The sequence below is a fragment of the Clytia hemisphaerica genome, unplaced genomic scaffold, assembly GCF_902728285.1.
Source record: "Clytia hemisphaerica strain Z4C2 unplaced genomic scaffold, Clytia hemisphaerica genome assembly, whole genome shotgun sequence".
NCBI classification, from domain to species: Eukaryota; Metazoa; Cnidaria; class Hydrozoa; order Leptothecata; family Clytiidae; genus Clytia; species Clytia hemisphaerica.
In genome coordinates, this window is record NW_027104115.1 from 163,128 (window position 1) to 235,216 (window position 72,089).

Consider the following 72,089-nt stretch of genomic DNA (forward strand, 5'->3'; position numbering starts at 1 on the left):
AACTTTAATCTCAGTGTTTTGATTTTCGCTTTTGAATCTTGTTGTTTACTTGAGAAATCATGTCTTTCTCATACATTAAGAAAAATTGTCTCGTGAAACACTTATTTTTGAGGTTTCTTTAGGAAATTTGAATTGCTTTGTTTGCGGTAGTTTTCGAAAGAGTATTCAATTAATTCTCTGTCAGGTAGTAAAAACAAAATTAGCTTTTAATGGCAAGAGATAGGGTGCGAAATTATATTTATTTTGGTGCTCACATACATCAATTGAGTATTTTGTGAAGTTAAGATTTTTTTGTACCGTTAATGTCGGTTTGAGAATGTGCACTTCAAGGATGATACGTTTCTGTGTGATTTTTTTGTTGACCTTGAAAATACAAACTTAATTGTTCCTGATTAACATTACACACAAATGAAACCCATATTATAGGGATTAAAGTAATTAACGATGAAAATTGTTTTGTCACTTGGAAAACAATTATCTTTTCGTTTCAAATTTTATTGCAACACTCTTTGAAAGAAAATTTATTGCTGAGCAGTGACATCCAGAACAGTTGTATTTCATTTCTGTTTTTATTTCACATTTTCAAAAAAAGCAAAAGCTAACTGAAAAGATAGTATCTTGGAAATAAGAATGTCTGGTCGGGTTTTGGAATCTTTAGTTTTGGTTACGATTTTTGATGAATTCTTGCTTGGGTTTTTTTGAAGTCAATTTAGGGTTTGTAATGGTGTAAACAAGCCAGCATCATTATTTGTCAAATTATTCGAGATTTGTAAGGATCATTGTGCGTTTGACTTGTTGCGTTAACGTTTCATGTGTGTAATGAATTTTCAAATTCATTATTATCTACTATGTTTTTTGTAAGAATACCCAAAGTTTTTTAGGCCTTCGGATGTTCTTAACTTTTAGATTTTCAACCCTGAAAATGTTCTCAACATGGTCTTATTTTCACCAATGTGGGAGTGTTTTTGTACATGTTCCCAAGATATATTTTGGATCTCGCAAGGCCTCAAATTGTTCTTACTACTCTTTATGGTTTTTGAAAGTCTAAAACTTTTTCGAAATGGTTTTTTTTATCTTATACCTTTTCTTATAGATCTTTAATCTTATTTTTCAGTTTCATTCATCCGTGATGAGCGAATCAACTATTGGTTTTGGATGTCACGGATCTATACCATTCTTTCTGATCATGTCTAGCCAGAGATTACTATTAAAATCGTCGAAATAACCAGCATACAGGACCGAGCCTTAACACTTTGGCATTGACTGCACGACTTTAGCCTCGCCATGGTTTGCGCTATAGAGAAAATGTCATATAGAGCTTTGAAGATCGCTGCAGATTATGATTATGATGTAAGTTTGTATACCCCCTGGATTTATTCATTTTTGGGACCTATTAATGATATTCTGATGGACGTTTGGTTAAATATAGTGTACTGTTACTAAGTTAATATATAGATGTTTATCATGCTAATCGAGACGGCAGTTCTTCTGCTTTATGCTTTTTACGTAGATTCTGTTATATTAAATCGTTGTTGTAAACTTCGTCAGCTATATCATTGTTTTAAGTTTTAAAGGTTGCTCAGCTTGATCGTCTATGATTATTATTTAAAAATCAGTTTTTTTCTCTCGCTTTTTTCAGGAAATCTGCTCAAACAAGGGCGAAATTCAAAGATCCTGGAAGCACTTTATTCGTATTTTTTTAGACTTCAAAGCAAAACGTACAACCTTGGAATCTCTTCTATGGTCTTTTGGAAAACATGGTACGGATTATAGCTCTGTATAGCAGAGAGAATGTAGAGCTCAGTTAACCATGGTTGATTTTGATGCAGATGATCGTCACTGAAGATTGATGCAGGATACGACAATGACGTCACAACACTTGTGCTTTTTTTTACTTAAAAGGAAACAAATAAAACTATCCGTCACAAATTTTGAATCCCCTCAGATCCGCCACTGCACTTACTTCTATAGGTTTTTTAGACCACTTTCAAGGAATATTTCATTTGAAAACCTCTTTATAGAAAGTGCACGTTCAAGAAAAGTTTTTCCTTAATAAAAGTACATAACTTGGAGCTTCCCTGTCTTAAAGCCCCATTCAGTTTTCAATCTTTATGAATGAATTTCTCAAAGGAGTTGAAATTTAGGGTATTTTCTAAAACGGACAAAGTTTTAGCCGATTGGGTCTGTGAGACAGGGGTGTATTGCCGTGATCATAGTAAGCCGTGGTTAAGATTTTAAAGCAGTTTGTATGCATAAAAAGTGGCTGCTGGGTGTCTGTTTCATTAACCTTTTAAGTGCCAATGTCGTATAATCAGACATAAGCTATGTAAGAGGGCGAAGCCCTCCTGTAATGACCAGTTTGAGTTACAAATCGTCATTTTTGGTCTAACTCATAGGAATTGGATTGGGCTTCATGGTCAAGCAAAAAAAAAATCAAAAGTGAGTCTTTTCAGCAAGATTTTATGCTAAAAAGTCAAAAAATGCAAAAAATTGACAAAATCCATATTTTAAAGATTTTGACCGTTTTTTGACCATTTTTGGTCAACGATTGAGCCAAGAACCTCCAAATTTGGCCCTGATTTACTTGATTCTGTCCTCCAGCGAACTGAAATTTGAAATTTTACTACTAGGCATCTTTCTATCATTCAGGCAGATCCGCGCAGCCTAAAAGAAAGAGGAGACTCTAAGCTATCCAACGGGCTATAAACGAGCTTCTAACTCCTTCTATATCCGGTATATAAGCCCAAGGGCATAAGCCTTTAAAGTTTGAAATAGTGAGAATAGAAGAAGTTTTCGTATTAAAATGCCAAATAAAAAACTAAATGTTTTGGGCAAAAATGGGTGCTGGGTATGTGCAGACGGTAAGGTTTGGTTTTTTCACCTTTCAAAGTTTCTCAAAGGGTCGGAACGATTTTTAGGGTTTTTTTTTTCGACAGAGAAAATTAAAAAAAGTTTCTTTTTTCAAGGAAGAAAACTTTCAAAACAGTCTCTCTAAGGGTCAACTTTTTAGCTAAAATAAGTATCTCTAATGGTTTGTTTTCGGAGGTCCCGTCCGCACATACCCCTCATCCGCTAACCCTAGTACTCCCTCCTCCCCGGGGCTTTTTTTAGACCGGTACTACGGTATTATAGGGAAAAAATAGATCGATTTTCGGCATATCAAGAGCATCTCCGTATCGGCAAAAGACCGGTATGTCGGTATTACAGTATTTTTGGTAAACTATTGGCATCTAAGATCATCCGAAATCAATAAATCATGTTTTCGTCATAAATATTTCCAAAAAATATAAACTATAAAGGAAAGAAATTCTATAAAATCTACAAATGAATGTTTTGGGGACGACTATTTGAACAAAAGGGGAAATCGATCGGTATCGGTATCGGTATTTGAGCGGAACAGTAAACATTATATCAGTAATTGGGGTAAACAATGATATATCGATTTTATACTTTTACCCTACACCCCCCCCCCCACATTCAATAAGTGACATAAGTTAATAGTAAAATATGGACTAAAATTCGTTTAGTTGAGATCCACCTTCCAAGTAAGGAGATCAGGTTAAGGCTCTAATTTATCCTGATATTTCCGTCCATGTTCATTTGTTTATTTCCAACATTTAGGGAAAAATAAAAACTTGCCGTCATCTTTCTTTTCGGCATCAGTATTTAAATCACCAATGTAAAAAGGTATAGTCTTCTGCAAGATTTTGATAATAGACTGTAAAAGAAAGAAATTTTCTTCAATCTTCTTGTACTTTCCTAAGGAGATCTCCATGTACAGAAGCTTTTTGACTTAGGTAGTTTAAATGGTTCTAAAGATGATGTTGGTACACCGTAGGTTGACTAAACTTTCTCATAGCACCTCCTGTTACATACGTCATAATTATTTTGACTCAAATTTGTGCGACTCTCAATCGCACAGTTCATTTCGAAACGATTTGAAAACCGTGAAAGTTCTTTTGATATTATTTTTAACCTGCATAATATTTTTAACCTATGTAAGATAATTGACTAAGGGACTTCTCGCTTGTCGGCCAACAACCCTGATAACTGTTAAAGCCATTGACCTTTTACATAGTTAAAATGTATGTTAATTCAGCAGATTGAAATAAATAGAATCTTTTGTAATGAATAGAGAAAAATGTGGAGCAAGATTTTTTTCTTTCTTTTATTTACAAACTTGAAAGGACTCTTTTATTAAAATTTTGCTGACATCAGTTTCAGACGAGTCGGGTGTATATAACACCGTATAATCCCTTTAATAATAGAAACGAAAGCATTCCACGCCCATTGCACCGTTAGCCGCGATTGGTTTGAACTCCAGCTTCAGATTGTCGAACGCGTTCTCCGTACATACGTTTCTTCTTGTTTTCATTCGTCTTAAAGCAGTTCTTTGGAGTTGATGTGTCGCTGAGCAAAAAGGTTAAAAACCCTTACGTCAAAGAATGCTCGTTGACCATAACATTCGTCCAAAAGTTGAGTGCACTGACATCAAGTCTTGCTTCCCTTCTTTTTTTTAGCTTGATTCGGGAGATCTTCATTGAAGATTGGGAGCAAAATAGATTCTTTTCACACGTTAATGCAAACTTCGTCTAGCAGCCTCGCTGGGATGTCGCGAACCTCGTTGTGACGTAAAGTTACGGAGCTATCCTACTTACACGAAAGGGTATGGGTAACATCGAATTTCGCTCCACGCGAACAATGTGTCGGGATTCTATCTAGGGGCAAATCGTATCGAATCCGTATAGCGTCTCAGAACTCTTGTTTCGATAGTTCTTAATAACCTTGATCGGAAGCACCGTCAGCCAGTTTGAAACCCCCTTATTGGTTGAGAGTTTCTGCGTAGAATTTCTACGTCGAAATATATTTGTAAGGCTTTTTAGTTTCAAAAAAACCTAGAGGCAAAATATAACTCAACATAGAAAAACGGAATAAAAATCCCAGTTTTTGGTGAGATGATCGTTATATTAATATTATGCATACGTGTAAAGGCCGGTCTCCACTTGCGCGCGCTTCGATCGCGCTTTTTCGAGCAAAGCTTCCACGCTATTGGTCAAAAGAAAAATGAAGCAACTCCATTGGCGCGAACTGACGTAACGGTTGAAAAAAGTTGAAATGTGTTCAACTTTTTTTTCAAGCGCGCGCTACATTTTTATGACGTAATCTTTTTTCCAAGCAAAAAGGATTGAAGCCCAAAAGTGCGATCGTAGCGCGCGCAAGTGGAAACCGGCCTTAAGGGTCCAAGAATTGCGGGTGTCTTACGGGTATCTGTCGCCCAGCTTTGACCCTCGGATCCTTAGCGGGGCTAGAATAAGGAGGAAAAGTAGTAAAATGTTGTGTTAAAAAGGCCTTTTTTTTCATTGAGACTGATCTAACCAAAATTCGCACTGCTAATCCCGGCATCCATTTTGCCTAAATACCCCCCCCCCCCGGGGCGCCAATAGTACCGCGAATTCCCGGCATCCATTTTGCCTGATGATACTCCCGTCCATGTACAGAAAAAAATTTGCCCGGGCGCCATCATACTTACCCTAGCGAGCACCTCACTAAAGCCGAGATTTTTCATCTCGTTTCTTTTAAGGCCGGTCGGGCAAGTGGAGACCGGCCATTAGAGATATATTTTACGTGGATAGCCCAGTAATCTAGGACTTTTAGACAGTCTTTCGATTGTTTTCACAGGGTCCACGGCCAGCCGGCTCGGCTATCTATGAAAATGAACGAAATATTGGGACCCCTGGTTTTAGACGCCAAAGACGCCGACGCTGACACCTTTGACCACATGGCCATCGCTCCTCATTTGCAAAGTGGAATAGACGTTAATTGGGTATAAAAAACGCGGGTGACGTCTGTATATGCTAATTAATACTTACCAAAAGGGCAAAAACAATCCAAAAATTCCCCCAATCGTCAAAATCGCGGCAAAATGGAAGTTGTCCCTGACCTAACACACCGGCCCCGCCGATATGGTCCCGCTAGAGCTTCATGCTAAAACGGTATTTTACTGACTGTAAATTTTCAGTTTGAGTAATTAAATATTGAGTATTTCATTTATCTAAAGAAAATAATTAATTGGAAATATTTATTTTAATATAAAAATTGCAATTTAGTTTTACTAAAAATGATAAAGAGAAAGTATTTAAAAATTTTGTAAAAGTTACAGGTCAGTGTTTTAAATTCTGATTTGTTTACATGGTTTTCTTCGACTTTGCACGGTAGGTGATAACTACTATCCGTATATCTAACACTCCTTCTACTCCTTTTCCTTTCCTATCTTTCTTCTGTATCTTTGCTTCTACTGACTGTTTGAGACTTAGTTTCTCATTTCTGACTAAGTTTTGATACCTGTCAATCATTTTTCGACCAATCAAATCATCGCACTGGGTCGGATTCGAACCACCACTAAAGAAAGACCTTCGGATTCGGAAGCCAACACGCTATTCGTTGAGCCACACTCGCACAGCAGAAGACAAAATTTGGAAATACTTATAGAATGACAAAAAAGACGGGGGTAATGTTATTATAATATGGGTAAAAGTACCCCTTTTTTAGCCTGACTGAAATTCGAGCCGTTACTAGCAACCCTGCGGGGCCCAAGGCGCCGAGTATGCACCCGGCACAGTGACAAGCCGTTACTAGCAACCCTGACCCTACCTAACTGTTAATGACCCAATACCCCCTGAAAACGGAATTACGGATAGGAAAAAAAATCGTGTTAGATCTACGGATAGTATATATCACTTTCCATGGCCGGTGTAACGTGCCTTCCCACGTGGTGTGGTGGTGTCAGTTGTCTGTTTATGTTACAAGCCGTATATATATAAAAGTTGCGAAGCGATCCAGAGCCTCCTCGATTCGCAAGTTGCAAGCAAGAAATTTAAGACATAGAAACACTGTATATTCAATGGCTTTTGTGAAGTTTTACTTAATACATTCGCTGGAGTCTTTCCCAATATCCTTTCATTCGCAAAAAATTTATAGTCCCTCTCTATAACAATGACATCTGTAGATTCTCTCATTGATGAAAAATGAAGACAAAAATATAAGAAAAGTAAGATGAAAACACTACAGTAACACATTCAGGGCATTTTGAATTTAAAAAAATAAAAAACAAACTGTACCCTTATAATCATAAAGGTTGGTGAGTCCAGTCAAAACACAGATTTGATCTGTAGCGTCACGCTTCACCTTCACAAAAAATTTCATAATTAAAAAAAAAGTCATTTTGCATTATCATAATACTGTATACTAATAATGTTAAAAAAGGAAAAAACTTTCAAAACAGGACAAAGCAATTTCATATTCATAATTTCCAACAGATTGCAAGGAGGGAAAACCCCCTCGCTTATTAAATTTTGAGATTTCTTCCAACCCCCCTGCACCCTGCTTATTCCAAACCCCCCGACTAACCGAGAGTATTACTCAAATAAATGACCTGACTGGTCATTAAAACACAAAGTTAAATCAAAACAAAAATGATAGAGTAGAGCTGTGAGCGGAGCTGCGTAGTTGTATTTTAATGACCAGCCAGGTCATTAATTTGAGGGCTATGCATGTTAGCCTCCACTGATGCAAGTTACCCAATCTCACGGTACCAAGTTCAAAACAGAATTTATTTCCACATTTGTAAGGTATGCGAACAAAAAGGAGAAAAGAGACTATTTTAATCTAACGTTTCCAGTCCATCTAAAAAGAACGACACTCAAATATCTATTAAAAAGCACCAAAAAAAGAACAACAAACCCTAACTAATCAAAGAACAACATCCACAACCCCGACCGAAAGTGACTGTACGACGATTCATTCATCATTTTTTGTAACAGGAATTAACTACATATGGTTTAAAAGAACGCAAAATTATGCATGCGAGTAAGTCTCTATTTGGGTGAGCTGGAAAGATTAGATGAACTAACTCATAAGCAACAAAGTTTTTATAGTTGACGACAAAAGGCATGTCAAAGAAGGTTCAAAAGTTCACGGCAAAAGTTAAACAAAACTTTTCCACATTCAAAAAATGCACAAAGAACATTTCAAAGTAAGTTCTGCAGAAGCTGGGTTCTGGGTTCACCTTGATTCAGCCGGTTTACCAGATGAGTTCATCTCGGTTCCATCCCCCGGTTCACCTTTTTCTAATTTACTTGCCAGTTAAGTCAATGTTGTAGAAGAAGAAGAACTCAGTGAAATCCAATTATCAATCAGTCCATTTTGCTCCAAGGTTGAGTTAAAACTAACCTAAGTCAGTGAAAGTTATAAAATTGTCCTGTTTTCGCAATCAAGAAATTGAATCTCTCAACCATCAAAATGGAACCAGATTTAGATTCCCTAGTAATGCATTTTCAAAATGAGTTTCAATATTGAGGTTGGGAACTAGTTTTCTTGGAGTGTTTGATGCCTGATCATAGCAAAATATTTTTAATTGAGACAATCAAATATTCAGATATGTTGACAATTGTTTTACTTTTCGTAGCTATTGTGCGAGATGGACAATTTGCAGAATCATACAAGTCTTGAAGCAACTGTCCATGTGGGTCATTAACTAATCTTGAAACTTCATTTTTTATTGAATGATGGTTAAAACGATTAGGAAACTCAATATGACAGATAGTTTCATATGTAGTTTTCTCTGAAGCATTATAACATGTTTGACATAATATACACTCTAATGGTAAAAACAGATTCTTTTATCTGGTGCAGAACTTTAAGATTTAAATCATAAATTTGGTACTGCAAATATATTAGACATTTTTGAGCATCAAATTGTTGAAAGTGACTGTGATCATAATCCGGCCCAAGACAAAAAGAAGGAATCAAATGGTATGTTTCAATCGGTGCATTTGACATAGCGATAAACAATTCCCTAATCATTAACTTTCCTGAGTTACCACAGTCAATGTCAAAATTATAAACAAAGTCACGAAAACTTTTGACAGAATATAATGCTTGAATAAACAGAATTAAAAAAGCAGACATATTGACCCAAATTTTTTAGCCCAGCTAGTGGAAAAAGTCTTGATTGTCCTGATATTTTGACGAACACGATGAGAGAAATATAGAAATAGTGGATATTTAGGACTGTTCTGTTTTAGTCGGACGTCAAATTTTTTATTTAAAAAGTGTCGGTGTTGATATTTCTTAACCAGATAGTTACAGACAGACAGACAGGATGCTGGGGAATTTAACTCTTGTGTCAAGCATCAAGAAAAATTTCTCTCAAGTGAAAAGAAAACTATGACTGTAAAAGGTGGAGTGCAATTTCCTTCCCACTGCTAAAAAAGAGAGTGAGGAAAAAGTCAACAAATATATACTTCCTTGTTGGTGCACAAAGTTGTGTTTTATTGAATCCAAAATGTTATGGTGGATGAAACTGATTATATGATTTTTCCAAATGATAATCGCCACAGCAGAGCAATAAATTCACTAAACTGGTAGGTAGTTGGAAGAGTTTTCCAAAAGCTTCCAGGTCGATAAAATTCTTTCAGTAAATATTCTTCGAATAAAAAATTCACATTTGTTCATTCACAAAATGGTTTCGATAAATAAAAATAAAAAGATCGAAACCATAACAACGAAAATATCAACCAATCAGTTGTCTGATAGTACGAAAATATCAACCAATCAGCTGTCTCATAGGTGAAGGAAGAGATACAAAATATACGGAAACGACGACATGTCTCTTTTGGAAAAAAGCCCTAACTCGGACATTTTCGGTGCCGTAAAGATCAACTTTATTAACGAAACCATCTACCAAACCGAGATTGATACCTATATTTGGACGCGAACACAACCTTGAACGAAATACTTATCTACATTTAACAGATGGGAACTAAATTTTCATTTTCCTTCTGCGCTTCCCTGGTATATAGAGTTTAAAGGTACGCACACACTATAGCAAAACTGCTTCGCTCATGTATATTCGCTTCGCAAAAATTTTTGAATTTGATGGTAGGTAAGGATGTATATATATATAATTAATTTTGAGTACTTTAACCTCCCCTCTACCAGATGGGAGGGTCACTTCTTTGGCATGGGTGGGCTGCTGTCAGAAATGTTGTCTGGAATCCAATCGAACTTTGTCGAACTTAATCATTGATAGATAGATAGATAGATAGATAGATAGATAGATAGATAGATAGATATATTTACCATGATAAAATGCTATGGTGTAAAATGTACAGGTCTAGGATAGCTGTTATAAATATGTACATGTTGTCTTTTTAGTGATAAAATACTGATACTAGCTCAAGTTTAATTATACTATGCAGTGGAGGCTGGAACTTCGATTTTTGAGGATTACGATTTTATCAGCTTTTTAGCGATTTTTGCCTCGCTAACCCAAATCTCGCAACCTCTTTACCTTAAAGGAAGATTGAAATTAGAGTTTTTTAGCGTTCCGAAAAAAACGCAAAGCAAAAATTTTTTCATCTTCACAGGATCGATTCTCAACAACAAAATATATCTTTTGGTCTTTGGGTTTGTTTCTGACGTTTTTCCTTCAAAGAATATCGATCACTTTCCTTTTCCCCTCGAGCGCGCGAGAAAAAAATGATTAGCTCGCATTCTCGCGCGGGCGAATAAAGATGAGGCGGCAATCTTGCACTGAGGGGGTGCTACTTAGTTTCCGCCCCATTTTGCGCCCACAATACAATAGAATGGTCCAAATACGAGGTTATCCAATGATAAACGATGTCGTTCTGTAAGTGTTTATTTAAGTATTTTTGAGCCCAAATTTAAATATCTGGTTAAATAAAAAACAAATGATAGCAGTTCTGTTTTTCCTCAAACCCCCGGGAAAATTTTTTTTGCCGACTTAGCTATTTTACAAATTTCGGAAAAGAACTCCCATAGGAATTCCGATACATAACCCGATTGGTTCATTTCGGAACGGCTTCAAGAAAGTCATAATGGCAGATGATTTTAAAAGTTTCTGAGGAAATGTGTGGAATTTATGGATGTTGATGGCTTGTTGATTCTTTAAAGAAAAAAAAATTAAATTAAAAAAAAACAAACAAAAAACAAAAAAAAAAAGAAAAAAGGAATAAAGGAAGCTATATATGTTTTATTGTTCTGCAAATTTATTAAGAGATATGATGAAGGTGGGATTTTAAAGTAGGTTTGGAAATCATTTTTAGATCATTGATTTCAAGTTTAGAATGAAGATCATTCCAATCCTTGGTAACTAATGTTGCTATACTAAAGGATCCATATCTTACTGTGGTTGTAGTTAGCGGTTCAAGTCTAAGTGATGATTGACTTTGGTTCTTGCTTCGGTGTGAGTCTAAGGAAATCAGAACAAAAGTAGTTAGGAGGTATGGTACTTTTGATAAAGTCAAATGCTAGGAGACAGTTTTTAACCTTAAGAAGTTTTCTCAGGGGGAGGACTGCAAATTTAATAGAAAGAGGACGAGCCGATTCCCTTGGTGGCTTGAAACGCATAATCCGCAAAGCTTTGTTCCGAAGGACTTCGATTTTATCGAAACTGGCTTGAGTGATATTATATATCCAATTGTTTGAAGACAATAACTTACATGAGAGTCAAAAAGTGCATAGTAGATAGAAAAAAGGGTCCCGAAATCAACACAAAGTGTCTTAGTTTGGATAGAAATCCCACTGTTCAGGAAAGTTTTGTAGCTAGATCATGTACTTGAGGGTCATCAAGTATTATTCCAAGATACTTAGCCTTATTTGTTGGGTGAATTTTCTGTTCACTGAGTATAAAATTAAGATTTCTAGTAATTGCATTCCTGGATGATCTGAACAAGATCAATTCAGTTTTAGAAGTATTAAGGCTAATTTTATTTGCTCTCAACCAATGGACTAGAAGAGCAGGAATAAGGTTCACCTTTCTGTTGAGTTCTTTTATTGAATTATCACAGCAAATAAGACTTGTGTCATCTGCAAAGTGAATGGTTGTAGAGTTTTCTAGTGATGAGTGCAGATCATTTATATAGATGATGAACAAGAGAGGGCCTAAAACTGAGCCCTCAGGGACACCATGCCTTATTGGTTTGAATTTGGAATGAGAATTTCTTATCTCGACGCATTGATATCTGTTAACAAGGTATGATTTGAGCACAGCAAGAGTAGGATTTCTAATACCGTTGTGTTCTAGTTTATGGAGAAGAATTTCATGTCAAAGGCTTTTTTAAGATCGATAAAATCTCCAGCAGCAAACTGTCCAGTGTCTAAGGCTTTTCTCACAAGTTCTGTTAGAGCAATCACAGTATGGTTCGTGCTGTGACCTTTCCTGAAACCAAATTGTTTGTCAGTAAGGGTATAATTATGATCAAAGAAGCGAACTAGTCTGTGATGTATAAGCTTTTCAAAATTTTTGTTAATGTTAGACAGTAAAGAGATTATTCTGTAGTTTCCTACTTCAAGTTTAGAGTCTTTCTTTTTCAAACATATGGATAGATGCCATCACTAACACAGCTGTTGAAAATGTGAGCTAGGACAGTGCTTGCTGTTGGAGCGATTAGTTGGGAAAGAGGTTGGAATACTATCAGGACCTGAAGCTTTACTGATGTCAAGTTCATTAATAAGTTTTTAAGAACGCAGTAGGCGTAATTTTAATGAAGTTAATGAAGTTAAGAGCCTGGTCGTTAAGAAAGTCAGTAAAGTTTTTGTTTGTTCTAGGAATTTGCTGTTTTGTTTTTTCTGCTATTGAGCCATAGAAGTCATTAAATACTTCAGCCATGTCTTTATCATTCCTAATTTGAAGTCTGTTATGGAAAATTAGTTTAGGGGAAAGGTCAGTGTTTGATTTAATACCAATTATTTCATTCACTGCCTTCCATTTTTGTTTCAAGTCATGTCTATTCTCAGAAAAGAAGGTTTTATAGTAGGAGTTTTTGCCTAATCTTAAGAGTTTGGAAAGCAGATTTCTGTGTTTTTTGAAGTTGTCATGTTTTTGTTTTTTTTCAGATGAGAATCTTTGGCCTCAATAAATTTCTTATATAAGTTATTTTTGGTGGAAATAGATTTGAGAAGTCCTTTAGTGATCCAAGGATTTTTTGATATTTGGGTCCTTTTGTAGTTTTTATTGGAGCGTGAGTATCTATTGTTGAATTAATTTTTGAGATGAAAGTGCTCAGTTTTTCAGAGGGAGATTTTTCTTGTAGGGTAACAGACCAGTCTATAGAAAGAAAGTCCATGAGAAGTACAAAGTTTCTAAGGTCTTGTTTACTTGATTTAACTTGAGATGGTTTTGAAGGTTTTAAATCTAGGTTGAGTCTGAGGAAGATGATCAGAGATGCTGCATATGAGATTACAGGCCTGAGGTTTTGCAGTGATAAAATTTGTGAATATGTTATCAATCAGGGTTTTTGAGGTTGGAGTTATTCTAGTAGGCCAGGCGATAGTTGGAATAAAAAAATGTGTTGAGTTGGAGCTAAGAGCAGCAGCAGCCTGTTTAGATTCAGTCATTAAAAGGTCATGCACCCCCACGGTTTGAAGTAGTGCAACAGTCAAAGTGTTCATAATTATTTAAGATGGAGGAGCCCTTAGCCCTTAGCTTTAATTTTGTTTCAGTAATACGTCCATAAAGTTAAAATTAGTAGAACAGTTTTCAAGCATGAATGTAAGTTCTCCAAAGTGAAGTTTTAGAGAGGCAATGTTAAGATGGAGTACAGAAATACTAGGTTTAATTTTGTTGTGTCTATCATTTACTTCACTTATAGCTAAGTAAGGGCAATCTAGATTTAATGTATCATCCTGTTCAAGAGCCTCCTCTATATCTCTATATTTAATTGCACATTAATGTCATTATCAGGGTCCATAAAAAAATAACAGTTCTTACCTTGAAGAGTAAATTTTAAGTTTTCATGTGTAATGTTACCAAAGAGTACCGTTTGGTTGAAGCATTTTTGACAAAACCACTGGTTCTCGTCAAACTGTAGTTGTTCATAGTCTCCTGGAGATGTGTTGTTGCATTTTATATGTATCCAGAGATTGCATATATCACACCAGACTGCTTTATGAGTTTTGGCAACAGGGTTAGAGCAGATACCACAGGGGTTCTTGATATTACGTTTTTGCTTAGATATTTTGGGCTTCCTAGGCCTTTAAAAGAGAGGGTTTAAGAATAAAAAGAGAGTAGAGAGAGTGAGAAAAAGAAAAGTATGTGTAATAAAAAACTAGAAAGCTACAAGTCGTCTGGACGAGAATGCAGGTACAAGCTAGTAAGCTACTAGAACAAGGGTAAAACCAAGTCACAGAGAGGAGGACAATTCTGGGAGCCATTCTCAAAAGAACACCACCCACTGGATGAAGATTTGTTGTCAAAATCAAACTTTGTTGTCCGATTAATGTTGGACTAAGTTTGGTTGTCAAACTTTAATTGAATACTCATTTTGATAACTCCACTCCAAGTTTATCAATCATACTTCTTCGTTCCTTATAGAGTGCACAGACACACTTCAATTTAAAAGCCTACTCGGTGTGAAAGAGAAATCATGTATTTTTTAATACACCGTTCATTACCTCAAATCAAATGACTTTGGAGGTTCGGTGAAATGGTGTCCGAATTGCCATCCCATGTTTTGTCAGATACGCGATTTTCGCGAATTTTGGCCCTTTTTCGCGAAAGTAAATGTCTTTAAAAATTCTAGGAAGGGCCATTCGCGAAAGTTTATGCTCGCGAAAAATTCTTGACAAAATAGAAAATCTGTAAAACTTCAAACTTGAATAAAATGTAACTTTTATGGCACTTTTTAGCCTGCTAAAAGACTAATAAGTCAAAGGACAAATGTTTCAAGCCAACCCAAGAAGTATTTGTGTCTCTAAGCTATTTTTTCATGTGGAAATTCTCAATTTTACGTCTTGATTCGCGAAAGTTTATGCTCGCGAAAAATATTTTTCCGTTAAATTCGCGAAAGTAAATGTCGTGAATTTCGCGATTTTTCGTCCTCGCGAAAGTTTCTGCTCGCGAAAGTTTCTGCTCGCGAAAGTTTCTGCTCGCGAAAGTTTGTACGCCTAAAGTAGTCCCAAGTTAGAGCAGTTGACGGTACCAAACTGTCAACTAAACTGAAAGATTTGATACACTGAACCAATTGAACCAAATAATAATAATGCTTCTTATACAAAACATAATTTTTCATTACAAAATTGTTAACATTTTAAAGACGAACAACAGATTCAGAATATATATAGAGGTTATTATTTTTACAACTCGCACTTTTTTGATCACATTAATTGACATCTTGACATTATAATCATCTTGTTAGACGTTTTGTTTCGAGATTTCTTGCAATAGTTTATTGTTCAACTTAGAGAGGGAATGTTTGTAAACATATAATTTTTTTCATAGCAGTTATTTGGGGGTGGGGTCGGATTTAGGCAGGGCTGTCAGATTTAGGACCACTCACGGTAGTTTCCAAGTCTCAAAAATTGAATGCGGGACTAGGTGTGATGTGGGCGAGTGAAGCGAGCACAATATTGAGTTGGGGGATTCTAGGGGGCAGAGCCTCACTGAGTGAAATAAAGCATAGTAAACAGTTTTTAAGTAAGGTTAACAGAGTAAAAAAAATGTCTGAGTTTAGCTAGGATCCCATCAGATAATTTTGATGACAGTTTTTGTACCGTCAACTGCTCTAACTTGGGACTATCTGACAAAACATTGGAAGGCCATTCCACCACTAGTTCACCGAACCTCCAAAAACATTTGATTTGAGTTCATGAACGGCGTATTGAAAAATTTCTAAACAATTTCTCATTCGCACCGAGTAGGCTTTTAAATCAAAAAATGAAAAAAATCCGTAGTGGAGGAACACACACGAGTGTCTGGAACGAAGAAGAACAAAATTAGTGGCAAAACGATGGAGCATTTGATTTCACTCGTGCGGCAAGTTACACACTCGTTATTTGTTGATCCCATCAGGCGATAGGCAGTTAGGCGCAGACGTTCTCTAAATCTTCAATCAGCGTCCGGTCATTTTGAATGAAAACAAAAAGTTAAAAAGGGCGCGCTATCAGTGAAAGTTATCGTGACCTGTATGATAGAAAGTTTGATTGATAAACTTGGTGGAAGTATCAAAACAAATTTGTTGTCAAAGAGATTTAACAGTAAGTGGAAATACAGGCCAGATAGATATCAACCAGTCCCATGTTTTGACCAATCGTCCCAAGTTAGAGCAGTTGACAGTAGCGTTTAGAGAGATCTTATTTGCTCAAAGCCCATGTTGATAGCTTCGCTAAGTCCTTAAACCTTTGGTTTGATACTCCTCTAACCCTGCGGTGGATGAGTTTTCATAAGTGAATATTGTGGTCTACAGTATCAAACACTTTTTGGAGATTAATGAATACTCCACACGAATAAAGATCTTTATTGATTTGCTCAATTTTTTTCTGTCAGATTGATATAAGTGCTTGTTTACTATGGATCCGAATTGGTTTTTGAAGATGAGGTTTTCTTTTTTCAAAATAGTTAACAATCCTGAATTTGATCAATTTAATTCAAAGATTGTGTCTATATTTGAGAGAAGCAATATTGGTCATTAGTTATGTGCATCTTGAGGGGAGCCTTTATTTTTGTAAATTAGCATATCTTTCCTAGCTTTAAAAGGGAAAGGAATTTTCCAGTTTGTATTCAAATGTTGAAGAAGTTATAAGATTTCAGAAATCCCATTTAGTTTAGAACAGTTTTTTAAGATTTTTGTTGCTACACTAAAAGGGCCATCAGCTTTTGATTTCAGTGAGTTAATGATTTTTACTATCTCGTGGTACTGTATTGGTTGAAAAAATAATGAGTCTATGAGAGAGTACCTCATCATATCAGCAAAGTTTTCATCATTATTGTTGGTTGATGTAGAATGGCGAATTTTGCCTGTGATTGGTGCAATGTTGTTAGTTAAGTTCCTCGCTGGTTAGTTTTTAGGTCTGCCGTGTTAGTTCCATTGATATTTGGAGAAATAGAACTAGTGTTGTAGTTTTCACTATCTTATTGATGCCTTTCTGCCTTTCCAAAATATTCTTACAATTTTTGATATTGGAATCAAAGTACTTTTTAAAGTGTAAATTTTGAAGCTTGGATATCAAAGTTTTAGAAGACTAAAAATTGTGACAAAATAATGGTCTGAAATTCCCACTAGATTACCAATGCTACCGAGTGACCCACGAAAAAGTATAAGAGTTTGGAGGGTAACTGTGTCCGAAAAAAATTGAATTTTAACTAACTTTAACTAATTTTAACTTTTTTCATGGTAAAGAGGAAAGGCAAACTTAAATTTTGATGTATGATTTTTTAACTTTGGAAATTTAGTTAAAATTCAATTTTTTTCGGAGACAGTTACCCTCCAAACTCTTATACTTTTTCGTGGGTCACCCGGTAGGCTTGAATTTTGTTGGTGAGAAGAGGATTATTATTATAAGGGTACTGAATCTATCTGTTTCTCTGGTTGGGAGTGAAAAATACTAGGTAAAAGAGATTGCAGAGCTTTGAGTTGTCAGTTAAATGAGAAGTAAAAGTTTGATATGGGCGTTGCCAAGAAGAACAGCACGAATTAAGTAACAGTAAGAATTGACAAAGATAGGTCTTCTGTAATGATATCAGTATTGATTGTCAGATGTCTGTAGATTGTTCCAACAATAACATAGTCTATACCTCCGATATTAGCTTTGGTTTTTGTAAATAAGGGCACTGCGTAGCCTGCAATCACAAGGTTATGGAATGGGGCATATAGCATCTTTTCGTTAAGTTCTTGGGAAACAACTTTATGGGAAAATGAAAAATAAATTAGGTAGCCCTTGATCCCACAAAATTTGGAAAAAGTTAGTGGGCATGTGAAAATTCAGAGGCTATGAAGGCACATAAAAGAGTGAATAATGTTTTTTTGATCAATTCTTTCATCCTACTTGTGTGACAAAAAGATTTGTTATGATATTATTACTTATACTATAACAAAGTTCAGGCCTTTCTTGCTTCCCCTACCAAACTAGGTTCAGAAAGACTTTAATTTGAATTTAGAAAAGCATAACATTATAGTAGAAGACGTGTCATTTATTACATCAACAAGGTAATCCAAGAATGGCTAGATCTATAAATCAATTATCATCCATGATGACCACATTGACAGTGATCCTTTTTTATTTTGATCCTTTACAGTTTGAACTCACTGCATACTTTGCAATCTTTCCAATTATGCAGGGAAAAATTTGGATTGCATGCTGTTGAGAGCTTAAGTATTCTACCTCTCTTTTATCACCGTCTTCATGTTTTTACTTGACATGCAAAAAAGCTCTCCTTAACCGAGAGCTTAATCATATAAAAGCAGCTGGTACAATCGAAAGACCATGATCTGAGCCTAGATTACTTAGTAAAAAACTGAATTTACTGTTTTATGCTCCAAAGCAACTCTTTCGGTTTTCAAAATGACCCTAAGGCAGGGGGTGCTATTTGTAGCTTTAATAAGTAAGTGCAATTTTCCTGCATGGCATAACTTATATTTTTTGCACTTTTTTGACACAAATAAGTTTCTTTTTCCAGGGAAATGCTTGATCAATTTGAATATAACATTCACAATTTTCTCACAGACGGAGGTATGAAGATTTGAGTGATGAAGAAACAGGTACAGGTCTTTGTATAATGTGTTTTTTTAAATAATTTTGAGTTACCAGTAAATTTTGACTCAGCTCTTCTCTTAATAATTTAAAATTTACTTACAGTACAATGATTTCTATCGCATCTAGCCTGGATATCCAGACATTTTTGGACAGTCTAGTTGGAGTATTTTTATCTATGGTTCCTCTGCATTCAAATCTGTGGATAAGTGATTGTTCGATGGTTGCAAGATATAACCTTAGGATGTTGAGGTTCTTTGACAAACAGTTTTTAACAAGATGATAGATATTAATCACTTTAAGACTGAAAATGGCTTTAGAGAATTAATTGAAACTAGCATCATCTTAAGTATTATCCAGACCTAGTGGAACGACCGTAAAATAGGAGGGGCTAAAAGCTAAAATTAGTCAAATTTTGCTAGGAAATCGAGAAAAAGTATATTTTGATAAAGCAACCAACTTTCCCCAAGCCTGTCCTCTGTAGCCAATTTACAACTTATAATAGTGGTCACCTGTTCAAGTTGCACATCTTATAACACAGCATAAAACTATAACCATTCAGTGATATGATATGATAAAACAATAGGGAGTAACATGTACCTCATTTGTAATTTTTCGTCTCCTAGGAAAAATATCGAAGTTGGTCAGTCAAAATTCACGAAGACGTCCAAAGTTTTAAAATCGATCGCAAGCAAAGAAAACAGTATGAAATTTCAAAAATGGAAGCATGGTCACTAAAGAAAAAGTAAAGCCATGACTTCACATCTCATCAAGGTCTCAGATAGTTTCATATAAACTAAATGAAGATCATGATGTCCAAAATCTGATTGATAAAATGATTTTCTTGAAGTTTATCAGCTACTTTGTTCTCTATTTTAATCAGTTTGAATAAATAAACAACATACCTCCCACCACACAATTTTCATCTCCCCACCAAGTTTCCATTATTATTACTAAGCAAATTTTTAGATTCATTCAAGTGTTTCAAGGTATTAGTATTCATTTGCATTAACTTTAGATTCCAGCCTCCGTAAACCAGTACTCACATCAATATCATCGAAACGAGAAGGAGTTTACTTTCTATCGAACCATTACAGCGTAGATATAAAGGATGCTTAATTATTGACTGGATGGCATAGCCCTTGGTAATGAAAATCATCATCATCATCATCATCCTTCGATCTAGGTCCGAAAGAAACTACCCAGGTACGAAAATTGAAATCACGGGCAAATGTTTTTATCTTTGCTAACGTGTATCCTTACTATGTCTCTTTTAAAGGTTAAAAGCTTTTTTCTATTTTTCAGAAGATTACTAAACAGGTCTGGTGTTTTGTATCAGTGTACAGAATTATTGAACCATCAGTGGTAGTTTGTAGTTACCCTAAAGAATATTTTGTTTCTGGTCCAGCTTGAAAATTGTCTTCACCCGGCTGCATTCTTTATTTTTTGAACTTTCCAAATTTTTCCAACTTTCCCATTTTAACATTTTCTACACACACACTTAAGTGATCTAAGTGATCTTTCCACATTTTTTATTCCGTACTCCTTCAATCCCAATTTCACGGATTTTTCTTTTCAAATTTTAATCGAAATCTCATTTTTTTAATAATCGATCAAAAATTTGATATTTTTTTGACAACACATGAAATTATGAGCATCTTTTTTGTGAGTATAAAAGGTTTTCCATTGTATTTTCCGATTCTTACATTATCACCAACTAAGGATAAGCTGATGTAGGATTATTTGATTTTGTTAATACTTTTCATTTCATTTCTAGGACAATTATCTCATGGTCAGGAGTTGTCTTCGATGAGGTTTACTGTATCATAGAGATGATGTCCCAATTAAAACAAATGTATGGTTTGACTGGAAAACCGTCAAAAACAGCGTGAAAGAATTATGGTACGCCTCCCTTATAATTCATAATAACAGAAACAATGTCTAAATGTAGGTTTGATCTCTAATAATTTCATCAATATCATCATATTCATCTTTATTGAACTACATGGGGTCTCCCAAGTTTACACACAACGTCATTTTCTTGGCTGTTAAACTTTTTGGAAGAAAATTCATATGCTGGGGAGTAACGTTTTTCTAGAAGATTTTATTTTCATTTATTGAAAATTGTCCAGGAATGAAATTAATTTATTTTGATTTTATTTTTTTAGATGAGAAAATTGTGGTTTGTCCAATTTTGCTCCTCAAAATTCAGGGAATGTCTGCTGCGGAATCAGAAGAACTGGAAGAAATTACTGCCTGAAGGTAAGGAATTAATTTTACGAAATTCCTTGCGCTGTAAGGAAACACATAGGTCTGAAACGTTTAAATTTACTCTGAAATCTTTCGTCTTTGGACTATTGGATGCAATTATCTGTTAAAGTTGATAGGTGTATGAAAAATTTCACGATCGCAACGAATCTCGCTCAAAATTGATTTAAAGATTAGAAAGTCTTCTCAATGACAAAAGTGAATTTGCTATTACAGAGCAACTAGTCTCGATTCCCCCTAATTTATCGACTCATTCAATTCTGTTTTGATTATTATTTTTATAGAGGTTCACCTTGCGGAAGATAATGTTCTCATTTATCCAATATTTCTTCAAACTGTCCAATCACGGAGCTCTGCTCTTCCCATCATCCATCAGCCACAACCGGAAAACGAGAAAAGTCCTCAGTGAACTGGTACGTTTCCATGGATGTTTTATAGATCATGATGTCTCTAGCTCTTATAGTGCCCTTTTCATTTGATTGAAATGAATCAAACGAATAATCTTTTAGATACATCACCCCCGGCTCCCATATTACAGGTTGAACTGATCTGTTTAAAATTATATCATCAAAAGAGCTATAAGCTGCTCCTAAAATAATTGACAGCCTGTACATTTCTATAAAAGTGATACCTCTTTGGAAAGACGATTTTGAATGAATGAATTTGAAAGTTTAGAATTAAGGAAGATGAAAAATTCAAATATTTCTACTGGGCAGAAAATCTTAATTTATATTCTTCTGAAACTTTAGATTTCGTTAAATTCAAACTGTGTCTGTCTTTGAATTGTCGTCTAATTGTCGTCTTTGGACGACGCTGGGATGGAACTATCTAATTTGAAAGTTATCATTTTTTCAGTAATATCTCTTATCTTATTTCAGCTGTACAATATCTCCACGCAACTCTTGTGCAACAATTGGAGGGCTATTAGTCCAGCATCTACCTCAGTGAAATGCGCATGATGACTTAATAGCTTGAACATAAACAAATCTTGCAATTCTTTCATTGATCACTCCTTCCTATCCACTACTTAACTAGGTAGGATAATATATTTCCTTTAAAACTTCCTCTACTAGTTAGGGGCCAACTCTTAAGAAGTTCTACAGATCTATGTGATTGGTTCGATATAGATATTTTTTGAGAGAAGACCCGCGACATGTTGTTGGGGGTACCATACCTTTGAAGCGAACCGCGACATGTTGTTGGGGTTACCATACCTTTGAAGCGAACCGCGACATGTTGTTGGGGGTACCATACCTTTGAAGCGAACCGCGACATGTTGTTGGGGGTACCATACCTTTGAAGCGAACATAGATTGAGAGTAGTTTGCACCCCCTTTGAAAAAAAATTTTTTTAGGGCCCTTTTTGCAAGGGGGAGGGGTACCAAAATCTGCCTAAAAAAACTGGGGATGGGAATGTAGGAGGAATAAAATAAGAAAGGGGGTTAGACATTATGGTCAATTTAATCATATAAAAAATGCTCACAGACTGTTTTAAACTAAAAATATGTACCACCAAAACACAAAAGTATATCATGTTGATAGATTATTTTGTGAAATATACCCAGGGGGTTCATACCCCTCTGCAAAATATGTTAAGACACAGATCAATGACTTGTAGGCATCTGCGAAAGTCTACAGTTGAAGATTTTTAGAGGCACCCTGTGGGACAAGTGCTCTGTTGAACTTGTAGTTGAATCATCCTTTGAATTGGAAAAAGCTCTTCCTCTACATTGCTGTTATATGATCGTTTCCCTCAAGACCAGTATCTTCTTGAATCAACGATGATGAACCGTCTAACACGTCTTGGGACCTACATAGGTCAGTACACTTGCAGTCTTGCAGGTCCGTCATGTTTTGCCGTATGATCAGCAAGAGCGAATGTTCGGCATCGAACTACTTCGGATATAATCGGAAATGATCAATAAACGAATGGATTCGTCTGGTGGTCTTTCCTCGATTGGAGACAGTACGGAGCATCTTGGTGTAAAGACCGTCAAGATGTTTTGTTTTTGCGACGTTTAGTGACCATGATTCAGCACCATGAAGAGGATTGGATCATCAGTGGCTTTAAAAATTTATGTGTTTGTTTGTTTTGAGATGGGCGCTCTCCATATTTTGAACTCATTGACGCTTTCAATCTCGATACCGTTCTGACGAGTACAGTTTCGTGTCAGTCCATGTATCCATTCTTCGGTGCGTTGAGAAATAGCCCTACATCTTGACAAGCTCTTTCAACCTTTAAAACAGACTTTGTGCTGTTATTATCGTTTCCTCAAGACGGGTTATGTCGTCGTATGTGGTGTGCTTTAGTCTAGATCTGGAAGACGTTCTGTTGGAATACGTCTTCTTCTACGACGTTTTAATGTCACTTTGTAGTCTAGCAAGCTAAACGACTAATTCAGAGCATAGTAGAAATAAAGCAAAAAGTAATGGAGGGAACAATTTTAGTTAGAATAATTTAGTTTAAATACAAACTACATCCCGTAACAATAATCGTATTATCATACAACTCCTACTACTACTGTATTACACGCATTATAAACGACTTCAGTCTAGTCACTTTGTAAATTAGAAGCAGTTCTTGAAAGGAGAATTCGGTTTCTTCCTCTGGTATAATTTGGTGGAAATGGCGACGAAGGTTGAGTAGTATTTCTCAGTTTTAGGAAGATCATCAAATTGTTGTGAAATGGAGTTATCGATTCGACGGTCGAGATTCTCGTTTAAATAGATTGATTGCCAAAATGACTTCTTCAACGGAGGATATGGAGGTCGGCGTACGCTGCGTTTTACTACACACTGGCAGTGACCATTCAATGATCACTACCGACTGGGTTGGAGTTGGAATATGCCTGGCATTCGACACAAGATAAAGTCAATTTGGAAAAGTGTTCCGCTTGGGGAACGGTGCATCCAGAGCTTAGGACGAGGTTTCTGGAAGTCACTATTTCTGATGATCAGATTGTGTTGATTGCTGAAGTCGAGAAGCAAGTTTCCTGTTTATGGAGTCATCTTACGAATTGGTGAGCAGAGATTTTGGCACTAAGAAGTATGGAGTGAGTGGGAAACTCTTCGATAGTTCGAGAAAGTGTACTATAGAATATGTTAAACTTTCAGTTTTAAAATTGTCGATCCATATATGATGAATGTCACATTGGCTTAGATCATCCCAATCCAGTTTTCTTTTTTCTTTCCTTTGTAGTATATCCGGGTGTTTTGGTTACTGAACTGTATATACCTGTAACGGGAAATTGCACTCATCTTGAAATACTGTTTTCTCCACCATACGGGAATTTTGTGCAAACTTCTTGTAGAGGGTTTCCGCCCGTTCAACTCTTCGTCCGCGTGTACTTTTATAGAAGNCACGACATACCTAATTTTGGCATTGGATAATCAACGCCCAGAAAATCTTCCATAAAAGCCATCATCTTGATGCTAACATTGTAGGCATACTCCGTTGAACTAACCAGTTTTGGCTGACTCCAAATTGTGATCTGAATACAAAAAAAAAAGGAAATAACAATGCAATCGACAAAATATGGTATTCACCTTACTCTTTACTTCTTACTTCTTTACTGCTTCTTCTTCAGCTCGTGTTCACAGGTGCCAACATTGAGTGGTTAGGGCGAAGGGAAACCATATCCTTCTTTTTCTTTTTCTTCAAGACCTCTTCGTAGAACTCGTCTGCTGACTGACCATCAAGCACATGGACTTCTAGTGTTTTGCTTGGTAAAAAGCAGTCTTTTGACGATGCTGGTGTTCTTTTGTCCTGCAATATGGCCAAGTTTTTCTACTGTCGTTTGACGTATTGAAGGATATCTTCAGTCTCACAGACGCGTAAAACATCTTCACTTGACATCACGAAGTGGAAAGTTTGTTCATTGTTTTCATCGATCCTTCTTTCATAGCCGCATCTTACCATCTTACGAAGCATATTAATGTAGGTGGATCGGAATCGCTGTTGTTATTATTGTTGTTGAGTGACATTCCACGTTTAACAGGATTATGTCAACCGACTGCGCACCATTGTTGTATTTATGAGATATACCCTTTTTTTAAGAATATCTTTCGATTGTGTAGTTTTTTACTCGTTTAATTGTACTTGTTTTGAGCAACAACAATTCTTAAGGTCAATCTCTACATTGTTGAAGTTTGATTGAAGTGCATTTTCGATGAATTAAGCATTAAGCGTGACGATAGATTGGGGATACTCATCTTGGTTTTGGGACTTGAAATTTATTATCATCGTTTTGGTTTTCTTGGCGTTTATTTGGAGATGAAAACGAACAAATTTTTCATTGAGGATTTTCTGTCCTGTAATAAATACTTTCGAATGCTATTTCTAAGTCGTCAGCGTAACCAGCCCAGTGAACAGTATGTTCACCGTAATAGCCTTTGGCTCTTTCATCTCTTGTTGTAGCGGTGACACGAATTCTGTACTTCAGTTTAAGAAATTTAACCTTGTTCTCTCCACAGTTTTGCATAAACACACGCATGACATAATCCATGTACAGGTTGTATAGTGGTGGGGATTGTGCCCCCCCTGGCAAACGCCAAGTAGATGCTCGTAAACATCATCTGGAGATAGTGCTAATGATGTTGTGCTAATGATGTTGTTCTTTTATGATACAATGATTCAAGTAGATTTATTAGGGTAGGCTCGACTTGCTCGGGAAATCTCAGGTAGATGGATTCGAAGAGCCAATTTTCGCACAACGTGGTCGAACGCGGAGCTCAAATCAACGAATAGGAGATAGCAGAGTGGCTTTTGTGTTTTGTCTGAGATTTGTTGAAGTCTTTTTGTCACATATATGCCGTCTGCGGTTCCTCTACCCCGTCTAAATCCTTGCTGCTGGTCGAGCTGTTGTTTGTCATACTAATCATATTAATCTATTAAGTCTATTTAGGATTATTTTCACTATAATTTTACAAAGACTCGTTCCTACTTGCAAAACTCTGTACGATGCCGGGTCTTTTGCCCTTACTTTAGCTGCTCATCCTTTTCATAAGGCTTTGAATGGCCCCAAGGTATAGATTTCGTCGTCCATATTTGAAAAAGGGGTGATTCGAGCTCTGATAGTAGCGCGTTTGTTGGACTGCATACTTGAAGAATTCTGCAGGCAGATAGTTTGAGGATTTACCATTCTTTAAGGATTTGAGGGTAGATACAATTTCGTTCTTTTTTGGAGGGTCAAAATTGATCGAACTCGCAGGTAATTTGTTGCGATACAGCGATATAATTTGGTATATCAATCAGTTCAATAGGTTTCATTTCATTATATACCTTGCCAGTGAAATGTTCTTCGAAATATGTTTTCAATTCCTCTGGGTCCACACTCGGATTTTTGTCTCATAGATTTGAATGTTGAACCGTCGGACGTTTGAGCTTCTTTTTGCAAATCTTATTTGGCTTCTTCTTGCATTTTAGATTTCTCAATTGGCGCAAACGTTTTTCAATTTTCTCGGAGAGCTTTTTGTATGACTGTCCATTATCATGTCGTATCGGATCGGTCACAGAGCAGACAATTCAGTTCTTCATCGTTTTTCCAGAGTTCTTTTTCGATGGTCACTGGCTGGTCGCTAGCAAGCTAGACGACTAATTATACATAGTAAAAACAAAGCAAAAAGTAATGGAGGGAACAATTTTAGTCGTCTAGAAACCTTTGTGCACTAACTCCAAACAAAGGAAAAGTGTCAATATTACAATTATAATTTTTTCCCGCTCAAAAAAAATTCTTAAAAAAACAATGGTGTGTGGATTTGTGTGTTTTTCATTTGAGTTGCTGGTTGTTGCTTGATAAATTGTTTTCTCCCTACGCAAGTTTCTGCGTAGCTAGCCGGGGATTCTATAAGGCTGGAACACCGGATTCTTCCACTCGTTTATACAAAACTTACATACATAAATCATCCACTTGAAAGTGATGACATGACCATGTCTTTCCATCTGACCCTGTTGTGCGCCAAACGAACCATCTCACCTTTGTCAAGTCCCGTGTCTTGTTCTAAGACTTTGAGTAGTGTCTTGTGTGGACGACCTCTCTTCTTTGTTAAGAATGTTGGCTGCCAAAGGAGAAGTTTAGATGCCGGCTCTTTTCCTCTGATGACGTGACCTGCTAACTGCAATCTTCTTTTCTGGATAAGACTACTCAATCGGTGCAGCTTGCCGTACAACACTTTGTTAGTAATGTGGACATTAGACTGGATGTTTTTGACTTTTCTCAGCATTCTCGTATACGCTCCGTCTAGTTTCTTTGTCAGAGTAGACGTTAGTGACCATGATTCACAGGAGTATAGAGTTTGTGTAAGCTCCAAGGTATTTGAAATCGTCAACCTTTTCCAGGGCAATACCATTAACAGATTGGATGCCATCGTTTGTTGTAGGGTTGATGTGCATATATTTGGTTTTCTTAGCGTTGAGAAAGAGACCGATAGATTGAGTTGATATCTCTAGCTTGTGTAGGAGGTTTTCAGCTTCGATTACTGTTTCATTTAGAAGAGATATATCGTCTGCAAAGTCAAGATCTGCTAATTTCTCGGTATGATGTCGTCTACTTCTGCGTTTTTCAATAGTGAATCCATCTTCAGAAGTAATGGCTGTCCTCAGAGCATAATCGAGCACAATAATAAAGAGGTAAGGTGCTAATGGATCACCTTGAAGCACACCAGTTACAACATCAAAGAATTCGGTTTCTCCTTCAGATGTCATTACATTGGCTCTGTTATTGGTATACATAATCTGGATTGCATTAATAAGCTTATCTGGAATGCCGTAGGCTAGATGGATTTTGAGCATTGACTCTCTGTTAACACTATCAAACGCCTTTTTAAAGTCGATGAATGTACAGCTTCAACGTTATGGTTGTTGACTTCTTCTACAAGGCGCCAAAGGGCAAGAACTTGTGATGATGTCGATCGGGACGGACGAAAACCATTTTGATTGAAACGAAGCTTTTGATCAATCTCAGGGCGAATCTGTTTTTATGCCGATTGCATTTCACATTTGTTCTAGTATGGAAATATGATGACTGGGGGACTGTGAAAAATCAAAACAACCAGGCGAAAGAACTGATTCGGGAACTAACTGGGAGCAAAGGGAAAAAGCAACAAAAATTTTCAGATTAACTTTTACTTTGGAGTTCTTCCATGACACTAAAATCAAATCTGATGAATGAAATTATAAAAACTACTTGGACCACCCAAATATGTTCAGCTTTTGTATAAAATTCGCCGTGTGATAACCAAACAGTTTTTTTTCAAGCATCAAAAAAAAGAATGTTTGCCAATAAGATTTCTCATAACCAGGGAAGTGAAATGTCTTGTATTAAACCTAATGACGAGTGATTTTATAAACTAATTCTCGTTCTCGACGAGGTAAATCCTTGAATTTTCAACTCAACAATCATTACATCTTCCTTAAAATTCGAAACGTTAAGCTTGACAACAAGAAAGTTATGCTCTTGAAAAATTTGTTCTTAACCACTATTACAACATACATTCCATCATGAACTCCTCCTCTGATATTCTTTTCCATTGCTGAAACAAAAACATAGAAAAAAACTGATGTTATCAATCTGATTAATCCAATGATGAAGGGTTTCTTCTCTATCGAAACAAACGACCATCTGCATTTTGAATTATCAATCTAGAAACTTTCAAATACATCTCTGAAAAATCTGCAACACTCTTCAAAACAAAACTTCTGGATCGAAAATGATCGAAAATGCTTCTCTGTTTTGTTTTTTTGTGAATACTTTCGAATGTTTTATTGTTCGAATCTAACGTTAGAATTACATTTTCGAATAAAAACATTCGAAACTACACAGAAGAAAGAAGCAAGGCGGAAGTAAGTTTTAAAACAAAAACAAAAAGAAATTTATATCAGGACAATTTTTTTGAGTCGACAATAAATTAGTTATCACATGACTTCTCGTGTAATACTCGATATTTTACTCGTTCCGAGATTTTACCGATATTTTTCCTCGCCTACTGCACTCGAAGTCATGCGATAACTAGTACATATTAGTCTGATGTAAAGTTTGGCAGCAACTTGAGTTAGACTAATACCGCGATAGTTGTCAACTTTGGTTAAATCACCCTTTTTGGGCACAGGTACAATACAGGAGATAGGCCCCATTCATCTGGGCGCTCACCGTTTAAGGTTGCATTGCAGAAGTGTAGAAGAACAGTACTGAGAGAATCAAGTTTCCAGAATTCCAGAGGTAAACCATCAAGTCTAGCAGCTTTTCCGTTTTTCATCTGTTTAAGGCCTTGTTGACTTCGTCAAGAGTAAAATCATCAATATTGATTTCATCGTTCAATTGGAACACTGGATCAATTTCAACATTGGCCTCACCCTTTACGTTTATTCAGGAATATTATTTAGAAGGGTTTCAAAATGATCTTTCCATGACTTTTTTGGGTCGTCACTTTTGATAGAGACAGATGCTGCTTTTTTCTTCCCGCTTAACTCCTTGACAATTTTCCAAGCATTTTCTTAAACCATCAGTAGATTCTGATTTGTTTGCCTGGTTGAGTATATGAGTTATCCTTCTTTCTTCTTCTCTGACATAAACGTTTTTCAGATTGGTCAGGTTCCTCTGAAGGTCGGTAATTTTGGACTGTAAGACCTGTCTGCGTGCGTTTGTTATTGATATGGGTTCACTGTCGTTGGTCTTTTTCTTGACTGGTAGGTGGTTCGTATAAGCAGCCATACCAATTTCTGAGAAGTGCTTATAATCTTTTGTGGTACATTCAGTCCATTTGGTTTGAATTTCATTTTCAACAGCTGTGGCAATGGCGGGATTTTCTAGTATATTCCAGTTGAGTCTATTTAAAGATTTCTTCTTGGTAGAGTGAAGGCTCAATTTGCATTTGCTAACGACAATGCAATGGTCTGGTCCAGCGAGATCGGATGAACTTAATCCCGTAACAATAATCGTATTATCATATAGCGTCTATACTACTGTATTACACGCATTGTAAACGACTCCAGTCTACCTCGTTTACAGCTTCCTCAACAGTTTTTAAAAGATTCTGTGAAAACACATTTATGTCTTCATCGAACGGACGATTTGCTTCAAGCTTCCGATTCAGATTCTCAACACAATGTTTTTCTATATGTTTTAATATAACTATAGGTATTGGTAGAGACTTAACATGACGTTTCGGTTCGTTTGGTGTTTTGTTGTATCTTCTTCGAGCAATTCTGGTTGTGGGAGTACATAGGGTTGCTTTGATAAGTCGGTGGTCTGTGTGAAATGGAATTCGGGAGTAGAAATGTCATTTTTTGTTCGTTTTCGGAGGCATTGAAGGTAAAGAGTAAGAAGGATTTAATATTACTTTCTCGCTCGCAATTTCAAATCTATTGATAGTTGTACCGCGCTATCTCGAACGAAATACGTTTCGGAAACTCTTGGCATCCAGTCAGAGGTTGGGTGAGCATTAATGTCTATTGTCAATATATTGTACAATATCGCGTGAGCGATAGGTGATGTGGATGATTGATGTAATCAACTCCACTTGCTCGGACTCGGTTACCGCAAGCCCCAATGTTTCCCATCTTGAAAATGATATTAGGTTCAAATCGAAGATATGTCTTGTCGATCATCATGTTGGCATCCCGTTTTTCATTTACAAGTTTTGGAAGCAAAAAAAGTTTGCTACGGAATGCTCGACGTATGTCTGATTCTCTCAATCTTGGAAGGATTGGCTAAGTTCGTCCAATCACATTCCTGCCGTGGATGTAAAATACCAGAGCTTGTGAGTTCTCTCCTATTTAAGAGGAGTCACTTCTTTGAGGGAATTTCGAACGGCGGTTCGGTTCTCTCAGAAACTTCGACGGTCTTGTTTCAACCCTTAAAGTGTCTTTGAGATCGAGGTGTGAGGTTATTGTGTGATATAGGTTTGATCGTCTCCTAGGGATTTTCTACGCTCTATAGTTTAGTTACACTGTATTACTTTAGGCTGAATTTATTTAATTGAAATTTTAGGAGAATTTCAGGGTTACCTGGTTCTCAGATACCCAGGTGGTAGTTAGATTTCAGTAGTTAATGTTAAAAATCAATATTTATTTAATAGTAAAAGCATTTCGGCTACGTCATCGTCAGTACAAACATTTTTTAAATAAAACTATGGCGAATAGATTGAACAGTCGTTAATGTGTTTGGCTGGAAAGTTGGCAAGATCGTCATAATTTATTATATCGTAGGCTGGGTTCTTTATTATATTATCAAGTAGACTATGCCAAGCGGTTGCTTGGGTGGCGTGGTAAACGGTAAGCTCTTTGCCACTACCTCTCACAACGCTCAGTGCTTTGGTCGCGTGATGCAGGGACAATTTTTTTCTGTAAATACTTCATTTCTAATGGTACTAGCTTTCATTGGCAAGTAAGAATATCAATAGAGCTACCGGTGGGTATAAAGTCGTTTGATTAATTTAGGTTTTATCATATTTAGGATTTATCAAATATAACTGTTTACTTGTAAAGTTATTTCCTTTCTTATATTGTTATATAGTCTGTCTGCAACCACTGCCTTGTTTTGGGGGTTCCTTCTGTTGGGACTAAATTTTCCCCAAAACTGATTATGGGTTAGTCAAATATGTGACCGCTGAACGAAATTAATTGAAAAATGTCTTACTCTATTCTTCTCTTCTCTACTTCCCTCCAACCAGCTGAACGAATTTGGAAATTAAGCAGAATGTTTTTATTGTGGGTGGAAATTATTATTGCAACATTTGACATAAAACTATTACTCATTTTAAGATTATTCCTATTCCTTTGACTTGTGAATAGTATGACCATTATATAAAAAGGGGCGACACGGTCAGAGATATCTCTATTTGAAGATTTGCTTTATGCGATTAACGATAGGTTCCTCTAATAAGATCGACGTGGTCTAAAACCGCCTATGTTCTTTTGATAAAGTTCGCTGGGTGATTGGCGCGAAATTGTTCCAAAATGAAAAATGGCACAGTTTTCCAAATATATTGTGTACTGTGAGATAAGGTAACTTTTTTTGGCCCAAAAATAGTGTAATGGGGTTGTTTCGCTGGAACAAGCAAAATTATTCTAGTATTCCCTTAAGTTGAACTCTTATTTATGTACTATGTTATGTAGGCTCTAAAAGTTTTACCATACGTATCTTTCTTTTTCGGTATATTTCACACTTTGTGTGTTGCGTACGGGACAAAATTAGGATTTCCATTTGTCCTGTACGCGACAAAATTTTCTCTTCAAAGTGAGAGGCTTTTAACATTGCTACAATTTTGTCGCGTACGGGACAAATTTTTAGCTGTAAAACCCGTGGAAAAAAATTGAAAACAGGAAAACAGCCTATAAAGTGTGGTGAAACTATTTCTTTAAAAACCTGACAAAATACAAAAACACCAAAAGAAGTTAAATTTTTGAAAGAAAAAAATGTTGAGAATTTGTTGAGCCTTTCGGAACAATTTCATGCAAATCACCCGATTGTCGCGAGTGAGTTTTAGGTGGGTGAGTTGACGTTAACATAGATTGGTTCATTGTTTGGTTTCACATGAGATCGTTATGTGCCAAGGGTTGATATCATATAAGGGTTATGTCAAGAAAATAAGCAACTTTTAAGTTCGTTTCGATGATAATCTTCAACTTTTCCTAAACTTTATTTTTGGTTTTTGTAGCCCCACTAACACGCTTGATTATTTTTAATCTAGAAGATCTATGGCCATGTTCTCCATCAGGAAGAAAAAAAATTGATGGCGTCATTTAAAAAGCGATGACGTCATCACAAAATTTCCACCTGTCGGAAAAAAGCCCAAATACATGGTTTACAAAAATGTCTGTCACAGTCGAACCAATAAGGATATTTAGATTCTGTTTGAAGATTCTGAAAGATACAAGGTGGTCCTTTAACATAATTACCCATTTGTATTTTCCATGAAGATTTTATGTTAAAATCTATGCTGAAGAGGAGTAAAATTTTGCAAATTTTAATGACGTCATAAATGATGATTAAAAAAAAAAAAATTTTCTTTGAATTCACATTGTCAATCAAAATTTGAAAACGATTGGCTAATTAGAAGTTATCAGCACTTTGAAATTTTGAGTTTAAAGCGATTTTAGCTGGGTTATGTCATGTTTCACAATAAAGTCATAAAACCTGATCTAGACGACCTATGAACCTAAAAATTTACACAAGTACTCTTAGTAAGATTTTATCATAATCTAATAATATTTTGAAACTTCGGGCCTTTCTTCAGAGTGGGTTGGTGTCTTTGTAACCAAACGAGCGATTCTAGGGGTGTGAAAAGGGTATTCATTCCGCCCATGTACCCATTTTGCAGTGTTCACAGTTTTACCTAGCCTGTTAGACGAAAACGGCTTTTTTATCGCGATTTAAAACAAAGAAAAAATTGGTTTGTGGGAAGGCACTGACTAGGTTTTACCGTCTCAATGAAGTATTAAAAAGAAACTTTCGCTCTCCACCGTTTAAGGATTAACAAAAATTTAGCAAAATCTTGAAAATATTCTTGTTGAGTTCATTTTCTGTCTGAGATGAAAAACTTTGCTTTGATACACAACAATAGGATACTTACGCTGTTCTCGATATTCGATAAGATTCATATTCCGAATGATACATTAAAGGAAGAAATTTTGGCGGGAAGAAAATTTGGCGGATTTGGTCAAAATCCGCCAAATTAAGTTCCCACCGAATTTAATTTTTTCCGTCATCCGCCAAGTTAAATTCCCCGCCAAATTTAAGTTGCTCTATTTATTACCCAAATGCGTGCTATTTCAGGCTTTAAAACAGGTTTTTCTTTTTTATAGCCTTTTCTGGACAAAAATGTCCTTCGTCCGCCAAATTGAATTCCCACCAAAATTTCTTCCTTTAATGTATTTTCCTATTATAGGTGAACGTGAAGACAGACCCGCCCGATGTCTACCAAAATTGATAATTTTACACAAGTTAATAAAGATATCGAGTATGGAATATGAACCCAAAGAATTCCTATGGTAAGTTTTATGTATAGCTTAGAAGATTAGTTTAATATTTTAATGTTCGGATTTTTTTCTTTCACTTGAACCAAAATATCTGCTTCATAATAAACTTTTCGTTTATTGGTGCTAAATAGCTCTCTTGAGAAAGGTCAACTTATGCAAACACTTTAAATCAAAATTTGAGTTAAATTGAAGGGATATTAAATGTAAGGTAACTTCCATGACAATTTTTATCCAAAGAGGAAGGTTAATGTCTCCTTACAGAGGATGCCAGGTACTGTATTGAGCGGTCTAATAGTCGCTTTGTCTTGTACTCGTTCTAGTTTATACTGCCTGTTAGCTTGCGAGACACTGTTCCATGTGGACTTTTCACGTGTGTCCTTTTTTCGCGAATCAAAGATCTGAAATTTTCGCGTTGATTACTTACACATACATACATAATTCATGCACTTGAAAATAACGACATTGGTCCTATCTCTCCACTTGTTCCTGTCGTTTACCGAACGAATTATTTCATCCTTTGTGAGCGCAGTGTCTGGTTCGATGACCTTATTGAGTGTTTTCTGAAGTCGACCTTTTTTCATCGTCAAGTGGGACGGGATCCCTAAGAATCAATTTCGTAGCGGGTTAATACCCTCTGATGGCATTATGACCGGTAAGTTGCAGTCTCCTCTTTTGAATTAAGCTGCTTTCTTTTGGATAAAGCTGCTTACTTTTGGATGTGTCCCATAAAAAACCTTGTTTGACACGTGATTATCGGTGGGTAGGCTCTGAATAGTTTCTTCGTAAGGACAGTCGTGATTGACCAAGATTCACACGATGAAGGAGGATAGATGCCACTGGTTTTAGATTCATACTAAATCTCCAGACTTTATCAAGTGAATTTAACACAGATTAGGCTTGAGAAAGTCTTGTATGAATGTCGTGACTATACAAACAGGCGTCATGACCATTGCTGTGTTCTTTCTGTGCAAGATTTCAATGGCGTTGACAATTTTCTCCGAAATCCCATAGGCAAGAAGAATCTTGTACATAGTCTTGCTATCAATACTAGTATCTTCATTGGTTGACAGAGATTATCAAAGCTCAAAACCTCAATTCAAATGACTTGAACTTTGCCAAGATCTTTCTTAATTCAAACTTCTCAATCCTTGGAATCGTGAATCACAAAATTGTTCACCTTGTTAGGTACAATGAAAACGACGATAACCTACCTGGATGCGTAATGATAACCCGATCGGCCTGGAGGAATACCCAAATTGCGGCTAATGGTGGAGTACAATCGTGGACAAAAGATTGTAGACAAATGAAATTTCAGTGAAAAATGATGAGAAATAGAGCAAAATGACTCTTCAACGTGTCTGAAAGGGGAGGGAAGCTAAGAAAAAACACTTTTGAAGTCGTTGCATTGCTTTTGAATTGTTTTTGAGGGGACCACAAGCAAAAAATCAGCGTTTTGATACTGGTGTAAGCCAGTTAGTAAAGCCCTTGTGGATTGCCCTTGTGGCTAGACTGCAGTGGGTGACTTTGAAAGACTTTGGATGGGTTTGGAAAGCACCCAGAACCTCTTGGGAACTTGTTTTTGATCGATATTGAAGTATTTTGCAAATATTGCAGAAGTCTACAAACCTTTTGTCCATGATTGTAGGTCTACTCGTAACCAAAGCTGCTGAGAGTTACTTTCCATTGTAAAATATGTGAACAAACGAATACTCATAACAACGTTCAGCGGCAACCCCATAACCACAGTCATCGTTAACAATACACCACAAGCTGGTACCCACCATGCCTTTGACCACTACGACGAGCTGACAGACACTATCAATAGTGTGCCAAAGCATGATATTTTACTGGTGCTTGGTGACTTTAACGGACACATCGTTAAAGATTACGGCATGATTACTTACCATGAAAAAAACCAACAATAACCAACAATAACGGTCAACGGTCAACTGCCACTCAATCTTTCCCAGGAATGTCAAACGCAGATTACTTACTGTCAAATCTCCTTTTGTTAACGTGTACGATTTAGGAAAGGTCTCATCAGTACGGTTACCGTTTCGGGTCTCACTTTGCAGAACTAGAGAAGGAATTTCAAAAGGCCCTCGATGCTCCAAACCTCAAACGGGAGCCCATCAAGTCCTTCCGTTTCTAAAGCATATATTTGAATCAAGTAAATTAAATTCATGAAATCTTGAAAGTGAGAGCGATTCCTGTTGTCAGCTGAATGATAGGAAAATACACCTTTCAGTTGGGCATTGAAGTCACCACAGACAAGTAAGAATGAAGGATTTAGAATGGATGTAGTGTGATTAGGGAGAGATTCAAAAAATTCCTCGACTTCGGCTTCTGTTTGAGCAGACGATTGTGGTTTTAGAGTTATAGGGTTTCCTATGAAGGTGACTGATACGAAACGATCAGAAATTTCATCGATTGGCAATATTATGACCTCCTTGCAGACGCTGTAAAATGTGTATATGAACCAAAGACATGAGAAACAATTGGTGGGTCGATATCAAAATGCATTATTGGATGAAAAGCACATACCGAGACGTTGTGCTTGAAGGACTTGTTTGAATTCTTTTCTCGTGGCTGTCGAGTTTAGGGTACGGAAATTTAGCTTAACAATCATACATTGTATTTATAAGCATATCTAGGCTCAGATATGGCAAAAATTTAAGCATACCGTATTTACATTTTTGCTGTTTTTGGCTGGGATTTTACGGATTTTTGGAATTCCCCTAAATTTTTGCTTATGATATAAGCATCCTCCAAGCATTTTTCAGCCCTGTCAATCTCTCGAATCTCACTCCGAATCAGTTTTTGGATTTTTGTATGCTTATATAAAAACAAAACATGTAGGGATGTTAACCAAATGGTTCTTTTCTCTTTCTTCTGTTATAAGCAGTTATAAGTATGAATCCCTCTATTCGGGTTTAGGATAGATGCTTCATCACGATTCTCAAAGAGACTATCAGACTCGAGTGTATGACTAAACATTTCAAGGCCTTCAAAATTGGTCCTGTTTTGAGACATACTTCGTGATTTCTGATACATAGTAATGTAAACATAATGACAGTGAGTGGCTGATTTCTGTCGTTGCCTTGTCCTACTCTGTAATAGCAGCAATGCACAAAAATAACTGCACTGCAATGTGAAAGTCAAAGAGTCGGTATGCTGACACCTGCCATTTAAACTACGACTGCCGCCAAGAGAAGTTGCTTGGTTTGGTGTGTGTTTTCCTTCAACGTTATCAGACTTCCACTAGACTAGTTTCGTTGTGATTCTGATTCTTCACTTTATGCTTGTCGGAAGACATGATAATGCTTGGCCTCCATTAGACCAGCAACTACCAAGCTTTAGCTCTCAGAAAGAATCATCCCTGGCTCTCTAAGCGCGGTGGATTTGATTCAAACTAAAAGTTACGACACCAGAAAGCTGAAATCTATTTTTATTCAGGTTCTAGATCTAATCCGCTGTGCTCCGCTCCTTCAGGATGTGGCTCCCAAAGTACAGGTAGAACTGACCTGTACATAAAATTTTCTGATTCACCGCTAGCATAACCCGGGTCGGGAAGTTTTGGCTACTGAAGGGCAAACTGCGCGTACTTTAGATAGTTATATGGCAATTGAATTAGGACTTCATGATATGCCTTAAAGCTCAAAGTTTTGGCTTTAAATCATCAATCTTTATTTTATTTCAGGATGATTCAAATTCAATGAGCGGCACATAACCCAAAGCAATCTCGCTGTCATGCGCGAATTTTGTAGCACTTTTTCTTCCTCTATCTTGAAATTAACTCTGACAGGTAAGATTTAGTTTATGAACCGGCTATTAGTCAGATTTCCCCCTAAGGATTCAAATTTTTTTGCTTGGGAAGAGAGAAGATTCCTCTCTAGTCCTTCTTGCTTTAAACTCAATACGAGTGTATGGTATATTTTCGGTTCTTTCACATCATACCGTCATTTCTTTCAATTCTGGAGGTATTCAAGTGAATACGCATAAAACAGATAAGATCTGCGCTGTTTTTAGAATGATGGATTTTCTCTATCACTTTGTTTGTTTTCACGTGACATATTTTTCGAAATCTAACCGACACACATTTTTTTCAATACGGCGTTCGTGTGAAAACCAAGTGGGTCATGCACTCACAATACTCAATTTCATCCCTAGCCCTTCGGGCTTTAAACTCAATGGGTCCGTAAGCAAAAGCATGATTGTTTAAAAAACATCCATTGTTTAAAAAACAATCCATGATCTAGCTATGTCAGCAAGGGACAACCGATCTTTAGAGAATTATATACATATTTTTAGCTTGGTAATATGTTTCTAAAGTCTGTTCCAAATTGCAGTTGGTACATTTTGAAGGAGAAATATTGTAACTACATGTAATACCTCGTTGAAAAGATCTTATTAAAGGTTTTATATTTACATAAGTATTCCCGTTTCATATCAGACACATATTCATATCAGGACAGTGTCTGCCTATTGTTATATTATGCTAATATAAGTAAGAAAATGTTTTTCTTTACCTCTTTCTGACCAATCTTGTTCCACATCCGTGTCAATCCAATGTGAAAAAGCTTATGAGTAAAAATTGATGAGTAAGCAAACGATATCACTCTTATTAAAAAACAAAACCTTTATGCGGATGTAAAATCTTTCACAAATTTCGAAAATGAAGATGTCAAAATTCAGTGGGGTTGGGAAAATTCAATTATTCAATTAATCTATTTATTTTGTGAATGATAGGAGAATCCAAATCGGCCTGTCCCTAAGTTCTTTATTCTGTTTGTTGAGATAAAAAAGATTCTCTCTCCTTGTTTTTCAGAATACGAAATTTTGGCGTGAAAATCCCAATTATCGTGGCTTTATCTGTTGGTGGATAAGCATTTTAATGATGGAATTGTTTTTGCGTATCTGAAGGACCGTTGGTGCGAATGCTTGCTTGATGTTTGTCAGAATTGGACGTGTCTTGATGAAATTATATGATGATAATATGGTAATGGATGGATCATCTGGAAGTGATTTCTTTGGTTGAATGTAGCAGTATTTAAATCAGTGTATTCATTGATCTCAAAGATGGCCTCTTCAAGCCCTGTCATCAACCGTGGCCCATGTTGCTTGGCCAGTGTTTTAAATTATATCGTTCATTTGGAGAGAGTTGGCAAAATTAAGTTGTCTCGATATCAATTCAATGATATTTCTTATTAAATTTTACCAAATATTTCTAAGGGCTTTTCTCCTACTAACCAACCATTTCGATGAGGTGGGCTTTTATATTTCAAAATGAATTAGTTAGACACTTTCCACTACTAACTAACCGATGATTTGTGTCGTTTTAAAAACAATCTCAATTTTTAATATAATTGGTTGTTTTTTTCATTCAAAAACATTATTAATAGCAATGCCCACCATCAAGCATATTTCAATTTTCAATAAAATTGATTTTTGAAGCCGGAACTTTCTAAAAATCGCCGGAACAGCCCATTTTCGCCGGAAAAACGGTATTTCTTGAATTTCTTGAGCTGTACTTTATATTTTTTCATGAAATTTTGCACACTGATGCAAAATGTCGATACCTAAATTGTGACGGAGCCCTATTTTCGAAAAAAATTCAATTCTGGCCGAAAACGGCGGAAATATGCCGGAAAAACTGGCTTTTCGGCATTTTCTCGAGATTTCATCATTAGTTTTTTCAGATTTTTTGCTCAAAGATGCGTATTAACAATGCCCAACACATGGCCTAGTCCGATTCTTGAGAAAAAATATTTTCCGTCCGAAAATGCCGGAAATATGCCGGAAATCGCCGTTTTTCTGGATTTTCATTGGACTTTTTCCACATAATTGGTTATTTTTTCATTCAAAAACATATCAATAAAATTCCCCCATCAAGCAAATGTTTTTCAATTTAATAAAATTGATTTTTTGAAGCCGGGTTTTTCTAAAAACGCCGGAACAGCCGATTTTCGCCGGAAAACTGTATTTCTTGAATTTCTTGAGCTGTAGTTTTTATTTTTTAATGAAATTTTGCACACTGATGCAAAATGTCAATACCTAAATTGTGACGGAGCCCGATTTTCGAAAAAAAATCAATTCCTGCTGAAAATGCCGGAAATATGCCGGAAAAACTGTTTTTTTTTGCATTTTCTCGAGATTTTATCATAAGTTTTTTTCTGACTTTTTGCTCAAAGATGTGTATTAACAATGCCCAAAACATGGCCGAGTCCGATTTTTGAGAAAAATTTTTTCCGGCGGAAAATGCCTGAAATATGCTGGAAATCGCCGTTTTTCTAGATTTTCATTGGACTTTTTCCTTATAATTGGTTGTTTTTTCATTCAAAAACATTATTAATAGCAATGCCCACCATCAAGCATGTTTCAATTTCAATAAAATTGATTTTTGAAGCCGGAACTATTTTAAAATCGCCGGAACAACCTATTTCGTTCGCCGGAAAGACAGTATTTCTTGAATTTCTCGAGCTGTACTTTATTTTTTTTTATGAAATTTCGCACACTGATGCAATATGACAATACCCAAAATGTGACGGAACCCGATTTTCGAAAAAAAAAAGTTTTTCCCGGCCGAAAATGCCGGAAATATGCCGGAAAAAATCGGTTTTTTTGATATTTTCTCGAATTTTCATTTCTAGTTTTTTCTGATTTTTTGCAGAAAGATGCGTATTCGCAATGCTCAAAACATGGCCGAGTTCGATTTTTGAGAAAAAAAATTTTCCGGTTGAAAATGCCGGAAATCACCGTTTAGTTTACTTATATTTCTATGCTTTTCACACAAAAACATTATTCATAACAATGCTCACCATCAAGCATGATTCAATTGTCAATAAAACTGAGTTTTGCGACCAGAACTTCCTATTTATTATTTCCCTACAACCCTTCCTTCTCCCCCAATCAACAATCAATGATGAATTTATTGTGTTGTGTATTTTCGCTAAACGCTTTTCTGACTGATTTTTTTCATTTTTCTTTTCGCATTGCTATCTAACTTTAATCATCAGGTAAGGTAGGTCCATTCAGCATATTGCTTGTTGCTTTTCATCTAGTAGCCATTTAGACCTCAAATTTCTATTTTGACCAAATACCCTTGACAGGCAAAACTCGAAAAATTATTTTCTGTATATGAATTTCCTGGCTAACAAAAAGTTTTTGGGGTGGAAGTTTTGTCTGTTAAGGGAGTGCAACAAACGTTACTTAGCTGAATAGCTCGGACGGTATTTTGGGAATTTTCTTTCGTGAATCTTCCTCCGAAATCTTAAGGTTCAGAAACTTTAAAGAAAGGTTTGTTTCTGATGATTTTGTGATGAGACCGGGGAAAGGATGTACATACTGAATACAAATCCTTTGGATGAAATTTTTCACCAACGTTTGAACTTTCTCTGTGACCATTTACTTTATGCACAGGTGTTTATTTCCTTCATCAAACTTCATTATCGCTAAAAAGGTTTTACCTAAAAGTTAGCTCTCCCCATTATCGCGAAAAAAGCGTTTCATCTGATAGGTTGTACAGAGCACTTTGCGTGGTCATTTAAGCGCTTAATCGCGAATTTTACCAAATGCCTTCATGGTGTCCCAGTTAATTGCTTCCCCTTCAAATTTTTAAAAAATTTGCTCCCCGGCAAACTCCTCCATTTTCGGGAATTGTTGTCAATTCGAGGTCAATGAAGCTAAAATATCAACAAATTAAAGCCGTTTATCAATTTCTATCCGCATAACCCACATTTTTGCCCATTGATTACGAAGTCAACGGGTTTACTGTTTTATCCGGAGATCACTGCTTTTCTTGGTCTACACAATAAACAGCTCCAGGCTTTCAGGAGTTTTACGCTCGAAACGAAGGAAACTAATATGTAGAAAGCTAAGACCAGAGGGTAATCCGAAAAGAATTTCCCGGGGGTAAAAAGATGTTCTAAAATTTCTCACTTTAAGGAAATAATTGTTCCAAGGAATCTTTCCAAATTATGCCATTTTCCAAGGCGCAAGGGGTATTCGCACATTTCCAAGAATTTCATTTTGAATTGCAAAAGTTCGTCCACCACACTGTATGGTTATTATAAGTATCTTTGCAATTCGAAACATAACATCATTGACGCTAGATGAACGTCAAAACGACGTCTCTGTTAGCAGGTTGACCAATTGAAAAAAATCACCGAAAAACACCAAAACTGATTATTTTTTCTTTAAAAGTCCAAACAACGTAGAAAAATATCCCATTTTCGAAGCCCTTTGTAATACATAACGACTTTCCCTGGGACGAACGCTTAAAACCGCTGCTCTGTACAACTACAGTGAACTCTCTCTAATTCGAACTTCTATTATTCTAGCCTTTTTATAATTCGAACTACTTTAATGTCGGTAATTTTCATTGCCAGAGAATTTCGAGAATAAACAAATTCTACTTTTTCTTATAAAGTGGAGAAAAATATTTGTTCTGATGATTTGATTGGTCTAAAAGTCTCTTGCCATAAAAACTTCTAAAAAGAAGATTACCTTGAAAAAATATAAACGTATCGTAAATCATCAATATTGATTTTTTTCGCGGCTTATTAATTTTCATTTAAAATCGCGGTAATTATGGCCGCTAAAATTCCTGATAAAATTAATTTAATTCTCAGTTCCCGTCGTGGTGAAAACCTTTATCGGATTTCTCTGTAATTCGACCAAATCAGATTCCCCGTTGAGTTCGAATTTGCGAGAGTCAATTGTACCATCTGCTAATTTATTAAAAAATACTCTTGCGTGGTGTTAAAATTGGGTGGAGCTATTAATCCCATGTCAGGGATTTACCTTCATTTGGAAACATCAAACAGGAAATGTAAGCTATTGGGGGATGTTTTCAAGCAAATTTAAGGTAGCGAAAAATTGTTAAAATTCATTAGTCATTACGTAATGAATATCAAGAATAGCGGTAAGGCATTGCGAGAAATTCAACAGTTTTCAAAAACATGCCTTTTTCCAAGAAACTTACCTGCTTTAAAAGAACCTTTTAAACAGCCGAAATTGCTAAAATACTATAAGATGATTACAGTTGTCACTCTCTAACTCGACGTTATACTCTTCGATACGCTTCATTATTCGATAATATTGAAAGTCATAGTCAACAAGGAACTCTCATAAACGACGCTCTACTATTCATTATTATTCGATGAAAATCCAATTACCCTTCAAAATTGAATTAGAGAGCGTCAACTGTATTTTATTTACAAGAAAAATTGTCATTCGGATCCTTTTTGTCAAGAAATTTTCAAAGATATTGAATTCAATTGAACCGAATAGCCAATCATAATCTTCTATTAGTCTTGCCTGTGAACTTGTTTGTAATCAAACCCAAACAAATGCAGTTAAAAATTCTCCTTTAAAAAACGAAAGCGTGAAATTATTGGTCAAAACTCAGTACCGGATTTCGAGTCAAAAGCTCGCAAAATACTCTGAGTTAGATGATTTCTTAACATGTAGTTTTTAAGAATTTCTTAAATGGCTGTAAAAACGGCATGTTTACCCCCCCCCCCAAAAAAAAATGATCTAGAGTAGTTTTTGCGTCAAAAATACTGTCCGATGTATATTAATTTCAAAAGACGATCCCACCATTCAAAAATTTATACTGTTGAATTAATTTGCAAAAAAGTGCTTTTGCGTGCTTAAACGTGGTAAAAGGATAAGTTTTCCAAATCAGGAAAAAAAGTATACGAAAATAATGTTGAAAACACATGTCATACCCCGCCACCACCCAATCCCCCCCCCGCGGAATGTTATCCCCAAAAGCACGCTTTCTGAAATTTATTTAATAAAAAGCATAAAAACTCGATTAAGTCGCACCCTATACAACTTTTGTAAAACCTTTTGAACGATTTTGTAGTTGATGAAGGAAATAAATTTCTGTGAAGTTACAGTAAATGGTCACGTGATAGAATTAGTACTGCTTTCTCTTCCGACATCTCGTAAGATAAGTCACTTCCCGTTGAATAAGAGAAAGTTTCGAATCTTGGTGAAAATTCCACACAATGGGTTTGTAAGTCAAATAGTGCCGTGTGCCTGGCCCCGCTATCTCTGAGACGAAATCATCAAAAAACGATCCTTTTATCTAAAAGTCTTTGAATCGGAATATTTCGGAGGTTGGAGGTCGAAGAATTTCTTGAAATACTTAACCGAGCTATTCGGCAATTTATGCGGTTCATGGCGTCATTTTGCAATCAGAGAGAGTAATTATATTAAAAGCTCTCAGATATTTCTTCTTCTCTCAGAGTCTTTTTCGCCCTGTCAAAATGACGTCATTGGTCTCATGAAAAGTAACGTTTGTTGTGCTAATTTGGTCAAAAATGGAAAATTGAAAATTAAATGGCTACAGTGATGAAAAGTAAAGACAAGGGTGTAAAAATAATGACTTGCAAAGTTTACATATTCAAGTATTAGTTCATCGGGAAAATGGCGGTGGCATTTCTGCTTTTCCTTTCCTTTGTCCTCAGTCTGCGAATGTTCACTAGCGATCGAATCGCTTTGTTTTCGGAGAGCTCGAGTAGCCTCTCAGGGCGGATAGGAAAGAGTGCCTTTATATTTTTTGTATTTTTTTTTTGTAATTTTTTTTTGTCATAGTTTTCTCAGAAAATATAGCAACATGTCTTGTATTTCATCGCACATTTCTTGACTATGAAGTATTGGGGTCCGTGAATCTCTTTGAGATGTTATGCTGTTTACGAGTTTACTCATTGCGATACCCGGAATTTGTTTCTAGGATCAACTTCTTCGTTATATTCTCACCAGGCATGTGCGACGAGAGGCCGGTACACCATGCGCTGATTTACAACTTACGGTTTCGATACAATTTCTTCTGATAAGTCCAATCGACGAACTTGATCGATCAATCTGATTCATTTCTTCACACGTCATAGAGTGTAGAGTGTTCCGATGAATTGTTTATACACGGTGGTGTTTGATTTCATGGGTGGGATCGTACCCACGACATTGAGATTAGACGTCTGACTCTCTAACCACTGGACCACGCTCTCTGTCATGTTACCAAGTGAATGATCAACCAATTTCAACACTTTGGCTTTGAGACTGAGACATACAAGGAGAACCTTTAAATTTTGTGATACAAGTACGGCGCATTAACTAAGTTCTAGTTAGTTCACGATTCTTTACGAGATTATTCTGATCCCTAACTAGCTTTACCTCTTCACACGGCTGAGAGTATACCGACCATTGAATATCTAAGTCGGTGGTGTGTGATTTCACCAGTGGATTCGTACCCACAACCTTGAGATTAGAAATCTGACTCTCTTACCACTAGACCACGCTCTCTGTCATGTATAGAGTTAATGACTTAACCAAAACTTTAATACTTTGGTTACGAAACTGAAACGTCGCAAGATGCCTCTTCGAAATTTGTGATACAAATGCGGCGCACTATTCATCTTCGAATTGTTTCATGATTTTTTCGACATTGTTCTGGTCAGGCCACCAACTAGCTTTATTTCATCGCACAGCTTGAGAGAGTCCGAATCTTCCTACTCATATCTACCAAATTTGTCGGGCTATGATGATTTAGTGGCTTCGAACACACAAATTTTTGATTGAAAGTCGGGCGTCTTAACCACTCGACCATGCTCTCTGACAATAAGATAATTCTTCAAGCTGTGCATTTCTTCTTTCTGGAAAGGGATAAGAATGATGTGTCAGGTGTCACAAATTACAAAAATACCGCGCAGTAAAGTAGTGGATATCAAAATTGACTTCCGACCAGGAGTACAGGGCTTTATTCCTTCTCGTGACCCATGTATGATATGATTGACAAAGCCCTCAAAGCTTAAGGGACCCTAACCGGGGCCTATTACGTTAGATGGCAGGCAAATCTCTTTGTTAGTTTAGTTTTAATTCTCTTAAGACAGTAGAAAAATTACCTTCATTACTATACTATACTAAGAATCATTTGAAACGCGTCTAAAGCAGGGAGAGTTTATTTTTCAAACGAGTGCCCGAAAATGGAGGAATTTTTTTCAAACTGAAGAAAGAAAACATTTGTTCAAAATTAAAATCTTGAATTATCTTTTCGTAAATTTTTATAGTAGCAATAATTGAAAAATCTACAAAATCTGATTAATTTTAAACACCTCCGTATTTTTACAGAACAAGTGGACCCCCAACTGGAACCATATCAACTCTCTTTAGGAAAAGTATTCTAAGATTTCAACCCGTTGCAATAAATTGTTCCCATCCCGCTGGGAACGACAAACGGGCAATTTATCTCTGATGATAGAAATTTGAATTGCAGCCAATAAAATACAAAATGTCATCCCTTTTTGCATCTCGTTTCTTCATTTTTATCCCCCCTACTAAAAATTTCTCACGCGTCACTGAGACAGGAGTGTATTAAATGACAACAATTACAAATTCATTATGTTTGAGCCTAGAAATAAAAACAACACTATTTCCATCAATGATACTGAATACAAAAATTACAAAACAACCAAACTTATAACCTAGAAATAGATGAAATTTTTTTTTTAAATATATCTCCAAGTCTTCGAGTACTGTACTTTTTGCTCGCAGGAAAATTAAAATTTAAGTTGACCTTCAACTTCAACAGACTTATTAGTAAGATCCCTAGAAACATTACAAAAAGCAAGACACTCCACTATGAACATAAATCCATAAAAGGAAGCACTCCAAAGCACCACCTACCTACTTTCAGAATGACTAAAATGCCAATGTTTGAAATTTTGCGAGAAACAGGCGTGATTTTGTTTTCGGGGAATAGAACTTTCCAAACAAAAATATCAGTAAAGTTTTATGTGGAAAGAGAAGATTGCCAAGACTAGCATTATAATAATAATATTCGCATTGCTGGGAAGTAACTGTAGTCTGGCAGAAATGTGACATAAAAGAGGCAAAGCTGGAAAAAGATTCCACGCAAGGTTTTAGATTAACATACCTTATCGGCCAAAATTTAGTCGGCCCTAAGTGACTAAATTTTGGCTTGCTGACTAAAAATTTGGGCCAAATTAACTGTAAATATAACCGCTTAGTCGGCCCTAAGTGACTAAATACTAAATTTTGACGAGGTGACTAAAATTAGGGCCGACTAAAATTAAGGCCGACTAAAATTAAGGCCGACTAAGTTTTGGCCGATAAGGTACTCGGAGCCTCGCGATGAGGCCCTTGGGGAAAACCTTGCCCAAAGCCTGAAGGGTACTTTTTGTCCAAATTTACCGTCACATTAATCTTTACGTGTCACGTTAGGTATACACGTTTTTTTGTTTTTTTTAAAACTAGTTCTACCAAGCAGCCTCAATGTTTCTTAAGAAATTGGCCTTTTGAGTCTTAAATGTTTCTTACATGTTTCTAAACTTTTTGACATAATCAGCCTCATGGAAGGCTGGATTGGAAGGTTCTTAAAAAAGCCGAATTAAAAAATGTTATTTTCTCATTCTCAGCCTCAGCATGTTTCTTAGATGTTTCTTAGTTTTTTGGCATTCTGAGCTTCATGTTTCTTAAAAGTGTGTTTCTTAAAAAAAAAAAACGTGTAGTCATGAATATTCAATGAAAAATGTCTCGTGATACCCATTCAAATTATTAGTCTATACTGCTTGAGCAGTATTGCATGATAAAATCTTAGTTCAAAATCGGGATTATCGGGTTTCCGGGTTCTTTCATCGGGGATAATTTCAGGAAATGGTAGAAATCTTCGAAAAATTACCGCACTTTAACCCACCCTCCCTTCATATTACTTATTAAAGTTCTTAAAAAACAGGTAAAGATTAACAGGTTAAAAATCGGGTTATCTTTTTAATTAGAGTTATAAATTACTGTAGTAAAAATGATCCTTAAAATTAGTGTCACTGGAAATATTCTAGTGGAATTTCTTTCACATATGGTCCTAAAAAGCTTCCCAAGAGTGTTTTAAATTTTATAACTTTACAATTGTAAGTAGAATATATTGGGTGTGTGTCGATCTTGAAGGTCGATTTTAATGAGGCGTTGATCAAAAGAATCATTGAAATGATAATCCAAAAGAAATCTTTATTCTTAACACATCCCTACTGTTTCGTAAAAAATCATCCTTCGTCTTCACAGACCCAACATTGCCTTTGGCATTTTATGAATGCTCCGACAATTTTTAAGATGGAGATGAATGGAGAACACGAGGCTTGTATCGTTTGCCAACAAAAAACCGAGGAGGCACTTCGTGTTTGCGTATCGGGAATTGGGAAACTCGAGGAATACGCTAAAGTTCTAAATGACGATCGAATAAAATCAACGTTAGCAAAACAAGCACCTGTCCAAATTCACCTGAGCTGCCAAAAGAATCTCAGCAACAGTATACGAAAACGGAAGAAGGAAATTGCAGATGAAAAAGACCCTGTTAGAAATAAAGTACCTAGAAAGAGACAATCCATGAGTGCTTTTGATTTCAAAAAGCAATGCATTTTTTGTTTAGATGTGACATTGATGAGAGACATTCTAACAGGCTACACACTTTTCTAAAGTAGTCTATCTACATTTTACGTGATACGTTGCTTGAAATTTGCGATAAACGTGATGACGAATGGGCAGAAGAAGTGAGACAGCGAATCGTCCCCTGCGTTGATCTAATACAAGGGAACGCCGAGTATCATGAAAATTTTCGAAAAAACTTTACTGGTATAGCCAACCCTGGAATGGATAAGGAGAGACCCCAAAATAATGAAAAACAAAATTACTTTGAAACAATCTGCGATTGGCTGAAAACCGAGGGTGAATTGCACTCACTCGCTGAGATTCATGAGAAGATAAAAGAAATTGCCGAGTCCGATGACGTGATATGTCTCCCGGAAATATCTAAAAGGAAAACTTGTCGAGAAATATGACTCCTTATTCTTTGCCGAGATGCAAGGTCGATCTGATGTGGTTGTCTTTTGGGATATGTGTAACCATCTATGATCAATGATGAATGATATCAAAACAGGATGCGTGACAGTGATGAGGAAGCGAAGCGAATAATAAAACAAGCCGCGAAATTGATCTTGGGTGAAATGAAGTCAACTCTTTTTGATACGACAGAGTACCCATCCCATGAAATGATCAAGGACGTGAAGTTTGGAAAGTCACGGGTCCCAAGTTATCTTCGACTGTTGATGGAAATGCTGACTAAGAACGAGTTAAAGTAGGCAAACATCGGACAAGCTATTGTGAGTGAAGCGATCCCGCGATCCCGCACCTCACCAATCATCTTTGGGTTGGGCGTAGATAGAAAAAGTGTTTGGTTCATAATGGCTTTTGACCGAACTAAGTCGACTTGAATTTTCCGTGAGCTATGACAAAGTGTCCAGGTTTAAACGCAATGTGGTATAGAACGAGAGCAGCACTGACCTTCTCAAGCAAAATCTCATTGGCAGGTTTGATCAATGGTCAAGTGACAACCCGACAACGCTTGTTTGATATTCCGATGGCGGATTGGCGGCCGCCCAAGCTAAAGCTCTATAGGACCGGTCTAATTTTCCATCAGAGAGGAATGATAGTCGGCCTTTGATGTGCCGCATCCCAGGTCGGGTTCAACAGCCCTTGGGCGTAAACCTATGAATATTTCAGTTAGACCCGTCAATCCCCGAAAACGAGGGCCGGGTTACCAGACCTCCCGCTGCTAAATTCTTGACGCGGTCTCTCAATATTCCGTAATGTAAACCTTCCAGATGTTGAAAATTTTCCCGACCTTCAGAGCTTTAGCGTGTAGCATGAAAATTTCTGCATCTGGGTGCCAGATAACGACAACGCTAGCAACACGTTGCACTTAAAACGTTAGATGAACGTTTAAAAAGTCAAAACATCTGAAGCTTTCTTAACACCCCTGTCTCAGTGACTCGGTGTGAGCAAGGAATTTGACAGTAAAGAAGGAACTCCACCGAATTACATATGCGTGCTTATAGAATTAATTTATGCAATAAATTTTCGGGAAAAAAACAGCAAAGATGGTAGCAAAAACATAAACAGATAACAAAATCTAAAAAACTCGAAACAAGCTGCACAGTACAGCAGTAAAGTACTATGTGCTATCACACTGAAACGACCGCCTTCCATCACGCATCACGTTCGCGAAAGTACATTTTAGATTATTCTTTAAAAACAGATCACAATTTTTCATGTCTCGATTATTCAATTCCAAATAAAAGACATTCAGGGAAAAAAAAGAGAAACACCTGGGTAATCTAGTTAAAAAAACCGAAAGTAAATGGTAGACAAAGTAATGAGCCAAGGCAAAACGAGATTAGCGTACCACTATGAAAGAAACCGCATCCGGCGGTCGATAATGGTTAACGATGACTGAAGCTTTTGGTGTAACAGTTCAAGACTTGGCACAATGGGAAGAGGAATTTGTGCAAGAACTTCTTGATGAAACGCTTTTAGATACTGAAATAACCTTTGTCAACGATATTGGGCTTCTCCAGAAAAAAATCGTGCACCCCCTGTTGAGGAGGTCCATTTCCGTTCCAAGGGCGCAAGGTTTGAAATGCAGTGAAATGCAGTGAAATTCCATAAGGGTAGACGAAAATCCGTCAAAAATAAGCGGAATTCCAAGGGGGGTAATGATTGAAAATTTGTAAAAATTCGGAATTCCAGAGGGGTATGATCCTAAAATTTCCTGGAATTCCAAGGGGGTAGGTCACAAAAGGTTGGACCTCCTCAACAGGGGGTGCACGGTTTTCTTCTGGAAAAGCTCATTGAGATCAAAGATATTATTCAAAAATTCTTAGAATTCGAGCAGGAACTTTTTCTGGTCACTCATCATGATGAACTACTGTTGGAATAACGTTTGTCAGTGAGGATGAAGTTCCTGATATTATTCACAATTTCAAGAACAAAATTGAGGAATTGGAAGCAGAAATTGAGGATGAACTCTTGAAAACACGGTCTGAGTTTGAAACTTTCCAGGATGTTAAAATAACTTTTATCAATAATGATGATGTTGCTGAAATTGTTAAAAAGGTTGAGCCTTTCATTTTGAATGTAACACCAAACCCTTCGTCTGTGTCAGCAAAGGCTAATGGATCTTAGTGTCGAATTCCTTGGGAAGACGAATCTCTAGTCTCCGCAACAAAGAAGCGCAAAGTCTTCAAAGAACCTCAACGTGTTGGCGGCATGCGAATTTGTGAAAGGAAAGTCACCGTTCAACAACACATCAACAGACGCAAGGAACTCTTTCTTGCAAGACGACGATATAAATTATTTTGCAAGAGATCACAGAAACGTGGTCTTTACACGAACCGTCAAACGAGGATTGCAAATGATCCTTCGAGATATCTCTCGTCCACAGAAAGCCTCTTGTAAAGCAGTAATCCATTACGATTTCCGCGCTGAACAGGAAGAGGTTTGTTTGGCTATAATTACAATCAAGGTCGTACTATTTGAGAAAAAAGGGAAATTTCCCAGGAAGTTTTGAAAAACCACAATGGATTTGTAAGCGCTCTAAAGTAGGTATAAAGTTTAGAGTTTGAACCCTGAGTTTTAACGCTAGACTTAAGACTGAGGATCCAAAATTCAAAAAAATAGCCCAATAAGGCTCAGAATATAGCCTGGAAGTCTGCCAACCCATTCCAAATTGAGATATTCGATTAAATTATAGAGATAGCCCAAGATCGAATTTCTCGCCGGAACTTTAAATATTAAGAAACATTAAAATAACTGGGGATTCTCAATATATTTCGAACATGATTGTAGTTCCCGATTCAATAAAGTATGGGGCTTTCGAAGATAGATAGATATTTAAGGAAGTTCACAGTGGCGGTTTGTGGGGTGGTTTGCACATGGCTCTGGCGTAGTTTATGATTTTGAAAGGTCTAAACCGTTATTTGACTTGGGCTATATTTCACGCTACCTTTGCATGAAGTAGCACTAAAGTGGGTCTTTAAAAAATAGATATTTAGATTTTGAAATTCATCTCTGGTGTTTTTGCCTATCGTTCGACAAAAAAGACTGATCAAATTCAGATTTGATTGGATGAAAAAATCGTAAGATTTCTGTAGCTTGCCAAATTGCAACAACAAAATCAAGCTTTTGATAATATTGGACAGCCAATAGCAAGCGAGAACTTCAGTGATAAGAAGCGAGAGCTAAGGTGAGCAACCAGTAAGAAGCGAGAGCTATGGTGAACAACCAATAAGAAGCGAGATCTATGGTGAACAACCAATAAGAAGCGAGAGCTAAGGTGAGCAACCAATAAGAAGCGAGAGCTATGGTGAACAGCCAATAAGAAGCAAGAGCTATGGTGAACAACCAATGAGAAGCGAGAGCTATGGTGAACAACCAATAAGAAGCAAAAACTTCAGTGAACAGCCGATTAGAAACGAATGTGAAGAAGAACCAATGGATATCGACCACCATGAGCATAATGAGGTATGTGACTCGTTGGATTTGACCATTTAAAAGTCGTAGACGATCATCCTCTGACAACAATCTCTACACTTTTCATTAAACGCTATCTTAGACACTAGATAAACACACAAGTATTACATAATTCGGGTTAAATGTTGACAGTAGGTAGTTGTAATACGCTCTGCATACGCACTGCCAATACCTATATACATAGTTATAGTTTTAACAACAGTTTACCTAAGTTATCTACAACTATTACAGGTTCCTTAATCATCAAAATTTCAATCCGTATCTTTGTACGCCAAATTTTTCTAAAAATCTCTAGGTTCATTGTACTTTGTTGTGAGCGACCAAGTACACAGTGTTCATCGTCTTTCCCTAAAACACTGTAATATCTCTTTAGCAAAATAACGAATATTTATAATCTCTTCTTTAGGTCGAGCCTATGGAAGTTGTTGAGCGGGAAATGTCTGCAGAATAATTTCATTCTCTGTACCAAAGATATCTGCAACTTCACAAGAACCAAACTATGTTAAACAACAGCCCATTCATTAAACACCTCAGAAAAGGAAATCAATGATGGAGCGCATACAACACGAATACAACATTGTAATGAATGGAAACCTATTCCCTCCACCAAACAATCCATTCAACTCGCCACCGAACAACCCATTCAACTCGCCACCGAACAAACCATTCAAATCGCCACCAAAAAACCCATTCAACTCGCCACCAAACAACCTATTAAACTCGCCACCAAACAACCCATTCAACTCGCCGCAAGATACCACCTCCTCTGTTCACTTCTACAAATAACGCTCCTCAAACAATCCAACAAATAGTGGACTATTTCAATCGAAGTGAAGAAAATATCCCTTTCGCATCTAAGGAACGGATCGATTCGAATTGTTCGAGAGACGATTCATGATCGATTCTACATACCCCAATGGCATTGAAATGGAGGATCTTTCAGAGGAACCTCTCACTGGTGAACATGTTGAATGTCACGGAAAAGAGATGAATTATGACACTGATGTTGAAATGGAAGATCTCTCAGAAGAACCTCTTCCAACAATGCAGCTGTTCGGAGGAAGAAGAGGTAAAAGCTTTTGAAGAACAAATCATCGCAGCAAATAATACACATCGTCAAATTTTTGCTCTGTCCAATAACCAAAGGATGGACTCTCCTAATTGTCAAACTGTGCAACAATTGCATGTCAGCCCAGAGGTAACCCAAATAAAGAAAGAAAAAGTTGAAAAGGTCACCTCCCTGATTCAGTCAAATTGTGTAACTAGCAACAACATCGAAAACTTTGAAAGCCAAGGTGCAAATTCTAATCTTGACACTATGTATTACCGTTAGATATGGTCACTGCACTATTAATGTTAGATCAAACCAGATCAGCTCATTTATTCAGTGCAAAGAGCCTGCTACTTACCCCAACAATATACAAAAAGTCGAAGAAGAAAAGATCGCTTCAAAAGCAGCCAAAACAAAGCAAAGCTTGCAAGACAACCTCCCTGAAGAAGATATTCTAGTTCTGCAAAAAGAGATTGAAAACAAGAAGTCTCTCCTAAAATTCCTAAAAACAGAATTCAAATTGTTAAAAAAGGAAGCTTTCCCTAATAATGACAAAAAGAAGCTTATCCAAAACGAGATGAACGATGTGGAAAAATATCTTTCCAAACTGAAACGAAAGCTACCGCGATCTTTGATCCGTTTGCCAAAGAATGATAGAAAGAGAAAAATGGAAAGATCATTGGTTAGTGCCAGATTTAATAGGAACTGTGCTTCATGTTTCGGACGTCCGCACAACAGAGAAAATCTTTCACCGCCGTCAATTGAACCAAATTTATCTAAGCTTATCTAATCGACCTTTTCATTGGTCCACCGAAAACAATCTTGTGTTTAATAACAAAAAGACAAAGATTATAAATGCTCTTATCGACTTTTACTCGTTTATACTAGAGCTTACCGTATCGCAAGAAAAAAAGACTGAGATAATGTGACACATGTTGGGAAAAACAATTGGAGACGATCGAGAATCTGGCTTGGTAGACTGTATGCACATTTAGACAAATTTGAAATTGGATGTCCAGGTTAACTTGCAAAATGAGCTCCTGGAGTGAAAAGGCACACAAGTTTAGACAGTATTTCCAGACCAACAAAATGAATGATATACGAAACTACATGTCAGCAGAACTAAGGAAGCTGACTGGTCTTGAATATCCACCAAAGCCATATACTCAGAATGCAAATGAGTGTGTCAATTCCGTTTTAAAAAGAGGAACACCACCTGGAACCACAAAGAAAGTTATCACTGAAGGAAGTGGTTCAATCACTGAGAATCACACGTTTGCCTTTAATTGAAAATACTAAAATTTGTTTTAGAATTTATTATTTTATTATAATTTAATTTTACTTTTATTTATTTTAATTTATTTCTTGTTATTTCACAAATACCACGCATCCTTTAAAGTTTGAATTTTTTTTGTAAAACCCACACTTCGAAATGACACCTTTCTTTCTCACTAGAAATATAAACAAAGCCCAAGTGGAAAAGGAGCTACTGAGATCAGCCACTATAAACACACAAATCACAACACGTTTGCGTTTTCATAATTCGTATCCATTCTTTCCTTCATCCAAAATTCCTCTTTACAAAAGGGAAAAAATCCATCTTCACCGAGGAAAAACAAAAGAGTCTGCTGAAAGATGGTATCAATCATATTCGTCTTTGGATCTGTGTTTTTTACAGATTTCACATTATGCAGGATGCATACAGCGTTTTTCCATTTTTCAGCTTATAGCTGTGTTACTGAAACATCTAATTACAGCACCATTACACGCTTTTTTTTACAAAAATATACTTTATAAGAATGTCCGTGATGAAAATGGCCAGAAAATAAAGAATAATGCTAAGAATATCACCATCATGAAATTTTGCTACTCAAGCTAAAAATGCCATTTTTAGAGCATTTTCAATTATAAATTGTCAATTATCCCCGAGTAAAGCTCACAAAAATGCCATTTTATGCTTGAGACGTTTGTACTAAATGTTAAATCTAGTTTGAATTAGGATCCTAACCTAAGAATGATGTAAGAATATTTTGGGATGATATTTTCCCAAAAAAGTTAAGAATATCCATGATGAAAATGGATTTACACAATTCTTATAAAAAAAAGCGTGTAGCTGAGGAGGACCCATTGTCCATATTGAGAAAATTGATAAGATTAATTCTATTCTGAGACATAACAAAGCTGCAACCAGCATCTTTCTACTGTAAATTTGTACTTCCCGTTCAATGTTTACATTTTCGGTCTACACGTAACTCGACCTAGTCCCCGCGGCCGCGCAAAATCCATAATGAGGGCGCGGAAAGTAAGTTAATGTTTTTGCATAAACTTTCAGATCCGACAAGCATCCGAGTTAGTATTTTTCAATTCGACTTGAACCTTGACGAGAATAATCTGCGACTCTTCCTACTACTTATGCATCCAGCGTGGGATAAAAATCTTTCAATCCACTTTACTGAATAATTTCAGTTTCATTGGCCTGCTAAGAAACTAACAAAACTTAGTCAATATTTCAATTGCTCACAACTTTTAATAAAAGAGATCCACCTCTCCCTAAACTCATTTTGCTGGGGTCCCAACGAACGTTGGAGCTGCCAGAAAAGTCATCCCGAGGGCATAAACGAAAACTATTCAAAAGGTCAAATCAAACTTGGAAACACTTATGACCGATCTGAAGACACTCTGATCACTGGCATTAATTAAATCCTTTGAAAATCATGCATCCTTCCAAGGAATAACGCGAGTCGCTTGAAACACAAAGACTTCGTAGACGACGCAATTCTTAAACTTTTGGACACTAAATGTATACTTGAACTTAATAATACTCCATGATTTTACAATCCACTCACAGTAGGAGTGAACAAAGGAAAGCTGAGGCTAGTAATAGATCTAAGAAATATTAACAAGCTCGTAATAAAACCTGATATTAACCATATCGACATTCATTCAAAGCAACAAAAGTATTCGGGTTTTCACATATTTAAAGACAAGACAATAAGATATTTCCAGCATCCTGTAATGTTTTTATCGGAGCTAATTTATTAACTTAGGTTAATTATCGATCCTGCATCTCCCGCACTACGCCTTTCAGGGGTTGTACATCCCGCTTCTACAAGATTGCTGCCATTTTATTTATTTCATTATCGGCTTCCGGCGATTCATCTTCAGCTAGTCCCGCTTGCTACATCCCCTTATATTGGTCTTATTCTTATTTCCTACCTTTCCTACTACCTGGTCACATTGAGAATGATTTTACTGACACTCAAAATGACTTTACAAAATATCTTTAAAATAATCGTTATCCTTTATTTGGCCACAACTGTGTTGTGTGGACCAAAAAGTAAGAAAAAAAAGATTGATGATGAACAAGAACACCAATCCCACTCTCAGGCAGTTTTTCTCGAGACCAATGGAACACTCCAAAACGACTCACCTGGTTCATCCCCTGTTTTACTAGGACGTGCTCAACGAGATGATGGTCCACTAAATATCATGTCTACCAGTACCACTGCCAGGAGCTACTGCAACAGCCAATTCACACAACTTGATACGTCATCTTCATCCTCTTTATCTCGGCGAAAAGACCTGGAAAACCACGACGGTTGTTCTATCAAACACAAACCAGCATTTACAAAAGTGATTCTTTCGGACGCAAGCGACACAGGGTTTGCCAGATTCATCTGCGAAAGACTAAATAAGGAGATTTGTGCAGGCAGACTTTCATCATCAGAATCTTCACAACAAGCTGGATATGCAGAGAGCAATTAAGTAGGTTCTTCAAAGTTTTTCTAATTTGCTGGCCGGAGGAGAAACAGTTCAAATCAACAGAGACAATCAAAATGCCTCAAAAAATATTAACTGTAGGAAGTTCAAAAACCGTTTTCCAAAACTTTCGCTGGACATCTTTTATTTAGCATTGAAAAACGATATAGTTCTGAGTCCAAGAACGGATTCGTTAACCTTTTGGCCCCGAAAGACGTATCTGATACGTTCGCCATACGTTCCGAAAGACGTATCTGAAACGTTTTGAAGATGATATTTGGTCGGATTACGCCCCAACCGTTAGAGATACGGTAAAACCGATTCAAAAATCGGAATCAGCGTGAAATTTCCGATAAGAAACAATCGGGGTTTGTTTTGGTATGACACAATATTTTTCAAAAATCGAAATGGTAGACCAAGCTATGTTGCGTGATTTTGTGAAACTGAGGAGGCAGAAAGTTAGCTATGAAAGTATGGGTTTATAAAAGTGTTTTAGAGTTTTATTTAGATTTTCAAAAGTATGGAATTGTATTACCTAACTATAAAGGAACCTTCTAAAGAAAAAAGTAAGTGTTTTTAATTTAATTTTTCAGTTCTCTATAATTTTTTGAAGTTTTGCACCAAAAATGAATTTTTCGCGACATTGTTTTTTCATATACCTTTTGTTTGGAAAATTTCTTTTCTCAGTACGCATCTTTCTGCAAAAAATTAGAAAAAACTAAGGATGAAAATTCGATGTCAAAAAACCGGTTTTTCCGCCATATTTTCGGCATTTTCGGCCGGAAAAAAATGTTTTTCGAAAATCGGGCTCCGTCACATTTTAGGTATTGTAATTTTGCATCAGTGTGCAAAATTTCATAAAAAATTTAAAGTACAGCTCGAGAAATTCAAGAAATACTGTCTTTCCGGCGAAAATGGGTTGCTCCGGCGATTTTTAAATAGTTCCGTCCAATGAAAATTCAGAAAAACGGCGATTTCCGGCATATTTCCGGGATTTTCGGCCGGGAAAAATTTTCTCAAAAATTAGACTCGGCCATGTTTTGGCCAGTGCTAATACGCATCTTTGAGCAAAAAATTAGAAAAAACTAATAATAAAATCTCGAGAAAATGCCAAAAAACCAGTTTTTCCGGCATATTTCCGGTATTTTCGGCCGGAAATTTTTTTTTCTTCGAAAATCAGGCTCCGTCACATTTTCGTCATTGCCATTTTGCATCTTTATTGCCGAAAATCAGAAAAAATTAATGAGCCAATCCTGAGAAAAGCTGGTAACAGACGGACGGACGGACATCGGTTAATTTATAGGACCTCCGAGGTAGGTCCAACAAGGCAACAGAAAGAACAGATTAAAAAAATGGACATTAATGTGCCCAGGATAGCGTATAAAAAGATTGCCTCAAGACAATGATTGGAGGAGCAAAGTACAGGTGGTTCGTAGTGAAGAAACCTGAACTTTGTTAAACAATCTAAACAAATTGAAAATTTTTTGAACCGGATCCATGGCTATAATCAAGACAGCCAAGGCTTTTACTGCCCTCCGGAGCTGAAGCCCAAAGTCTTGGTCTTTGACCGTATCTGCCAGGTTACAGAAGTAAAGAACATTCTGACTGCCCATGCATTCAAGGCCAACCTAGTCAAAGTTACGCAACTGCTGCTGGTTTGGGGGACATAGGTGGTAGAGACTTGACTTAGCGAGTGCAAAACATGGCACTAAAAAAATATAGACCAACACGCAGAAGGGAGAACAATTATTCATAAGCAATAGAAAACCACACAATTGTGTTACAAAAGATACTGTGGCAAGCTGGTGCAAACATATGTTACAAAACTCTGGCATCGATACTTCTATTTTTCAGCTCACTCGACCAAATCCGCAAATACATCAAAAGCAAGGTTATGAAACGTCCCAATGGTATATATCATCAGTAATGCTGGATGGGTAAACGCTCGAACCTTTGCTAATCACTATGACAAAAGGACATTTATCTCTTAGGGATGTATGATGGGAGTGAGCCTGAGTTGATTGAGTATTTTGGGCAGTTTGGAATTCTGAGATCCTTAACCCGGAGCCGAATTCATTCAATAAATTACTCGTATGAGCTTGGAGGCCCAAACCTGGTGGCGAGATTCTCCATCATCTTTGGTAAATAAGCAAGTGAGTAAGCGAACCCAATCTGGGAACGCCGGACGAAAGGGGAGTAATCCCTAGCGGGAGGTGGTCAACAGGACAGAAAACCACAAGCAAACAGACCGCAAAAAGGAAAGAATGCAAGCTCATATAGATGGAGAGAAAACGTCTCGGTAATGATCTAAATGGTCGTTGAAATCTTTTATAAATCTATTCAAAGCGGCTTTTCTTTGATGTACCATCATTGGAAGCAAAAAACATCAATTTATAACTTTATAAGAACAGAAAGAGACTGTTTGGTTGATTTTGAAAAACTTAATTTTGCCGAAAATCCTTGTTAAAATGCGATTAGAAATAGTTTCAACTGATGCAAGACTAAAAGAGTATATTAATTTCATAAGGACACATTTTTGGGCTGGCATTTTGTTAACATTGAGAGTTGCATCACATTATCAATGAAAGTTTCTTATCTTAAAATCTTCACGTCTAAGCTGGCAGAGGTTTTCATACTCTGACAAAATGATCGATACAAGGTTCCTAATCGTAACACGTAATTCTTTTTTAAATCTATCGATGGCTTTATGGGCAGCTTCCCCTAGAAGTTTGGGGTGTTTTTCCACTGACAAAATCAAGCCAATATACTTAATGAAATAGTTGTTAAACTGTGAAAAGGTTAATTCTATAGTTCGTAAAAAGAAATGAAAAGAAGCATGCAACACGATAATGGTTTCTTTTTAGAGGAGGGCTTTAATTCCCACATCAACATCAGGCTTTGATCTAAAATTTTTTTAATTCATACATGCCCTGAGCAAGTTTTAGTGGATTAGAAAATAAAGACAATTTCTTCACTGAAGTGTCATATGTATGCATATGTTCGAAGATGGATCAAAGAGCAGCATATCAAGATTTTTTGGTATACTTTCATAAAAAATATGGCTTATATTCGACCTCCTTCTTTTGAAGAGTGGGTGTACAATCATTCTTATCCACAACTAATTGGAAGTCACAGGCATCAGGCTCCTGCCAACCAAACATTTTTTCAACAACTGAATACACAAGGTCAACAAATGAATTCTCAGAAAAGGCAGGAACGGCAGCAAGACCACATCAGGGCGAACGCTGTACCTGGACGCCGGAGAATCCGACATGTTGGTGTCAATGTGGAGAAACAATACGGTAAAAATCTTGAATACGCTTTTACAAACAACATAGCACAATCAATAAGCCAAAGTGGGACGAAAATTAAGACCTCAGCAATGCCGAAACAAAAATTAAAAACTTAAAGGAAGCATACAACAAGCAAGCCCAAAGAGCAAACCATCAAACTGGGAGATCTTCAAACGAGTCCCTATTATGAGGTATTCGATGAAGTTTAAGTACCGTGATCCGCACAGACTGCCTTATGTTTTCCAAGTTGGCATAATCAAAAAGGTAGAAGTTACCATCTTATAAGTTTTCTACTAAACCCCTTCTTTTACCATATAGGTTTTGCCTTCAGAAAAAAATCAAACTTTTCTGCCGACGGCTTACGCATGCGGAATTTATTCGCGATAATGAAAATTTCTAAATTTGGCGGGATTATTTTGGTAACGAATTGTAAATTCGACGAAAACGATCTATAAATTTTTATTTCGCCGACGCCTTTCTCTATTGCTTGAAAACCTTTATGCTGCGGACATTGTTCAAACATTCTCCCTTTTTGTCACGCACTGTCTAACAGGCTTCCAAAGACAAGTTTCGGTTACTGAGGACGAGTTATTAATAGTTGCTACGCAAAATTTCGAATAAAAAGGGCGATTAACGATATTTCATTTGGTTTCAACTTTCATGGATAGAGTTTGTGTTTCCCCTAATCGGGATTTATTTAATTGATTCTTGTTTTCGAGTAACGATTCGGATTATCCTTCTCTAATCTGTCAGTGAAAAACACCCTTGGCTTTGTGCTTATTTGCCGTGTTTTTTCAATTTTCATGACATGGAATTTTATTTCAAATCTTGTAAAAATGTAATGCTTTTCATTCAGCGTAATACCCCACGTATACCCCTAATCTTTATTCCCAAAGCAACCGAACAGCTGTTTGCTTCCGATGATAAATCAGAATAGAACAAAAGGCATTGACTCTCCATCTATTTTTATTACCTCTATGAGTCAATTTATCCTGAAAGTTTAATAGGAAAATCTTTTATATTCCTTAAGATATTAACCAACCGGTATTTCATCATATTTTACCCTTTTCGGGCCGCAGCTCTGGCCGCCATTTTGAATTTTTTCAAATTTTGTTTTTTTTTTCACCTATTTTTCATTAGTTTATTGCAAAAATCATCATAACATAATTAAAGTGACTTTATCAACTTTTTGGTCTTATCAGGGGGAATCCACCTTAAGAGAACAAATCAACGAAGGAAATGGTCCAAATCGCAAACATACCGATGATGACCCTTGCGCTCGAGGACGAAAGCCAAGTAAGGGGAGGGGAGGGGGGAGGAGCCAGTCCTGACCTGTTTACCCTCGCTAGAGAGCCACCACCACAGATTCAAGGAGCCGAACTCCAGCACGAGTAAACAAGTCAACAATAGATCCACATCAACTTAAACGAAAACGAGGCAATTATCTCATAGTGCCGGATTGGCAATATGTTCCCAAACGGATTTCATATGGCACCTTTTATCAAGGATTTCGAAACTGTAAAACTATTTTTAATTTCTGACAGAAACAATGTTTTCGCTGTCATACTTTATTCGATCGTATTCGACCATCTTTTTTCAGTCTACTGAAGGGAGACAGTTATCAGGAATGTTTTGAAAACATTGAAGCGACCAAACAATTTTTGGAAGATCTAGAATTTTTTATTCATTATGACAAGTCTGCTCTTAAACCAACTCAAAAGATAGCCTTTCTGGGTTTTGAAATTGATACAGTTGATATGACTGTAACTTTGACAGATGACAAAAAGCAGAAAATCAAGGAATACTGTATTAAATTACTTAACCCTTTGACTCCATGAGACGCGTTTTCGCGTCCTGAAACAGCCAAAATACCAAGTCCCAAAGGTTGGGTCCCAGGTCCCTAGGACTTGATTTAAAGGGGCATAAACCGAATGCTTTTTGAAAGAGTACAAAATTACCATTCCAATGGTACCAAAACGAGTGTCTAAATCAAAAGCTACAAGCTTTTACGCCATTTTGAATTTTCAAGTTTAAAAAAAAAAATCATTGAAATTTTTCAACTTTTTCAAAACTACTGCGCGCTCAAAGGGTTAACTAAATTTTTTAAAATTTTTTTTGAAGACTCCAAACTGCTCAAAATGACTGAAAATGACAAATAGGAGTGATTTGAAGTTGTTTTGACCATAAAAAATTTTTATCAGGGGTCTCATTAACCCTTAGACTCCATGAGACGCGTTTTCGCGTCCTGAAACAGCCAAAATACCAAGTCCCAAAGGTTGGGTCCCAGGTCCCTAGGACTTGATTTAAAGGGGCATAAACCGAATGCTTTTTGAAAGAGTACAAAATTACCATTCCAATGGTACCAAAACGAGTGTCTAAATCAAAAGCTACAAGCTTTTACGCCATTTTGAATTTTCAAGTTTTAAAAAAAAAAAATCATTGAAATTTTTCAACTTTTTCAAAACTACTGCGCGCTCAAAGGGTTAACTAAATTTTTTAAAATTTTTTTTGAAGACTCCAAACTGCTCAAAATGACTGAAAATGACAAATAGGAGTGATTTGAAGTTGTTTTGACCATAAAAAATTTTTATCAGGGGTCTCATTAACCCTTAGACTCCATGAGACGCGTTTTCGCGTCCTGAAACAGCCAAAATACCAAGTCCCAAAGGTTGGGTCCCAGGTCCCTAGGACTTGATTTAAAGGGGCATAAACCGAATGCTTTTTGAAAGAGTACAAAATTACCATTCCAATGGTACCAAAACGAGTGTCTAAATCAAAAGCTACAAGCTTTTACGCCATTTTGAATTTTCAAGTTTTAAAAAAAAAAATCATTGAAATTTTTCAACTTTTTCAAAACTACTGCGCGCTCAAAGGGTTAACTAAATTTTTTAAAATTTTTTTGAAGACTCCAAACTGCTCAAAATGACTGAAAATGACAAATAGGAGTGATTTGAAGTTGTTTTGACCATAAAAAATTTTTATCAGGGGTCTCATTAACCCTTAGACTCCATGAGACGCGTTTTCGCGTCCTGAAACAGCCAAAATACCAAGTCCCAAAGGTTGGGTCCCAGGTCCCTAGGACTTGATTTAAAGGGGCATAAACCGAATGCTTTTTGAAAGAGTACAAAATTACCATTCCAATGGTACCAAAACGAGTGTCTAAATCAAAAGCTACAAGCTTTTACGCCATTTTGAATTTTCAAGTTTAAAAAAAAAAATCATTGAAATTTTTCAACTTTTTCAAAACTACTGCGCGCTCAAAGGGTTAACTAAATTTTTTAAAATTTTTTTTTGAAGACTCCAAACTGCTCAAAATGACTGAAAATGACAAATAGGAGTGATTTGAAGTTGTTTTGACCATAAAAAATTTTTATCAGGGGTCTCATTAACCCTTAGACTCCATGAGACGCGTTTTCGCGTCCTGAAACAGCCAAAATACCAAGTCCCAAAGGTTGGGTCCCAGGTCCCTAGGACTTGATTTAAAGGGGCATAAACCGAATGCTTTTTGAAAGAGTACAAAATTACCATTCCAATGGTACCAAAACGAGTGTCTAAATCAAAAGCTACAAGCTTTTACGCCATTTTGAATTTCAAGTTTTAAAAAAAAAAATCATTGAAATTTTTCAACTTTTTCAAAACTACTGCGCGCTCAAAGGGTTAACTAAATTTTTTTTAAAATTTTTTTTGAAGACTCCAAACTGCTCAAAATGACTGAAAATGACAAATAGGAGTGATTTGAAGTTGTTTTGACCATAAAAAATTTTTATCAGGGGTCTCATTAACCCTTAGACTCCATGAGACGCGTTTTCGCGTCCTGAAACAGCCAAAATACCAAGTCCCAAAGGTTGGGTCCCAGGTCCCTAGGACTTGATTTAAAGGGGCATAAACCGAATGCTTTTTGAAAGAGTACAAAATTACCATTCCAATGGTACCAAAACGAGTGTCTAAATCAAAAGCTACAAGCTTTTACGCCATTTTGAATTTTCAAGTTTAAAAAAAAAATCATTGAAATTTTTCAACTTTTTCAAAACTACTGCGCGCTCAAAGGGTTAACTAAATTTTTTAAAATTTTTTTTGAAGACTCCAAACTGCTCAAAATGACTGAAAATGACAAATAGGAGTGATTTGAAGTTGTTTTGACCATAAAAAATTTTTATCAGGGGTCTCATTAACCCTTAGACTCCATGAGACGCGTTTTCGCGTCCTGAAACAGCCAAAATACCAAGTCCCAAAGGTTGGGTCCCAGGTCCCTAGGACTTGATTTAAAGGGGCATAAACCGAATGCTTTTTGAAAGAGTACAAAATTACCATTCCAATGGTACCAAAACGAGTGTCTAAATCAAAAGCTACAAGCTTTTACGCCATTTTGAATTTTTCAAGTTTAAAAAAAAAATCATTGAAATTTTTCAACTTTTTCAAAACTACTGCGCGCTCAAAGGGTTAACTAAATTTTTTAAAATTTTTTTTGAAGACTCCAAACTGCTCAAAATGACTGAAAATGACAAATAGGAGTGATTTGAAGTTGTTTTGACCATAAAAAATTTTTATCAGGGGTCTCATTAACCCTTAGACTCCATGAGACGCGTTTTCGCGTCCTGAAACAGCCAAAATACCAAGTCCCAAAGGTTGGGTCCCAGGTCCCTAGGACTTGATTTAAAGGGGCATAAACCGAATGCTTTTTGAAAGAGTACAAAATTACCATTCCAATGGTACCAAAACGAGTGTCTAAATCAAAAGCTACAAGCTTTTACGCCATTTTGAATTTTCAAGTTTAAAAAAAAAAATCATTGAAATTTTTCAACTTTTTCAAAACTACTGCGCGCTCAAAGGGTTAACTAAATTTTTTAAAATTTTTTTTGAAGACTCCAAACTGCTCAAAATGACTGAAAATGACAAATAGGAGTGATTTGAAGTTGTTTTGACCATAAAAAATTTTTATCAGGGGTCTCATTAACCCTTAGACTCCATGAGACGCGTTTTCGCGTCCTGAAACAGCCAAAATACCAAGTCCCAAAGGTTGGGTCCCAGGTCCCTAGGACTTGATTTAAAGGGGCATAAACCGAATGCTTTTTGAAAGAGTACAAAATTACCATTCCAATGGTACCAAAACGAGTGTCTAAATCAAAAGCTACAAGCTTTTACGCCATTTTGAATTTTCAAGTTTAAAAAAAAAAAAATCATTGAAATTTTTCAACTTTTTCAAAACTACTGCGCGCTCAAAGGGTTAACTAAATTTTTTAAAATTTTTTTTGAAGACTCCAAACTGCTCAAAATGACTGAAAATGACAAATAGGAGTGATTTGAAGTTGTTTTGACCATAAAAAATTTTTATCAGGGGTCTCATTAACCCTTAGACTCCATGAGACGCGTTTTTCGCGTCCTGAAACAGCCAAAATACCAAGTCCCAAAGGTTGGGTCCCAGGTCCCTAGGACTTGATTTAAAGGGGCATAAACCGAATGCTTTTTGAAAGAGTACAAAATTACCATTCCAATGGTACCAAAACGAGTGTCTAAATCAAAAGCTACAAGCTTTTACGCCATTTTGAATTTTCAAGTTTAAAAAAAAAAATCATTGAAATTTTTCAACTTTTTCAAAACTACTGCGCGCTCAAAGGGTTAACTAAATTTTTTAAAATTTTTTTTGAAGACTCCAAACTGCTCAAAATGACTGAAAATGACAAATAGGAGTGATTTGAAGTTGTTTTGACCATAAAAAATTTTTATCAGGGGTCTCATTAACCCTTAGACTCCATGAGACGCGTTTTCGCGTCCTGAAACAGCCAAAATACCAAGTCCCAAAGGTTGGGTCCCAGGTCCCTAGGACTTGATTTAAAGGGGCATAAACCGAATGCTTTTTGAAAGAGTACAAAATTACCATTCCAATGGTACCAAAACGAGTGTCTAAATCAAAAGCTACAAGCTTTTACGCCATTTTGAATTTTCAAGTTTAAAAAAAAAAATCATTGAAATTTTTCAATTTTTTCAAAACTACTGCGCGCTCAAAGGGTTAATACTGAGGTATAGGTAAACCTATAGAGCGTTACAAATCAGCTCAGTCCTATGTACGATTCTCGTGATAGTTATTATATTTTAAGGGAAGAAAGTTTCGAGGGCAGAAAGTTTCGCGAAGTCAAAAAGTCGCGAAATTTAGCGAATATAAGTTTCGCGAATTATGGTTTTAGTTGAAATTTCACAGATAGAACTTTCGCGAATTCATATAAAATTAACCTTTTTTGGTAACAAAAACTCATAAAACACGCAAAAATTTAGCAAACAGTGCAAAACTGAGTAGGAAAGTTTATTTTTCGCGAATAAAAACTTTCGCGTTTTTCAGGTTTAATTTAAATTATAAAATATGACGAACCATCGACGGGCAACGCAGAAATAAGCCTTCGTATATCACTAGCTGAAGCTAAATTTTATGAACTAATTACTAAATTAACGAACTATAAAATTCATTTGAAAACAAGAGTGCTGATTTTCAATTAAATGGTTCGCATTAGACTGACTTATTCTTGCCAAATGTGAGTACTGCCGAAATGAATAGAATAAATTCTGTATATGTTGGTATGCTTAGGAAACTTGTACGAAATGGCTCCAAGACTGAGGAATATCGGTTTGTTATGACAAACCAGAACCGAGGATATCGCAACTTTCGTATCAAAACAACAATAAGAGATAATCTCGCACACTTGACACGACAACCAAACCAATGTTTAACAAAAAGACTCTTGTTCAACGTAAACAAACGTACGAAAATTGGTCGATCAACTGAGACACGAGAAGACAAAGTGATGAAATCTTCTGGGTTGACAAAAGACAACTTCTACAAAGAAGCACTAAAACGAAAGGGACATGGTTCATCCCAAACGAACTGCCAACAGTTCGTCCCTAACATGACTTAAGGTTTAATCTCAAAATCAATACCTTATAAAATTTAGAGTTTTACTGTCGACTGTGGTGGTCATCTTTGAGATTGAGATTGCCCTTTTTTCATGTAGAGGAATAGTCGATGTTTTCATATAACAAAAAGGCCAATCTCAAAGGCAGAACAGGATTGCAAGATTCCCAATTTTCCAAGACACTTATTTTGAGATTGAACCTTTAGTCATGTGAGGGCGAGTTGTCAAACGGACGATTTGGCTAAACCAGCAAGTACGAGTAAGTATTTATCAGAGAAGTTGCAAAACTATTGGGTAATCATTTGAGGGAGTAGAACATGGTAGATTGTACTTTAGAAACCTGGAGAATGAAAAAATAACTTTGCTCAAAGCTGCCAAAGGCAACTTCCAGAAAGACACATACGCATAATGCAGAAACATGAGCAAAAAGGAAACAAACTTTAGTCTTCATCTAGCATAAATGGACATCGTGAACGTCAGGTGGGTTTTGAAACAAAATTTTGTACTAAATAGGAACACATTTACCAAGCCAGGGTCATTTCTTGTCCATCTCATCCAATATTCTTCCACATTTAACTTTAAATCATCGATGGGAAATGTATGCAGTACCTGGTGAGAGACAAATAAAAAGTTGAGATGAAAAATAGCTGAAACAAAACATTGTACTAAGAGTTTTCAATCAGGAAACTATTGGAAAATAATGGAATTTCAACGACTCTCAAAGTAATGTCATGTAAAGACAAAAACTAGTAGAGCGTATGATACGAACCCTCGAGTCCCTGGACTTGTAAGAGATCTTGGTTTCTAGAGGAGGCTAATGAATAAGACCAGTAATTCATCAAAGATAATTGAAGGCAATCCAAAGAGTTTAACGTACATAAACGTTAGGATAAATAATAGTAGCCACTGAACTACTTCATCCGACCAAAGGAAGCTTCTTTCGGTATTCAGAATTTGATTGATGTATAACTTACTCATTCCCAAAGTTTACTAATTGACATCGACCTCTGCGGGACGTATATCAACCGATTCCTCGATATCAACGAAACATTGTTGATCTTCGTTCAAGTCAGGATCTAAAGAAATTTGAGTCTAAGTAGATTAATTATCACATTTTTCTGTTCTTTTCTTAGATATGGACGCAAGATTTAAAGTTTGCCAAGACGCCATAAATATAATAATTTTGATACAAAATTCATATGTGTGCACGCTAAAAGCGCGGGCAAACATCCTATCGGAGCAAAATGATAGTCAGCTTTTGATGTGCCGCATCCCCATTCGGGCACTATGACCTTCGGTTAACAATGCCTTATAAACCCTACTCCACAACGCAAAATTTCCTATTCGAGAATTGTAGAGACTCCACTGTACCCGAAAAACTCAATAGTTCTGAGCTATGATTCGAGGGTTGTTGACGAAATGCTGATAAATAAGGGCTTTTTATAGAAATTAAATACACGTGTTGGGACCTCTAAAGGACTAAAAATAGTTGTTGTTGATTTTTAAAGTGCGCTAGTGTTACAATAAAATTGTAAAGTCTAAAAGTTAAAATATTTCGAAATCCAAATGTTGTTTTAAATCTGATTTGACTGTTGCAGATATTTGGTTTGATCAAGCCATAAAAATAGTTTTTGACGAGATCAATTGATGTAATAGGAATGGTTACTGCAATCAATTCTCACAAAAATGTGCCATGAAGTTTGGATGCTACAAATTAGTATTCTTACCTTTCAAATTGATGAGAACCAACGCCAAACTCGCATCAAATATTGTTTGAACCCAACACCGTTTGATTCAACAACCATTAATATACCATCTTCAAGCTAAGAATCATCATCATCATTGCTCGACCGCAGTCGAGACAAGCTCAGACAAGTTCAGCTAAAAATACAAAGGAAACAAAATCAAAACAAGCAATACTTTTATGGACCTACCTGGTTATGAATGCATTTAAAACATATATAATTTATATCTACTCTCAAGTAGACCTTTAAAACAACGAACGAACGAACGAACGAACGAACGAACGAACGAACGAACGAACGAACGAACGAACGAACGAACGAACGAACGAACGAACGAACGAACGAACGAACGAACGAACGAACGAACGAACGAACGAACGAACGAACGAACGAACGAACGAACGAACGAACGAACGAACGAACGAACGAACGAACGAACGAACGAACGAACGAACGAACGAACGAACGAACGAACGAACGAACGAACGAACGAACGAACGAACGAACGAACGAACGAACGAACGAACGAACGAACGAACGAACGAACGAACGAACGAACGAACGAACGAACGAACGAACGAACGAACGAACGAACGAACGAACGAACGAACGAACGAACGAACGAACGAACGAACGAACGAACGAACGAACGAACGAACGAACGAACGAACGAACGAACGAACGAACGAACGAACGAACGAACGAACGAAACGAACGAACGAACGAACGAACGAACGAACGAACGAACGAACGAACGAACGAACGAACGAACGAACGAACGAACGAACGAACGAACGAACGAACGAACGAACGAACGAACGAACGAACGAACGAAACGAACGAACGAACGAACGAACGAACGAACGAACGAACGAACGAACGAACGAACGAACGAACGAACGAACGAACGAACGAACTAACGAACGAACGAACGAACGAACGAACGAACGAACGAACGACGAACGAACGAACGAACGAACGAACGAACGAACGAACGAACGAACGAACGAAAACGAACGAACGAACGAACGAACGAACGAACGAACGAACGAACGAACGAACGAACGAACGAACGAACGAACGAACGAACGAACGAACGAACGAACGAACGAACGAACGAACGAACGAACGAACGAACGAACGAACGAACGAACGAACGAACGAACGAACGAACGAACGAACGAACGAACGAACGAACGAACGAACGAACGAACGAACGAACGAACGAACGAACGAACGAACGAACGAACGAACGAACGAACGAACGAACGAACGAACGAACGAACGAACGAACGAACGAACGAAACGAACGAACGACGAACGAACGAACGAACGAACGAACGAACGAACGAACGAACGAACGAACGAACGAACGAACGAACGAACGAACGAACGAACGAACGAACGAACGAACGAACGAACGAACGAACGAACGAACGAACGAACGAACGAACGAACGAACGAACGAACGAACGAACGAACGAACGAACGAACGAACGAACGAACGAACGAACGAACGAACGAACGAACGAACGAACGAACGAACGAACGAACGAACGAACGAACGAACGAACGAACGAACGAACGAACGAACGAACGAACGAACGAACGAACGAACGAACGAACGAACGAACGAACGAACGAACGAACGAACGAACGAACGAACGAACGAACGAACGAACGAACGAACGAACGAACGAACGAACGAACGAACGAACGAACGAACGAACGAACGAACGAACGAACGAACGAACGAACGAACGAACGAACGAACGAACGAACGAACGAACGAACGAACGAACGAACGAACGAACGAACGAACGAACGAACGAACGACGACGAACGAACGAACGAACGAACGAACGAACGAACGAACGAACGAACGAACGAACGAACGAACGAACGAACGAACGAACGAACGAACGAACGAACGAACGAACGAACGAACGAACGAACGAACGAACGAACGAACGAACGAACGAACGAACGAACGAACGAACGAACGAACGAACGAACGAACGAACGAACGAACGAACGAACGAACGAACGAACGAACGAACGAACGAACGAACGAACGAACGAACGAACGAACGAACGAACGAACGAACGAACGAACGAACGAACGAACGAACGAACGAACGAACGAACGAACGAACGAACGAAAACGAACGAACGAACGAACGAACGAACGAACGAACGAACGAACGAACGAACGAACGAACGAACGAACGAACGAACGAACGAACGAACGAACGAACGAACGAACGAACGAACGAACGAACGAACGAACGAACGACGAACGAACGAACGAACGAACGAACGAACGAACGAACGAACGAACGAACGAACGAACGAACGAACGAACACAGGTTAATTCATAGGACCTCCAGGTAGGTCCAAAAAATATAACTTTTGAGATCGACGTTTATTCGCTAATATTAAAGATATAAAGACGGTATAAACCTTTTTCCTGATTTCAAAGGTGATTTTACTACTACTATAATACTTTTTTTTTCAATGCTACGAATTGAATTTTTTTTTATTTTGAACTTTGACTTCAGCGTTCAGCTTTCTAACAATAAACAAGCAAGATTGTTGTGTTAGAAAGTAGTAATTGTTATTAAATATAAAAAGATGAAGCCTTTATCAAATCGTTTGATATTTGGAACAAACGTTCCGTACTATGGTGCGGGGTATTCCGGTTTCGAACCCGTAATTGGGCCGAACAAATACACCCGACCGAAATTGACAGATCGTGAAGCAGCTCACTCGTGCTACTTCCGTCACGAGGCTGCCTCGTGGCAAAACAACCGAGCTTTTGGAGAAGAGCAATTTGAACATCTCCAACAGCAAAATGATGGATACGAAGGAGTATTAATTCAACAACCACAAAACCAAAACTACCAACACTACGAGAACCACAATCACGAAAACAACCTTCTTGGACTACCAGCTGACCAACCAATCCACCGTTACCAACTCTTCCCAAACCCCCCGTTTCCACAACAACAAATAATACAACAACTTAATGTGCTACAACCACAGCAAAAACCAGAGCCACTCGTTTCACAAGAGCCACCAAACCAACCACCAAACAGCTCAACCAAAACCTCAAAAAGACGAGAAAATGCCTTCCTAGGAAAACCCAAAATATTGCTTT

At 36.8% G+C, this 72,089-nt stretch overlaps 1 long non-coding RNA gene across 2 annotated transcripts; it reads left to right on the forward strand.

The window, feature by feature from the left end:
- The first annotated feature begins 18,479 nt into the window (after positions 1-18,479).
- On the forward strand, positions 18,480-37,569 carry LOC136813477 (uncharacterized). Of its 2 annotated transcripts, none has more exons than XR_010847478.1 (9): positions 18,480-18,557; positions 19,176-19,323; positions 19,568-19,755; positions 20,327-20,451; positions 20,718-20,811; positions 21,102-21,230; positions 21,696-21,852; positions 33,702-33,804; positions 37,493-37,569. It is a non-coding gene; the product is annotated as an uncharacterized lncRNA (long non-coding RNA). The 2 variants fall into 2 exon arrangements; XR_010847479.1 differs by having other exon boundaries at positions 19,176-19,294.
- The last annotated feature ends 34,520 nt before the right edge of the window (positions 37,570-72,089 follow it).